Source organism: Dipteris shenzhenensis, chromosome 3 (assembly GCF_047967505.1).
Source record: "Dipteris shenzhenensis isolate YYH24624 ecotype China chromosome 3, Dip_SZ_1.0, whole genome shotgun sequence".
Taxonomy (NCBI): domain Eukaryota; kingdom Viridiplantae; phylum Streptophyta; class Polypodiopsida; order Gleicheniales; family Dipteridaceae; genus Dipteris; species Dipteris shenzhenensis.
Window position 1 is genome coordinate 47,107,075 of NC_141598.1, and position 72,089 is coordinate 47,179,163.

General features: G+C 42.3%; 1 long non-coding RNA gene across 2 annotated transcripts; it reads right to left on the reverse strand.

The window, feature by feature from the left end:
- Positions 1-6,664: 6,664 nt before the first annotated feature.
- On the reverse strand, positions 6,665-53,883 carry LOC147903900 (uncharacterized). 2 transcript variants are annotated; one of them, XR_015540781.1, is made up of 6 exons: positions 53,142-53,883; positions 52,935-53,054; positions 52,567-52,820; positions 52,299-52,470; positions 7,419-8,064; positions 6,665-7,273 (listed from the first exon to the last, which is right to left on the reverse strand). It is a non-coding gene; the product is annotated as an uncharacterized LOC147903900 (long non-coding RNA). The 2 variants fall into 2 exon arrangements; XR_015540782.1 differs by having other exon boundaries at positions 52,567-52,724; positions 52,821-53,054.
- Positions 53,884-72,089: the final 18,206 nt, after the last annotated feature.

A 72,089-nucleotide genomic window follows, 5' to 3' on the forward strand; every position in this document is an offset into this window, starting at 1 on the left:
TTCTCCTTACAACTCGTCTCAGATCTGCAAGTTTCTCACACACACACATTGTGTGCAACTGATGCATGCTGCCTTCACTTTTCAAAGAGAAAATTTACCTCAACAAGAGGTGTCTTGCATTCATAATCTATGCCAGTACTGGGCTGTCAGCTCAAGGCATATACCCACAAAGTTGCCAAGGCATCAACAACTATATTGCCCCTTTTCTAACTGTTACAAAGAAAACATTCAGAATGCATCAGATTCCCTCTTTTCTCTGCTCAAAGGCACGCGTATTCCTTTTCTGCAAATCTCTGATTTTTGCTGTTTCTGACAGTAGATGCTTTCTCAGATAAGTGAAAACTGGTAGCAGAAACAGTCTCTGCAACTCTTTTTTTTTTTTTTTTTGGGAGGTGACAATAACCAGATGGAGTAACTGGCTGGTTGAGTCCTTGAGGTCCTCTCAAAGACACCTCCCTCATGCAAATGATATCAGCTTTGTTCCAAGAACAATTTGAGCAAACATTGCTGTCCTTCACCTTCACAAAGGTTTTTGGTCCCTCTAACTCGTTAGACCATCTCTCAATGTCAGCATATAAACTGGAACACTGATAGAAATTGCAGCATGCAATTAACTTTCCCACCCAGGAGATAGAACTAAAGACGCAATACTGCCTGTCCGAAACACTCACTTCTATTCAACGCACTGAGAAGAAAGGCAGACGAGACAAAAGGCGATGTATTAGCTGCTTAAAGATCAGACCCACTTGCCTCAACCCTATGGGGTTTGTTGGCTACAAAGAACTTGACACAGTGACAACTATGGACCCTATGAACAGCTGCTCTACAAGACTACTGGCAGAAGGAAGACTCCATGAAATTGACTCTCATCATACTGCTTATCTCTAACCAAACTAACTGATTCTGGTTTGGTTAGTCGAAAACTAGACTAACTGGACTGGTCACAGCCTAGTTATACTAACCAGATTAGTCTGATTAGGCTAGATTAACTCGGCCAAGGTTGAACTAACTAGGTACTGGTTCAATTAACCAGAGTTAACTAGCTGTAGTTAACTTAACCAAGGTTTCACTAACCACAGGTCAACCAACCAGGATTAACTGTACCACTGGCTTGCCAGGCTGGCTGCCTTGTGTTTGCTCTCTGCACATGCTTGTGCCATGTTAACATGCCACGTGTCACTGCCATGTCAATTGGACCTGTTGGCTGCCACATCAGCTCGCACGTGTGGTTGCCACGTCACCTGTGTGCCACGTGTAAGCACCATGTCACCTGCCTACTGCTCATCTGCCACGTGTACTAACTGGCACCTGGCCATATCAGCGCCTAAGGTTGAACCTTGGCTGGCTCATTGACATCGCGCGTCGCACCGATGCATTAGTCTCTTCTGGCTTCTGTAACATCTAGTGCCCGCTCATAGAGTCGACGATGGAACATGGAAATCCCGTTAGCGCTCAACGTCATCGGTCCATTTATTCTCCGTCGAACGTTCACGCTAACACATACCCGTTCGAAAATGCTCTTGGAGCCCTTGCGCTGCCTCAAAGCCTGGACTTGCCTTCGCACTTCAAGCAAGCACTAGCGTGAACGCTTCAACGCACAAGAAGGCGCCTGTTAGCAGAGAAATCACCGACTATGTCCTCCGTGAAATTGCTCTTCTACGCAAATATCCCATGAAGCCTTTCATACTTTCAGAAGAACATGACGCCACCTTGCTTTTCAAGTTTACGCCTGCGTCAAAAACATCTTGCCACGTGAAGGAATCACTTTGCGTTGGCCCTTCTCTTCTGTGGTCTCTCTATCAACAGAAACTCTCGTCAGAGGTGTCCTACGCTAGCCACTTGGATTTCTACAGATTTCCCTGCACCTGCTACTTGATCGTCACAGCTTCAAAAAACAGTGAAGCCATGCTCTGATACCAATGTAATCCTCCCTCATAAAAGACAGCAGAGACACTCTCATTTCTTTATGCAATCGCTAGCTCTCTCGTGGAACCTCATGCTCATAATTTATTGCAGAAACACTCATAAGAGCTCTCTCTCTCTCTCTCTACACACAGCTAGGGCCCAGGACAACGTCGGACTGGACCCCCCCGAAGGTATTTTATTTCTTGAAGAGAGAATCTGTTACAAGAGTTCAGTGTGGAAGCTGTACATACATGAAAATCCAAAACGTGAATGAATGAATCATTACATGAGCTCTCAGGCTCCCTTTCTTGGAAACAAGCCACTTGTCAACTCTACATTACTTTCCTAATTACATGCCACTAAGGGCAACTCTGGAGTCTTCGAAGCACTTGGTCACGCGAACCGCCTCCTAGACTTTGATTAGGCTCCCGTAGCGCTTAGGAAAATAACTCTTCCTGGTACGTGCAACAATTAATTAAAGCGCACCACCATGGCACCCATTAATTGTTAGCGCTTTGCATGCAAATAACACACTGTGCACTAATTCTAATCACGGTGGGCATCCCCACTCAATACATGTGCACACATAACAAATATAAAAATATATATTTATTCTCTGGTTGACTGAAGTCAATGCTCTTGATTATAATTAAGAGGCTTTGACCAAGGGTCGAGGCATCTTAATTATAGCCAAGTCTCTCCAACCGAAGTTGACAACTCTCCAACCGAAGTTGACACATCTTGGTTAACCGTGGTTAACCCTCTTAGCACATGCCAAGTCTTGTTGACCGAAGTCAACACTCTCTGACTGTAGTCAGCTCTGTAGTTCTGTGGTTAATCGTAGTTAACCCTCTTGGTAATAAACCAAGTGTCCTCGACCGAAGTCAGGTTTACTTGACCAGAGTCAAGTATCTTTGACCGTAGTCAATTCTTTGATCATTAAAAGAACTCTTTGACCATAATTAACACATATAAAACTATTTAATTATGATCAAATAAATGATCAACTGTACTTTGACTTAGGATATTTACATTGTGGTGATACGCCGCTTGCATGCATGGTTCTTGGAAAAGATGTTGCAACAAAGCATATGTGACAGGTTTGAATTATGAAATTCTTGTTTCTGGAGAGAACATGGAGGTTGAAGAAAACCTTTGTGAGGATCTTACATATGAAGGACATCATGATACACTTTCTGATGCAATCTGTATTGGAGACAATTCTACTGTTCATGTAGAGGTGAACAATGACGAGGGTGTGGACTTCTATATCCTATAGTGCACTACCAAGAAGGAGCTTGTAGATCAAAATTTAGAGGATTGCATGGGAAAACATCATTAAATCTAGTTGTTCTGTGGTGAAGGGTTTGTTTTATGAACAACACGATGATCACACTTATTGCTTTCTTGATACTCAACCTAAGGTTCTTCTGTACTCTCACCTTGTAAAAGCTATACAGTTTCAAATGACTGAAGTTATGGATGGTAACAAGGAGATGTTTTTCTTGTCATATAAAGTACATGAAGCCATATTTTATAGCATACCATTCGATATGTAAACTTGAGAGGTCTATTTGCACTTGGGATATAGTTCTGATTTTTTATTTTTTTGATTTTAGATACAAGAAGGACCGAGCCTACAACCAAGAAGCTCAAATCAAGGAAAGGGAAGCAGCATGAAGGAAAGGACTGGGCCCCTGCAGGAAGGAACCAGCCCCATTCTAGAAAGGAGTAAGGAGGGCCGACCCTGCAATCAGGAAGCTCAACAATAAAGTAGATTGGAATGTTAAATCGTGTGTCCACAGTGGGAGTATGGTAGCATTGTGGAAACAGATGGACTTTTGAATAAGTTATTATTTTTTGCTACTGAAATGGGGGATTTATAAATCTTTTATTTTTTTATTGCTCGATTTTTTTGGCTCGCTCACTTTTTTTCTCTCTTTTTGGTAATCCTCTTGATGTGGATGGACAATTGCAATCCTACTTCCGTCTCTTCCATGTGTACTGAATCGAGGACTAGATTATTATATCTAGACAGATTTGAAATACAGGTTTAAATATAATTTAAATAATTTTGAAATAGTTTTAAACAAACCTGAATAGATTTAAGAAGATCATAGTCAAATTTGAAAAAAACATATGAGCATATCTAAACAGATCTAAACATATTTCAAAATAGAATTAAAACACACTTATATAGATCTAAACAGATTAACATGCTTCCTATCTTTGAAGATAGGCCAAGATACAAGTTTTATATTGAAGTAGTAGATACTCAACAACCACAACAACCAAGCTGCTTGACTGATCTAGGAAAGTTCTATTTTCTTGACTTTTTAGGAGTTTATGGTGAATTTTCTCCATGCCCTATAGATTGAAGTAATCACATCCCTCACGCGCTATTATAATAAGACCATGTATCCAACAAAATGCAAAGTTCACAAGAGACATTCACACACACACACACACACATAAAAAGATACCAAATCATTGAGTCGCCAAATGAGTGAAGATTCAAATTCATCAAAGAGAAGACCACAATACAATAGTTTTAGTGCTGTTGCTACCAGTAGTTAGTGCTACTTGTAGTGGTTGGTGTAGCTGCTATAGTGCTGCTACTAGCTCAATTGCTGGTGGTTCATGCTACTATAGTGTTGCTAGAGCCTAGTAGTTAGTGCAGCTGCCATAGTGCTGCTACTAGAGATTGTGCAGTTGCTAGTGGTTGGTGCTACTTCTAGTGCTATTGTTAGTGTAGTTGCTAGTGGTTGGTACTGCTTCTAGTGCTATTTTTAGTGCTACTACTAGTGGTTGGTGATGCTGCTCAGTGTTGCTACTAGTGGTTAGGGATGCTGCTAATAGTTAGTGTTGTTGCGAGTGGTTGGTGTTGCTAGCGCTATTACATAGCATTAGAAGATGATAGCTTGTCATGCTATGTGCATTCCAAGGACATTGTATTAATTATAATAACATTACACTATAATAGCAACATTGCCTTGCTAAACAACATCATTATATTGAAATAGCTTGAATATCTCAAACTGGTATTCACTTGAAAAGGTCCACAGTACAACAGTTTTAGTAGTCTCTGATCCAGCACAAGAGAGCATGCCCTCGAAGGGATGAGCTGACTACAGCTTTTCACAAGGCCACTACAACTTCTTGCAAGCTTTGGGCTTGAAGTGGGGACTGGGTGGGGGAGTTGATTTGGCTTTTGGACCACTACCTCATGTAGGCATCGATGTGCTCTGCTTTTCTATCGGGATGTCCATATGGTTCACACTAAAGCCTGCAACAACTACATGACTTCTTTCCTTTTGCTCCCTACTTGCACCTCCACTCGTGGTCTTCGGGGTCCTTCTGCCCCCTTCACATGTGAAGTCAGAGAATGTAAAGGTTAGTGCATATGTTCATCTTGTGACTCTAAAATTACTAAAGAACCAAAACTATCATACCTTTTTCAAATACGTCCATCTTTCACTTTTCAACTTTTTTACCAAGGATGTCCAGCAACAATAGGTCATCCTACTCTACAGGTTCATCTTGCATGTAGATTCATCCTCAAGGTATTTCTCTTGCACTTTGGGCTCAGTTGGAGGGGAGATCCCCTTTCCACTACTTTAAATTTCACTTGCATCCTCCTTCCCCATCTCTACTTTGTCATCGAAATTGGAAACAGGAGACAAAGCATCACACTTTGACTACTTTTGTGATGAACTCGCCTAAGACATTTGATACCCTACAAGTAATAATAGACTTAAATCCAAGAAATATGCTACAAGTTAGTGCTACTGATAGTTGTTGATAATGAGAGTTCAAGGTAATGCTATTTGGTTCTAGTGCAAGGTAGTGTGCTCTAGTGCAAGATAGTGCTACTTAGATCTGTACTTATGCTTGTTAGTGTAGCTCTGATAGTGTTAGTTAGAGCTGAGCTAGCACTACTACTTGTTAGTGCTCTAATAGTGCTACTGCTTTATAGTTACTAGTGCTTAATAGTGCTACTGCCTTATTGTTACTAGTGCTTGCTAGTGCTCTAATAGTGCTAAGTGCTTGTTGATGCTCTAGTAGTGATCCAATAGTCCTAGTTAGTGCTGTCTTATTCTTGCTAGTGCTCTAATAGTGTTGGTCAGATATGTGCTAGAACTTGTCTAGTGCTTGTTAGTCCTCTAATAGGGCAAATACTTGTTAGTACTATAATAGGGCCAGTGCTTATTAGCTATGGTAGTGAATGTTGGTGGTCTAATAGTGCCTATTAGTGCACTAATAGTGCTCGTCATAGATGTGCTACTAGAGTAATAAAGCTTGTAAGTTCTATGCTAGTGCTCAAAACAGTGACCCAGTTAGTGTTGGTGAGAACTTACCCTCAAAGGCCAAAACATGTGGTTTAGTTTCTTCATGTGGTACTGTGGTTTAGTTTCTACCACCAATGACCTTGCAGGATCAGTAACTCATTGCCCATCACCATGATGCATGCAGGCTTGCTTGGTGGTGCATAACTGGGCAAAGCAAAAAAGATGGTAAGGGTGTTTCCATGGTAGCATGCAAACACCATGTACCTCATCATCATCGAGGCTAAGGCCGCATCCAATACAATAACCTTCTACCACCAAAAGGATGGATTTCCTATTGCCTAGTAGGCAAGACACATGGGGCAAAAATATTGTTCAGACTCTGCTGCATACATGTTGGAGCATATGCCGACCAAAGTCTATATGCACCTCAGCTTTCCTCAATTCCACATCCCTTTGGTGCAATTCTTCCGACAAACACAATTTTTTGAAAATCATCTCCCATCTATTTATAAAATTCAAAGTCTTGTAAGCACCAAAGTTTGGGCGTATGAGAGAAACATACCTCTGCAACATCCATGACAACCTTAACATTGCTAGTGCTATCATCCTCCATGTAGGAAAATGTGGATCTCAAAGTTTCTATTTTGACTTGCAACTTCTGTTTTTCTGATTTATCAATTGTAGTCTCATATGACTCCATGTCCATCTTCACCTTTTAGGTTGCCGCGCACATGCCTGGAGTTTCATGCAGCTGGCATTTTGTCTTTTCAAGCGACACCGTTGCCTTGTCGTATTTGTCCCTCACCACAGCTAGCTTCTCTTGTCTATCTTGCAATAGTGATTTTGCAGATTTTAAATTCTTGGACCTGTCATCTTCAGTGCTTGGAGTTACAACCTTTGGCTGCTCCCATCGTAACAAACACCTCCTCTAAGAGAATAAGCATTTGATTAGGAAGCTATAGGGTTTGCAAATTTTCTGTTGTTGCTATCTTCCTTCAAATTCCTGCTTACCCACTTTTCCATCTTTTGTTCGAGCTTGTTTTGATGTTGAACCAGGGAAATTACGCTCTCAGCAAATTCTGCCCATGCAATCAAGCCTTGATTTGTACAACCACCCTATCCATACTCAAAAGAAAATCCTCTTGCAAACGAGAAGGACAACTCCATGTTGATAGAAAGTTCTTCATAAACCTTCAAATGGAGTTCTAATAGCTGGGTGTAAACCTGGGGCCTGACATGCCGACACTTTATTTTATCTTTCCCCTACCTGAGTTGGACAAAAACAGTCAACTAATACCTGTATATAACATCAACTTTCGTGAGTTGGCGTGGGTTTAGGTCCACCAAGCCATACTCCAAGTGGAAGTCCTGCTTGGTCTTGCAAAACACCTTCTGGCAAGAAGTCTCAATGTGGGGTGCTTGCCACCTTGATGACATTGCGCAAAAAAAGAAGCGCATCCTCGTATTGGAAAAAAATATAGATACAGTCCAAAAACACACACAATTACAGACACAGTTAGAGAGACATAAAATACAGATAAAGATACTACAAAAATAGACATGATAGAAGGTCTCTCATAGGCTCAAAATTGAAGCCTCTACAATGGCAAGCGTGGTTTTTATAATGCAAAAACTTAGAACGCAACAAAGCGATGCATGATCAAATGAAAGGCGCAGAGTTGTAGTTACAGGCAACCTTTGAGTGGACCCAGACAAAATCCCTGGGCAAAAGCGTGTTACCAGCTCTCACCTGGCACGATTTGTAGGCAACGATGTCTCAAGAAGTTGAAGGCAACTTGCACCAACTCACAATTTGTAGCGACTAAGGAAAGAGTTCACACACAAAGGAAGTTGACGACAGAGGCCTTGCCTGCCATAAAACAAACACTATGGTCGATCGAACAAGAAACGAGGGAATGTCTCTCCGAGGTGAGAGATACAATGTTGTTGTGCGGGTAGCATATTCCCACAACATAGAGTGGAGTGCCAATTTCTTAAATCAAAATTCATCCAGTAGCCAGTCGAAGTTTTGATGCTAAAGCACTGCCAAATTCCAATCAATATTCTCCATCAAATTCATTCAGAGACTTCAGATACACATAAATGCAATATTAATCTATTTGGAAGCTATTGGCAGCTAGTCAATCTATGTTACTGCACAGAATTCCTTTCAAGTTTGGATGGTGAGGGGAAAAAAATAAGTCACTCGTGATGACAGAAAGCATGTGCATACTAAGGTCGTTGCCAAGATTTTTGCAGGTCGCATCAGCTCATGGTTGATAGTAAAAGGTAAGGAAAGAGCTCATGCACAGAGTAGGTCGCACCACCTCATGATGAAAGGAGTCATTGAGTTAGTTGGTACACCAAGTCACTTATCAATGATTTTAGTTGCTAAGGTGGTACTAGTGGGGCACCACTATTTAGCATATGCAAGTGTACCACCTCAACATGCTACACCCTCTTACCAAACGATTGTTTGCATCAAAAATTGGCCACCATGAATCTGCTCCTATGCTCAACCAGTCCTGCAAAAACAATTCTCCCCTAGCAAGGAGCCTCCATCCTAGACTGAACCTCCTCATGGATGCAAATTAATAGATTCTTGACTACACAACCATCTCCGACTAGTTGCCGATCATCAAGCAAATGGGTTGCCCAAAATCAGACCTTCTCCTACCTTTGTATTACTGCCATCTTCTGCTAAGGCATGAACCAAGCTCACCTCTTCCTTCTCATTTTGTGATAGTATCGAACCCCTTCTTGCGGCGGAGTTTCTCGACCTTAATGTCATATGCCACTTTTAGCCTTGTCTCATCATCGAGATTTTCCAACTCTATTAGCCTTTCTAGAATCATATATGCTACTCTTAGCCTTGTCTCATTGAGATTTTCCAGCTCTATTAGACTTTCTATTGGCTCTTAGCCTTGTCTTCTTGAGATTTTCCAGCTCTATTAGCCTTTCTAGAATCGCCTAATCTGATAATATATCTCTAATTGAAACTTTGAGGCTTGGAACTATGAATTCCATTGGAATGATTGCTTTGGCACCAAATGCTAGGCTAAAGGGCATGTAGTTGATAGAGACCTTATATGCCATTCTCAATATGCCCAAAGTGCTGCAGTGAGTTTATGTTCTTGGTCATTACAATTGGCCTCCACCGTGCATGTAATTGTGTTGCACAAGGTCTTATTCGAGCTCTAGGCTTGTCCATTAGCTTGCGGGTAGTAAGGAAGGTATAGATTTCCTGTGGATGATGAGGGACTCGCTTATTAGTATGAAAATTGTATCATTAACAAAGTGTGTCCCTAGATCGTACAAGAACATAGCAATCATTCTCACATCAACTGTCTTGGTGGCCTTGGCTTCAACCCACTTTGTAAAAGAATCTATGGCCACGATAATGTATCGAGCCCGAATTCTTTTAGCTCTGCTGGACTAATTGGTCCCATAAAGTAGATACCCCATTTTTCAAATGGTTGATCTGTTGGGGAGTGGAAGAGAAGATGGACATCATGGAGAAGAGTGTGGAAACCAAATGGCAAAATGTTCCATTGAATTGAGAGGATGTTCTCTCCTTTATAGAATGGGAGAGAGGGTGGCCTAAATCAATGGCACCTCTCCTACATCAAAGGAGGTAGCTCCTAAATCATAGGAACTCCACAATCATAAGTACCACCCCATGTGGGGGGCCTTACATTACATCATCACTTGTGTTATGGCCTATGGCACTAAGTGTGTCTCTTCTACACACACACACACACAACCATGTGACTGCTAGTGGATGCACACATACACCTAGCAAGCCCTTAATCACACATATCCCAATATACCCCCCCTTAAGGGTTTGCCTCTTGCTATGTTAAGGATACATCTAGTCACATAGTTTCACAAGCCATCTCATGGTGGTCAAGGATAAATCTATGGCTACGATTTCATGCTAGCAAGAATGCCCAAGGGTCAAGGTTTACAAAAATGGGATAGACCCCCCCAAATGGTTATCTCCCTTGCATGTATAAGGATTAATCTTAGGCCTTTGTGTAGACCTAGTTTCTCATCTCTGCAAGAGGTACCATGGAGGCAAACACATATCACATGGCCTACATCATATGGTGACCAGAGGTGATTTACAAAAGATAAAACACAAAACACATAACATTCTTTTTGAAGTACTGCTTCAGGCAGAGAATCTCAAAATTGACCAAGTGATGACTAAAGTTCAATATGTTGGACTCTAGAAAGCCCAATCTATCACAAAATTTGATTCTTCATTTGCTGATGGAGTTCTTCCTTCAACAAAATTTGCTTTGTTGTTGATGTAGCTCTTTTTCACAAGATATGCTTCACTTTCCTTGGAGTTGTAGGAGCCATTTCTCTCCTCTTCCAAAAGAGAAGCTTCAATATCCACTAAGTTGGATGTGAAAGTGTTGCTATACTTGATGTTGTTGTTGTAGAAGCTCTTGTTGAAACCTTTGTTGATGTAGCTCTTTTCCTTGTTCTCCTTGATCTTCTTCTTGTCTTCAAGCTCTTCCTCAATGTGGCTGGTCTTTCCACAAAAGCATTCTAATATTTTATGAATAAGTATCTTCATCTTTGAGTGCTTACCTTTGGCACCAAATATCTTGTCGAGTGTCTTCCATGCATCATGTGAAGTGTCCTTTCCATCAATGTGATGAATATATTCATTAATAAGACCAAAAGAAACAATTGCTAGAGCCTTTTCATCTTTTACTGTCCATGCTATTTCACCTTTTCTTATTGAAGGTTTCTTCTTTCCACAAGCAATATTCCATAGACCTTTCTTCATGAGAATGAACTTGACCTTGGTCTGCCAAGTATGGAAAGAATGACCATCTATCTTACTCATGTTAGCCATTAGGAACGTCTTACCTCTTACAAGGCAGTGTCTATTCCTTCACAAAATAGCATTCAAACATATTCAATTCAAAATATATCATAAATGCATCATGAGCATTTACCAAAATTGTCAAACTGCAGGACAGTGCTCCAAAGATAAGACTAAAAAATGCCTCAAATCACTTCCAAAACATCCAAAAGCCCAAAGATAACTGCGATAATAATGAAACTTTCTTGCACTTAACCATATTCAATAGTTCATATTAGAAGCAAATATCACTATTACCCCCAAATTGAACCAGTTTGAAGTTCGAGGGTGCAATTGAAGCTGAAGAGAAAAGCTTTGAGACAGCTTTCAAAGGCAACTGGAACCCTGCATACCAGAGAAGGTCCACTAGCAAGGAATCACACAATGTTGCACCAGATCGTCGGTGAGAAGTGCACCATTTCTGACTGGTCTTTTGCTTATTTCGCCTCGTTGCAGCAACTATTGGGCCTCAAACTTGAACATAAGACATCTTGTAGTCGCCCACCCGTGGCAAGAGGAATAGATGAATGGTCACGGCTATGGGCAGAATTACGTGAAAGGTCACTGAATATAGGAAGTGTTGGCATGAGGAAAGAGACAAGCATTGCTTAATTCCACCAAGTCAGAGATTTTCCCCAAGACGAGGGATCTTTAGCTCAGAGGGCTTGGCAAATGGCACAGCAGAATAGAGAGAACAAAGCTAAGCAAAATCTAATGGAAAAGAGGGTAGAAATGAAGAAGGTGGAGGGTGGAGAAGAAGATGATGAGGTGGCATATTGAAGCTAGAATGGGCTAGGGGCTCAAGGAGGGTAGAAAGGCTCTGATACCACATGTTGGGGAGTGGGAGAGAAGATGGACATCATGGAGAAGAGTGTGGGAACCAAAGGGCAAAATGTTCCATTGAGTTGAGAGGAAGTCCTCTCTTTTATAGAATGGGAGAAAGGGTGGCCTAAATCAGGTATCACCCCATGTGGGGGGCCTTGCATTACATCATCACTTATGTCATGGCCTATGGCACTAAGTGTGCCTCTTCTACACACACACACACACAACCATATGACTGCTAGTGGATGCACACATGCACCTAGCAAGCCCTTGATCACACTTATCCCAACATGATCTGTAAGGACTCCTATCAGGGGTATGTAGTCTTAGTTGTGAGGTATGGAGGCTCATTGGAAAGGATCACTATATTTAACAAACTCAACAACATTTGCAAAGGGCTTGGATTTCCATAATCCTGCTTGCAACACCTTGCGGGCCACTTGCGATGCTTGAATAGGCTCCTTCTAAGACCTCCACAAATTCATCTTCACAGATGCAGTGATGAATTATGCCATCCTTACACATTTGGTGGAGTTGGCCGGCTATCAATTGATATGGAGACGCATCGTTAATGAGTTCTCTAGCCCTATCCTTATTTAGGGCTTGTCTTGAGAAAATCCATTGGCTAAAAAGTGTCTAATTTCTTGAGCCCATTCTAGAAATAGATACACAAGGAATAGTGGGGCATCCAAAAGATCATTTTCCACTCCTATTTCCGGCTCACCGTTTGGGAATATGGGACATGTGGTCGGCCATAAAGTGTGTGCATTCCTTCCGTATAGCAATGGTGAAATCAAACTCTAGAAACATAAGCTATAAGCCTCCTTTCCAGCAACTCTAGAATCCATCTAGGAAGCTATAAGCCTCCTTTCCAACAACTCTACGTAGAAAATGCTTCGTAAAGCGTAGTGGGTAGTGGTCCTTTTAAGTCACGACATTGACCTTTTTTAGATCTACACATACTTGGATCTTGCCATTATTTTTTAGCACTATGATGATGAGGTATACCCCATCCATATGCTCAATCTTGTAGATGAATCCTATGTCGATTAACTTCTGTATCTCTCCTCTTACAATCTTCACATACTTTGGACTCATAGGATAGGGTCCCTGTTACGCTCTAGCCGAGGTAGCATGACCTCGGAAGAATCAGTCGACATTTCCCTTATAGGATCTATCTCTGTAAAATATATGTTTGCGCTTCATGTAAATGATCGGGAGGGATTTAATGTCAAGGTCCTAGGTGAGGGCTGATAGCACCAGACTAGATAGATCTGAGACCAAGGGCCTAGTGCAAAGATTGTGCCTAGGGGCAAGGAATTAAATGCATCCCAAGAGAGGGGTGAAATGTTGCATTAGGAAGGCCCTATATGGATGACATGTGGCATCTAGATCTATCTAGGGATTTGGGGTTTGCTAAGGCTAGTGAGAGAAGAAAAGGAATTGATTTACGTGATTTCGAATGCAGATCTCTGTCTCTCGCTTGGAAGTCTTGGCAGAATAGGCTGGGAGGAGAATCAGGGTGCTACTCCCGTGATCTGTCAGAACAGCTTAGTATTAGAGACAAGGAGGTTGACAGTTGGTATCAGAGCGCAGGCTTGGAATTAGAGAAGGGACGAACGCTGGTTTACGTAGCTGTCGCAGAGCGTGAGAAAGAAAAGAATCGACGTTAGTCAGCGGAAAGTCCGAGGGGAGACACCGATTGGATGCAGTGGCCCGTGAGCGGCGAAATTGAAGGCTGGCTGGTCGACGAGCAGTAACGGGCTAACGGCGCATGCAAGAGCTCACAAGCTGGATGTTTGACAATTGCCCAAGGATCAGCCTTGGCCCGTCGCGTGGGCAGGGATCCATCTGAAGATCGCGTGAGCTGTGGAGGACCTGGTATGCACGTCGTCCGGGGGCTTGGCCAGAACTGTCGATGCACAGGTTGGTGGCTTGGAGGCGTATTTCATCGCGGACCTTGCCGCTCGTCAATTGACGCTCGGTTGGAGAGGGCAGAGAGTTCCAAGTGACCCTTCCTACTGGTTGGTCACAAGGCCCTTGCTGGGCCACGTGTGGTGTTTCGGGAGTGCCATACATGAATGTTGGGCTCCACCCGTTGGTGGAGGACTGACTGATAGAGCTGGCGTGAGGCAAACAGTGTTCAGTGTTGCAAGTGATTCGATTGCTGGTTGTGTTCGGTGATCGTTGGTAGAAGTCAGTGTACGGATGACTGGTGAGAGCTGAGAGCAGGCCGTACGTGCAAGCTGTGGGATTCGAATTCCAGGGAGCACTTTATCTATTTTCCCTTCTGGTTTTCGTTATTCCTGTTTTGTCGGAAGCAGTTAGACTTTTGTGGTTGTAGCAGAGGTCGCAGTTTATGATGCTATAGCAAGAACAAATTATGCTTGAGCAGCTGCCTGTGTGCTTCAGTTGAATTAGACTGCAGGAATTTCCCTAGTATAGGGAAAAGCGCCATCTGTGATATATGCCTGTATTAAATGCTTGATCAGTGTGAATGTGGGATTGCAGGAATTTCCTAGTATAGGGAATTGTGTTCAGAGTGTCAGTACCCTGAATTGTGTCAGCTTGTGATTACAGTGTTCTAGGGGTGTTTAAAAAAAAAAAAAGAGGCCCCAAAACAAAACACCTACTGAACTAAATGGAAGCAGAAGAAGGGGCTTCCAGGAGGGACCCTGGTGAATCAGGAGTCCGGCCGACCCAGCAGGGATCGCGCCATGTAGCTCACACTTTATCTGGCAGGATTGCATTGCTGGAGGATGCCTTGCAACAGTTGTTAGCGCAGCAGTTACAAGCTAACGCAGGGCAATCTGAACTTAGGAGAGCGTTACAGAGTATGTCTGCCAGACCTTCTCGAGAAGAGAAGGGAAAGGCTCCAATGGAACTGGAGTCTAGTGTCCATACGGTCGAGCCTAGGAAGGCTAAAGTGCCAAATATTGCCAATTACAGACCGGAAAAGTATTATGGTCGGATGAACGACCGTAGCTCCGATGTCATTGAGACCTGATTACACAAATGGGACGAGGCGTTCGCCATTTGTGAGATCAGAAATGACATCAAAAAGATCCGCGAGGCCACCCATATGTTTAGTGAGGCTGCGGATCGGTGGTGGATTAAACAACAAAAAGATGGCATAGGATCCACTACCTGGGAGGGGTTTAAAAGAGAGTTCAGGAAACACTTCTTACCTCCTGACGAGGCATCCCGAGCTTGGGATCAATATAGGAACCTTCGTCAGAGAAATTTATCAGTGGCAGAATACACTGATAAGTTTCGAGAGAGTGTAATGAAGGTTGACGAACCCCTGCCTCAATCAATCCAAGTGAAAGATTTCATATTTGGATTGAATGATCGAATAAAAATGGAAGTTCGGGCTAAGTACGCGAACACGCTAGATGATGCAATAGCTATAGCCCTGAACTATGAGGATGCCAAAGGCAGCAAGCCAAGTGGGTTTGCACAGGTCGGAACCCAGTATGGGTATCCGAAGAAATCTGGGTTTAAGAAGAAGTGGGCTAGTAGAGGGAGTGGTTCGCAGCCGAGTGGTCAAGCCAAGCAGGCGAGACCGGCTGAAACTCCTAAGCCAAGTACCACCATTGGAGTGAAAAGGAAAGTAACTCCAATGGCAGCCCGGGCTTGGTCTAAGTCTCCCTTGAACCCAGAACAAAGGGAAAAAGCGAGGAGAGAAGGCTTATGCTTTGGTTGCCTTCAACCTCATCAGTGGAAAGATTGTCCACGTAATAAAGATCGTCGGATGGCTGAGATGGTGATCTCAGAGTGCGACGTGGAGATGCAGGGAAGTCCCAGAGCGGAAGAGATGCAGATTCAGCTAGCGGGATCTTCTCAGAGGTTAGTACCTTGTTTGTTCTGTGTGTCTGTTACTAAGTTAGTGACGAGTGCACCTGATAACATCCTATCTAAGCCCGCAGCAACGGGGTATACAGCCTTCAATGATACGGAGTTAATCAAAATGAAAGGGCAAGTGGCCAGTCATGATGTCATTGTGTTGTTTGACTCGGCGTCAACTCACAATGTGATTAACTCCAAGCTCGCGAAGAGGCTGAAATTAAAGACAAGTCCATCTGACTATGCGTATACAGTCAGGATGGCCGATGGAAGTTCAACTGAAGTATGGGACCAAAGGGTTACCCAGTTAGAGCTTCGGATTCAGGACTATGCTGAGAAGCTTGATTTTGAAATAATCAAGCTTGCTCATGCGGATATAGCCCTGGGAATGGCGTGGCATTCTAGGAAGAATCCAGCCATTGATTGGAAAAAGCACGTATATCAATTCAAGATGAATGATGTGCTTTATGTTTTGCGAGGTGAAAGAGATATACCTCAGGGACCGTTGGTTTCCGTGATGGAAATCAGAGAGGCTCAAGTAGAGTTTTTGTACCTTTGCACAGCATCGGTAGAGTCGGTGAATGATTCTTCGACTAGCACTGATGTTACGCAAAGTGGTGAGATGGCCAAGCTGGCTAATCTTATAACAGAGGAGTTCTCTGAATGTTTTAGGGATGAACTACCTTATGGGTTACCTCTAGAGCGGAAAGTTCAGCATTAAGATTGAACTGATCCCGGGGGCAGAACCTGTAAATAGACCTCCCTATAGAATGAGTTTTACTGAAGAAGCGGAGGTGCGTAGGCAACTGGAAGAATACCTCAAGTTGGGGCAGATTCAACCAAGTTTCTCACCTTTTGCTTCACCAGTGATATTAAAGAGGAAAAAGGATGATACGTTTCGCCTCTGTATAGATTACAGAGCATTAAATAATATCACTGTTAAGCACAGGTATCCGATGGCTCGGATTGATGATTTGCTAGATGCATTACATGGAGCCGTGATTTTCAGCAAGATAGATCTTAAGTGCGGCTATCATCAGATCCGGATTAGAGCCGAGGATGTGCATAAAACCGCTTTTAGAAGCAGGTTTGGTCATTATGAGTTTTTGGTAATGCCCTTCGGACTTACCAATGCTCCAGCGACCTTCGTCATGCTTATGAACGATTTACTACGTCCGTATATCGGAAAGTTCGTAGTACATTTTATTGACGATATCTTGATATTCAGTAAAAGTGTTACTGAGCATTGTGAGCACTTAAGGATAGTGTTCAGTACTTTGAGGAAAGCCAGTCTTTACGTGAATAAAAAGAAAACTATACTGTGTATGGTTAGGCTTGAGTACTTAGGGTTCATAATTACTCCACAGGGGGTAGAAATGGATCCGAAGAAAGTGGCTGCGATACTAACTTGGCCAATCCCTCAGAGTCTGACCGCGCTGCGATCATTCTTGGGATTTGTCCAGTTTTATAGAAGGCATATCAAAGGATATTCCGGAATAGTATCGCCATTGACTGATCTGACCTCAGATACAGAATCAACAAGAAAGTTTTAACACCATAAAACAAGCTGTGGTCTCAGGACCGGTGTTAAAAATAGTTGATCCCCAGAAACCGTTGTTCCTAGAAACCGATGCAAGTGGCATTGCGGTAGGAGCAGTCCTCCTTCAAGAGGGAAGGCCAGTAGCCTTTGAAAGCAAGAAGCTTTCTCCCTCTCAAAGGAATTGGCCAACTCATGAATTGGAGTTGTATGCTGTTATCCATGCTTTGAAAACATGGAGGCATTATCTGTATGGTTCAGAGTTTTATGTGGATGTGGATCATGATACTCTGAAACATTTCTGTAAACAGCCTGACTTGAGGGGCCGCCAAGCTAGGTGGGCAGAGCTCATGCAGGAATTTAATCTAACGATTCGGTACCGAAGAGGAAAAGACAATAAGGTAGCTGATGCGTTGTCTCGCATTATGCACAATCTGAGTTTCACGGTATTAGAGAGTGCTCTAATGACCGAGATCAGAGAAACTCAGAAGGTGGACGAGTTTGTCCAGAGCTTATGGCCTAAGGCTCATGTGTTAAAACCCGGGGAAAATGAAAAGGATGACCTGGCATCCAGAAAAGGCCAAACTTATGCAAGATATACCATAAGGGATGGTATGCTAGTTAGAAATGGCAAGGTTGTAGTACCTGGTCAGAATGATCTCAAGCAGAGAGTCATTCGACAATGCCATGATAGCCCGTGTGCGGGACATCCAGGAGTCGAGAAGACATATGATCTCGTGAAGCGAGATTTCTTTTGGCCAAAGATGAAAAAGCATATTCATGAATATGTGACACGGTGTTTCTCGTGTCAGGTAAGTAAGGCCGAGCGGGTGAAGCCACCCGGACTTTTACAGCCCTTGGAAATACCACTAAGTAAGTGGGAGAGCATTTCCATGGACTTTATTGTAGGGTTACCTGCAACACAAGGAGGCTATAATTCTATCCTTGTGGTGGTTGATCGTCTAACCAAGATGGCTCACTTCATTCCGACTAGAGAGTCCATTAGTGCCCCGCAAGTAGCGGATTTGTTTATTAGACATATATTTCGTCTGCATGGATTGCCTAGATCCATAGTGTCAGACAGAGATGTCAGGTTTACCGGTCATTTTTGGACAGCGGTATTTGAGACACTAAGGACTGAGTTGGGAATGAGCAGTGGGGATCATTCTGAGACGGATGGTCAGACGGAGAGAGTCAACCAGACTTTAGAGGATATGCTGAGAGCATATGTGTCATTGAGGCAACATACATGGGACAAGTGGTTGCCATTGTTGGAGTTTGCCTACAATGATAGGAAACATTCCTCTACCGGGTTTAGTCCGTTTGAGCTGAACTATGGTTATAGGCCAGCCAATCCAACTATAGTTGGAGTACCTCAGAAAGTGCCTAGTGCCGCGAACTTTGTAGTTCAGATACGGGAGATGCTAGCACTTGCGAGAGCTAATATCCGCCAGGCTATGGATAGAGCCAAGGTGTATGTGGATGAAAATCGGTCTATAAGAGTATTTGAAGAAGGAGAAAAAGTTTTTCTCAGAATTCCTTCGCACTCGAAGTCGTTGACTTCAGGAGAGTGTGCTAAGTTATCACCTCGATACTGTGGGCCGTGGTTAATTCTAAAGAGAATAGGCAGTGTAGCCTATAAATTAGAATTGCCACAGGGGTGTAAGGTGCACCCGGTTTTTCATGTTTCACGTTTAAAGAAACTTTTACATACTGGTGACTCACTAATCGAAGGTGTGGTTTTGTTTCAGGAGATAGAGGATATTGCAAGGCGCAAACCAACAAGAATCCTGGACCGAGGAACAATGCAAATACGAAATCGGAAGATACCCACGGTGTTGGTTGCATGGCATGGTCAGCCTCTATCCGAAGCTACCTGGGAATCCGTATATCAGTTGCGGAGAGTGTTCCCAGACTTTATCATCGAGGACGCTGATGTCTGAAGAGGGAAGGAATGTTACGCTCTAGCCGAGGTAGCATGACCTCGGAAGAATCAGTCGACATTTCCCTTATAGGATCTATCTCTGTAAAATATATGTTTGCGCTTCATGTAAATGATCGGGAGGGATTTAATGTCAAGGTCCTAGGTGAGGGCTGATAGCACCAGACTAGATAGATCTGAGACCAAGGGCCTAGTGCAAAGATTGTGCCTAGGGGCAAGGAATTAAATGCATCCCAAGAGAGGGGTGAAATGTTGCATTAGGAAGGCCCTATATGGATGACATGTGGCATCTAGATCTATCTAGGGATTTGGGGTTTGCTAAGGCTAGTGAGAGAAGAAAAGGAATTGATTTACGTGATTTCGAATGCAGATCTCTGTCTCTCGCTTGGAAGTCTTGGCAGAATAGGTTGGGAGGAGAATCAGGGTGCTACTCCCGTGATCTGTCAGAACAGCTTAGTATTAGAGACAAGGAGGTTGACAGTCCCTACCTTACCGGTCTAATATTATGCATCCATCATCACGTAAGGTCTTTGCCTTACCGGTCTAATATTATCCATCCATCATAGGGATGGTGTGTTGTACAACCTCGAGTGGCACACCCTTCATATTGGTGTAATTACAAGTTAAGTAATCTTGGTACCCATGCAAGAGGGAAAGTAAGGCCCGTTCTTGCTCAAGAGTGAGGTCATCGACTATGTAGACCACTGTTGGGTCTTCTTCTTCTATGGAAAGGTCCACTTCCTTGACCTTAGATGGACCATCATAACCATGCTGATTTCCTTGCTCTACCATCTATTTACCTTGCTCAAGAAGTATTTTGTGGTCTTGGACTGTATAGGCTTTAAGTGCTTGGGGACCTAGTGTAAATCAACCTCCTCTTCTTTGTCACCCTCCAAATCTTTTGAGGTAGTTTGCCTCTCTCTTGGAGAAGTCTTCGTGTCCTTGGATTTTGAGGCCTTTATTTTTGTGGTCGTTTAGCCAAAGAGGCCTTAGCCATCACTAGAGGGGTTTTCTATGCTAGCTGAGCTCAGGAGAGTGAGGATAGAGAAATATTAAGTAGCTATTGAGAGAGGGTGCTTTGAGATTTTGATCTTACAAAGCTTCGGTTTTGTTGGGGGACGAGGATTCAGCATCAACTTCTTTAATTGCTGGCAACTGACAAAGAGCTTTTGGGTAGCTAGCCGGATTGTTGAGAAAGAGCTCACAAAAGAGCTCCGCTCTTCCATGCATATCACCGTTGTCCTCACAATCATCACACTCTTGCTGCTTTCCATATTGCATCTCTTCGTTTTGTGGAGTCCTTGATATCCCATCCCTTTTCCCCAAATCCCGAAAGCCTTCTCCAAGTCATACTGCACACCACCTTTGCATGATCGTGCTCAGTTTCACATACCTATCTTGGCAGTGCAGTCCGCGTAGTGCTATTGGTAATCTTTCCATGTCATCCCTCCCCAAAATCACTCGCAAAAAACCTTTTGGAGCAATATGTCCTGTATCTTGTTGGTCTAATTCCTCTTATTTCAAAGGCTAATGGCTATTGGAGAGACATCATATATTCATCTTGATTCCTCTCCACAACAGTATTGTCCTTCAGCAATCTATGTCATCAGAAGTTCTTTTGAATGAGTGATAGGTGTTACTCGGAGTGCATTTTTCCCATATCATATGATTGCAGCAGCAGGTTGTGTGTTCAAAGCAGTCTCAATCAAGCTACAAAGCTCACATGTCCACCACCAGCTTGTAAGGATGTCAAATAAGGTTGTCCCAAATGTATGGTTTATAGATATAATTTTAAAGTCAAAATAATTTGTGAAGCATACTATAAGAAGGCAATAGAAAATGTAGTGAAAGCTAAGGAAGATAAGGGAGCAGAATCAAATGTCGACAATTGGGTTATGTTGGCAAAATGATTGCAGCAGCAGGTTGTGTGTCCAAAGCAGTCTCAATCAAGCTACAAAGCTCACATGTGCACCACCAGCTTGTAAGGATGTCAAATAAGGTTGTCCCAAATGTATGGTTTATAGATATAATTTTAAAGTCAAAATAATTTGTGAAGCATACTATGAGAAGACAATAGAAAATGTAGTGAAAGCTAACAAGGAAGATAAGGGAGCAGAATCAAATGTCGACAATTGAGTAAGTTGGCAAGAGATTATGCAGCTTTATGGCAATGGAAGGGCATATTGCAGTCTTGTTTCAAAGCAAAGCTATACTTAATTTTGGTGCAGCAAGAAGACATTGGAGAGAAGAGGCATATCATATTATTGTATGCCAGGGCGCTAGATCGGATTGTGAAGCAATCCGGTGAATCCAAATGTTGCAAGAAGTAGTTGAGTATTTGGTTGAGAAGTATGAAGATGAATTCAACTCCAATGCCAGTGATGAAGATGAATAATGACTGCCATTAACAGCCAAGGAAGCATGAAGATGGACTCTATCGACTATTATTGCAATGGAATCAACTCAAATGGAGAAAATCAATCTATGATTTGTTTGAAGGAAGCCAAGACTTGATGAAAATGGACATTGCATGGAGAATATAGTCATGGAAGAAACCTGTGTGAAAGAGGAGGCAGCCACTAACACAATTCAGTCCATGAATGAGTGGTTTATGAAGAAAAGCAGACCACAACATGAAGGGCAGCCTACCTTAGAATGATTTCTGGCCCAAGATTCAAGTTCATTCAACATCTATGAAGGGAGCAGCCCATATGAAAGATCAAACATGGCCTATGAAGCCAACATATCAATGCTCACAACCTGAGTACAACAAGCATAGTTTGAGTTTTTCCTAGCCTGTGGAGCAATGCTTACCATGAGCAAATTCAGCCTGTGAGAAGAGAATGACACACATTATATGCATCATTTGAAGCAGTCCTGGCCTGCAACATAAAAACTTGATGTGCTTGTGTGTTTAAGTCAGTCATTGCTTTTGAGTTCCAACCTTGTATGAGGGCAATCAACTAACTAAAGACTGCAACATTAAAGGATTGAAGAAGCAACAGGTCCCAGAGAAGCTAGTTCTGCAGCAAATGAAAGCAAACTTTCTGAAGCAATATCAAAGTTGTTACAAGGCTCATTAAAGTCTGAAAAGGAGGCAATCATAGATTTGATGCTAGGATGGGATCTGCAGTTGCCCAAAGGTTTAGTATCTCGGTGATCTTTGGGCTATCAAGAGGCAGTTTGCAGTCTGACCTGCTGCATTCTGACAGAAGTCTAACCATTGTTCTCTTTATTCAGATCGGTTTCTTTGAAATCCGACTCAACAATATGATTCTAAATTGTATCAGATTTTTTAGCATGTTTTCGGATTCTAAAATAGAGAAGATTTACTTCTCGGATTGAGGTCCAACTTATGCAGTCATCGGAAGACAGTCCAACATATTTTTAAATATCAAATTTCAAAGTCTGACCAGTTTGAACAAACTGAAGCATTTCCTTGAGGTACATTTATCTCAATATTTTTTCATTTACATCAACAACAAGTTTCTCATTTTCATCATCATGGCAAAATTAAAGCAAAAGAAGTGTCAAAGGATGCATTGTGTGATGTCTGCAAAATCTGATCACATGGAAAAGGATTGTTATCTCAATTTTTGCAAGCATTGCCAACAACCCGGTCATCGGAAGAAATATCGTCCTTTGCTTTTGGATGACAAATTCTATGAGATCTTTCCAGTAATTTGTGAGACAAAGTTTGATTGGAACGTAAAGAAGTTATTGGATAAGCTCATGGAGTGTTCAGTTTTGCTTGAGAAGGCAAAATCTTGGCACACCGAATTCCATAGAGGAGATTAGAAATCTCATCAGTATGTGGCTGATATCTTAGAACTTCAACAAACAGTTCAGATGTTGTAGTCCAAATACATGCATGAAGAGGATGATGATTTTGATTTCGACTCCAATTCCGACTATGATTTTGAAAATGGTGTCCTAACAACAACATGAAACAATCAGACATCAATTCTAATCAGTCCAAAAGCAAGGAAGGTGTATATGAAGACTATACAATGCCTGTAAGTTCTGGTTTTCTTCATCAACAAATGGAGCAACAAGAGAATGATTTATCAAATGATGATAAAGAACTGAAAGATGATTACTTTCCAATAGAAGATGATGAAGAGTCATTTGATAACTATGCATACTATGCATTTGCACCATCATTTGCAATTGATGTCAAGTGGAAGCAAGAGAAGGTTAATCCAAATGCATTCTTGGAAGAGCCTAATTATAGAAGCCCTTACGACAAGGAAGGTTTGGGGTACATTCCTAATCCGATTAAGTCAATGATTCTGAACTATGTCAAAGCAATGAAGTCAAAGTTTTTTCTTATCTTTATTTCAAGACTACAACTTTTGATGAGGATGATGAAGATCTTGAGGACTATGCTAAAAGCTCAAGTCCAAATGTTTTTTCTCTTTGGTTTGGACTAATGGACCCAATACAACTGGAGACAACAATGAATCAAAATATTGATACCAATGATGAAAATGCTATTTCAGCTCACAATGTTTTTGATATGGAAATTGAAGTTGACAAATATATATGTGAAGAAGATGCTATCATTGAGCAGTTCCTGGAAGAGAATGCTATATTGGACAACCAATTTGTTCACATGATTAATGAAAATGGTTTGACATCAGTTCTATACAATCAAGAAGTTATTCTAGATGATCAAGCATCTATTTCCAATGTTCCAAAATGCATGAAGGCTAAAAGTGGTGATGAAGATACATGCAGTGATGAAAGGGTTACAGAGATGGTTCAAATTCAAAATAATGAAGAAAATGACAAAAAAGAAAAGAAGTCAGATCCAATTTCCAAATAAGGATGAAGAACAATTGTTTGATAGTGAAGATAATGAGATATTGAAGTTTCTTCTTTCTTTTGAGCATAATCAGATTACTGATCAGTTTCTAGAAAATATTGAGGACTTTAAGGGTCCAATTGTCTCACGAAAATCAAATGAAATGCAATTAATAGTATTGATAAAAATTCATATTTCAAATTGCAAGATGCAATTGAATTCGACTTAATCATTGGGTGAAGAAAAGAAGGAGGACAATGTTCCGGAAGAATCACTCATTGAGGTGGTTTCACAAACAGAAATTGAAGGATAATCAATCAGAAATATTTATGATGCTTTGACTGAGTTTGAGGATGAGCTCTTTGATGCAAATGATGACAATATGCAATTAGATTTTGGTTTATAGTCAGATTCCAGTGTTGGCAAACTTCCAATTGTTTGGAAGGATTTGAGTGCAAAAGCACAAACTGAAAATTCAGAAACAAATACAAACAAGGATGATGATGATGTTTATGTTGATGGTTATGCAATGCAAAGGATGAAAGATGAGGGTAAACAGAGAAGCTTAACCAAGAGCCAGAAGAGCCCAAAAAAGCTCAAAGGAGTTCTCTAATCACTTCTACTTCATACCAAAAAGATTTCGACACTTGGTAAGTGTTCAAGGTCAAAGTACTCAGCAAATGAAAGCTTGGGAGAATGAAAAATAGAAATAAAAAACTCAGCAAGTAATGCGAAAGTAGTCCTACAATTCTGGGCAGTCTCGGATGCATTCTGAAGGTTGGAAACAGTCCAAAAGATGGATTTTCAATCTAATTTTAGTGTTGAAAGTACTAAGGTATTTGTTGTGATATTTAATTCAGCATGTAGTGATTAGACAATTGGCATAATGTAGACAAATAGTCCAATGGTCCAGTTGCAGTCTGAAGACAATCCGACTATCTAATGTCCTATTTCTGCTTTATTTTTCAAAATCCAACTTGATAGCAAGTTTCTAATATGTATGAGATTTATGGATATGTTTTCATTTTTCTGTTATTGGAAAGATTTTTACAGTCATATTGAGTCCGACAATAGTGTGATCTCAGTTAGACTGTGGCAAATTCTAGACAGAAAGCAGAATTCAATCAAGGGACTTAAGCTAATTCAAAATTCCGTATTCGAATGGTTTAATCAAAGTCAAATACAGATGGTTCAAAGACAAACAAATAATTTCTTTCAGGACTCTACACCGACATATGTTGCAGATGTTGAAGCTTCATTGACATGTTCCTATCGGAGCAATATATCCATTCTGTGCTAGTGGAATGTGAATATGCTGATTCATGCGTGGTTCTATTTGTTTATTTTGTATAAAATAGCATGGATGACATTATATTTTATGGATTCCCAGCCTTGGCATGTTGCCATAAAATGGTGGCACTGTAATCACGGATGCTCTTACATTGTATTTGTGCATAATGGCACATTAGGCACTATGTCTTAGTTTTTCTTTATTGCACAATAATTTCTATCTTTTGTAATTTAGATGACAACTGTGTTTGGAGGTAGTTAGAACCTTGGTACTGCACCAAGCTCTTCTCTCTATTTTCTAGCATAGTCTTGGATTGATGAGATGTTGCATCATGAAGAGAGTCTACTGATTTCCATTAGAATGGAGCATAAAAATAATACGGTGGGTTCTAGTCTTAAACATTTTGAGAAAATGTCAACCACCAGGTGTGCCAGGTGTTGAGGGTCAACTAGGCACCTAGGCTAAGTCTTAAGCTAAGTATGGTTATAAGTAGTATTTGGTGAGTCATAGGTCATGTGGGAGTTAGTAACTACTCCAACATGTTCATTCTTGATGTATTGATTCATGCATTCCACGTATGTTTCATGGAAGATGATTATTTCGGATGTAGTTCTATTCCAACAGTAGTCTGACTTTGTTCCAACAGTAATTTGCCTTGAGTCCAGGACTGTAGTCAGATGATCTATTTACATATCTATAATTATGAATTCCTATTGTTGCAGGTCTAATTTCGCCTGTAACAGCATCCCTTAACCCAAAGAGGAAGCATGGCAATAGTTTCTCATTGCTCATCTTTCATGAGTCTCACAATGAGAGTTCAAGTGTTTAATCATTAAAATGTATTCCCATAATGTCTCATGTTCCTTCTGCTGAACCTCATACAACTGGCTGATAGGACTTTACTGGAGGTAGCAAACCCCACTATGAATGCCTTTTTAAGCATCTCCTAGTTGATTTTCTTCTTGGGAGGTTCACCTCACAAAATTTTAGTATACCACGTGCATTCAAAAAGAGGGGTATTTTAATATCAAATTTTGAAAAAATTTAATAGAATTACAATAACAGGAGGGGTTTTTTACACTTAGTTCATAAGTAAAGGGGGGTTTTTGTAGTTGAGGGATTTTTAAAATACCCCTTGAATGCACGTAATACATACGGTTTCTCTTAGTAGTGCACCCCCCAATATTTTCTCTTCTACCCCTAGGGCCCTATACCATTGGATTGCCTTACCATCTAGGCTCAGCCCAAGTGCATTAAATTTGTCTAATTCATTGATATCCTTGAAGGTCTCTTAAATCTGCTCGAACCTTTCAACATGGGATACTAGGTCTCCCTCTCCTAAGAACTTGGTTATGAGCTTGAGATGGTGACTAGACGGCTCCTCAATGCACTAGCATCTCTCCCCACAAAACCCAGCGGCATGTACCCCCCTCCTAGTGCTTGCATTAGGATCCTCATAGCCTCACTTGTCAATATAGTTTGTGGTGCAATACTTGAGAGGCTGGCCTGGTGCCATAATTGGATGGTCTTTGGGGTGGATTATAAAGAGTTTTAGGCCATGTAGGTATTGTGTTACCTAGCCGTGTCCTAATAGGATTTGGAGCTGGCATTCATGGTGGCTTGGCCATACTAGCTACATTGGGGTGGGCCTTGGCATAGGTGTATTTGTATTAGGCACCCGCCTATAGGGTGCAGCCATAGGGAAAGGAATGCCCTGCCCTTCAAGACTTGGTGGCTGAAAATCGAGTACCCAGGGCTTAGAGGTTCTGGTCAAGAATGGCTCACCTTCGTAAGAATTGAACATGAGGCCTGTAGGATCTTTGGCCGAGATAGGCATTGGGTTACTCGGAGCACTATCTCTTGGAGATGTTGGTGAAAGGTTCTGCTGCTCCTTAGGTACTTTGGTTTTCTTGGCAAAAAGGTTGACTAATCTAGGTCAAACAGGATGAACTATCCCATAAAATTAGAGAATGATTCACTCAATCATGAGGCTATGGTTGAAGGTGTGGCGGATTGGGGCCTGATCAAGTTAGAGTTTGGTGGCCCTAGGATTCAAGTTTTCCCCATTTTGGCATTGAAGCTCACTGAGTCCTCCAAACTCAAGGAGTCCATGTGTATGAGACCGTGCACTAAATAAGAGCTTGAGGTCAAGGTCCTAGATGGAACTAACAATGCGATGTGTGATAGGCCAATTAGAACACTCATAGATTTCAAAACACCCACAGTATCTGGTGATCTCTATATTTTCATAGATACATGTGCATAATCAAACCGCTCTACCCTAGCTACCACCATCACCTCTACCAGCAGCATCAAGTCTGCCTGCCATTGTGCCTCGCTAGCAGCTACCTCCACCACCTGGTTAGCAACCCACTGCATTGGTGGCCAATCTAGGCAATAGTGAGGACTTGAAAATGGCTAGAGGACACCCCATATTTTATACAATGGTGGGCGTAGTAGTTTCTCCAGTAGCTGAAGGTATTTGCCTTCCGAATATCTAGCCAGCTCTCCTTCAAACAACTGAAGAGGATGTAGATGAACTGCCACGAGATCTCCTGGTGCCTAAAGACCTTGGGGATCATGTAGCAGTAGATTTCAAACAAGTAGGAGAAGACATAGTTGCAAACAGCAACAACGATAGAGAAGAATAGCTAGATGAAGATTTTGAAGAAAAAGAAAAATACTCGGGCGAAGAATCTGAAGGAAGAGAACAAGACTCAGACAAAAGATCCAAAGAAAAAGAAAGAGTTTTGGACAAAAGATCTGAAGAAAAAGAAACAGCTTCGAGCAAAAGATCCAAAGAAAAAGACACAAATTTGGACAAAAGATCCAAGGAAGAGAACACATTAAATTTGGATGTAGAATATGACCAAGGTGAAGAGAATCAAGCTTTTCACACCTTACCAAAAAGTCCAAGGAGCATGAATACACAATTCGCCACTAGCATCACTTGTAAGTCCATTGGTAAACATGCCAATTCTACCAGCTCTGCAAATAGAAATTCTGAAATGCAAAATTTTTAAGTTTCATGGTACGGACAAAGAAGATCCAGACAACCATGTTGCACAATTTGAAACCTGGTAGGAAGGCAGTAGTTTCAACACCTTGTTTGGGGACCCAAAAAAATTACAACAATTCACCTGTACACTTGTGGGAAAGACAATGAGGTGGTTTAGCCCATATGGAGTGGGAAATTTTGCCACCTATAATGACTTAAAAGCACAGTTTTTGGAGAGGTTTTCAAAAGAAAAAACTCCCCAGTGATGTCAAGAGAAAGCTAAGGAAATTGAAGAAAAAGAAATTGTCCGTAGAAGACTATGCACGACTAGATGCAGCAAAAAGATTAATCATTGAAACAATGGTCGAATACTTTTGCAAGGGACTAAAACCATGAAATTCAAAGTTTGGTTGGTAGCCTAACACTATACAATAGGTGAAAATGGGCTCCAAACCATGAAATTCAAAGTTTGGTTGGTAGCCTAACACTATACAATAGGTGAAAATGGGCTCAATACCCTAGTTTATGCAACCAAAAGAGCTAAAAGATGCATAGGAACAATCAAGAAGAAAAAAGGAAAAATCCAAGGCAGAATATGAAGAAGATTCTGAAGAAGTTTTGATATTTTGGACATTGAAGTTGAATCCAAATTTGACTCAAGTAGTAATGAGTCTGACAATGACCAGATACTGATTCAAAGAGAAAAAGAAAGAAGAAGAAAAAGAATGCCGCAAAGAAAAGCAAAAAGGAAGAAAGGAAGGTGGAGTAAAAAATGACTTGTACAACCTCCGTTTTTGAGAAACTTGTGGATCAAAAGTTGCAGACTTTGGGGTGAATCGGAACTGGCCACAATTGCAGTGCAAAATTTGAAGCAAAAGTCACCCAACCATAGCATGCTGGTATAACCCTAATGCCCACAACAATCCACATCAAGAGTCACAAAGGACTCTAGCAATGGGTAGCCACATTGGAGCAAATGCAGTGATAGCTGCACAGTAGTAACAACAACAACAACAACAACAGCAACAACAAAGAAATTGGGGGCAGCAAAGGAAACAAACTAACCGGAATCGACAACAATTGGGAAAATGTGGATATTGCTTGGGTATGGATGGCACTATGCCTTGTGGATCGGGTTGAAAGAGGAATTTAAATTTTTTGAGATGGCAATCAAGGTCCACCACCACCTCAAGCAACACAACAACCCCTGTAGGCCAACATAGTGTTGATACAAGAATTACAAAATACTTTGAGGCACGCAGCAATAGCATGCCAAAGGGCCTGCAACACCACCACCCGCATGAGTTGTGTGATTGCTCGGGTGTATCTTTTAAGAATTCATCAAGAAAATGATCGAGCATGGAAGTTTTGGATCAAAAGGACCAGTGCAGGAAAAACCATGGGCAAAGAAAGAAGTAAAAGAGAAAGCACTAAGATGGAAGAACCAAGAAGAGGTACGGACAATAGCATTAAAAGAAATTCAAAAGGCACAAGCCAAAGAGAAAACAACAAGAGTTTGACAATCAGTGTATCTGTAGGAACGGATCCAACAAATCCAAAACATAGTCCAACAACAAGTCCGATAACATCTCCGAGAGATATCAATCAAGCGCGAGAAAAGTTCCAACTAATAATCTGATAATGAATCCAACCGACAAGTAGCCCGAATTTGGGGAATTAGTCATCTTTAGTTCAAGAGTAGGGGGCAACTAGCCACAAGCCGGATGAAGAGAACCTCTCGGCCAATTGTTTCAAGCCTTGAGGCAAGTGTCTATCAAGATTACATTGGATCAATTGTTGAGTTTGGGTCCCGTGTTTCATGAGAACTTCATCAAGCAATTGCAAGAGGAAAATAAGGAGCAAAAGAAATGAGAATTTCCATGTGAAGCACACTACCAGCCATGTGGTTGAATGACTATATTTGGACATTGGATGTGAAAGTTATGCCACTTTTAAAAGTGTTGTCCGTGGTAGTTTCGCCAGCGAAACTACCTTGGAAGACCTACTTCAAAGGGGTTTCACTGGCGAAACTACTTTGATAGCTTGCTTCAATGAGGTCTCTTTGGAGAAACCCTTTCATGAGGCTAGGTTGAGAGAGGGTTTTCAATGTCACCCCCTATTAAGTAAAACTTGTAAGAAGGATCATAATGAAATTTTCATAGAGAATATACCTAGATGAATCCAGGAACATTCCCAAACTCATCCTCTAAAAACACAACATAGTGCAGTTTCAATCTCATGAGAGTCACTCATAAGATTAAAAACCATAAACTCCATCACACATAGCAGGGACTAGCTACTATGACATCCCCACTGACGTCATCAGCGTCCAACAGTGGGTGTAGACCATAGTATAAAAGTATGCTCTCACACATACAAATTCACACACCCACACATACTTGAGCATCCATTTATACAAAGTCTTCGTATTGAGTTTCTGTCGGCACTCCGGAGGTGAAGGGCAAACTCAGCCATGACGAAGGCTAGCACTAAAGGAGAAGGCTAATCAAAGAGTAGTCCAAATCTCTTCATTCAAGCTACAATTGCTTGTGAAGTCTAAACGATTTCATTTTAGTCTCTCCCAAATGAGCATCTAAATATAAATCTAGCTGATAGGGCAACACACCATTTAAGATAGAAAGAATTATCGCAATACCAGCAAGCCGCAACTTGGACGAAAACTTCACAAGGTGAAATTTGCATGTCCGCTAATACGGCAGAAGCATATACCTAGATGAATCCAGGAACATTCCCAAACTCATCCTCTAAAAACACAACATAGTGCAGTTTCAATCTCACGAGAGTCACTCATAAGATTGAAAACCATAAACTCCATCACACATAGCAAGGACTAGCTATTATGACATCCCCACTCTACATGAGAAGTCTACTCTACATGTGGGTTTCTTCAAAAGCCATCCCCTTATGTTACTCATCATTCCCAAAGATTCATGTAAAGATTTGTATATAAAATAGGCATTACAATAATACTTTGCATAATTCTAAGTGAAACTATGCTTTGTTCCGATCTATTTTTGCCATATTTTTACATAGTTGGAAGCTTTTTTTTTTCCTTCGCTTGGACGCTTAAAAGATTTCGCTCGAAAAATGCTCATCCCCTGTGTGTAGGAACCACTAGTGCTGCAAGTCAAACCCGTGATGTAGACAACAAGGTGCCGACAATTAAAGTAAATTATAATGGACAAGAAATACCAAGAACATTGCTAGATGGGTGCTTAGGTGTGAATATGCTCTCACAGAGTATGTATGAGAAGATGGGATGACGGAGTTGTATGAAGCACCTTTTTAGGTCAAAATGGCTTATCAAAGATGAGTTTAACCACTAGGTATTGTTCAAAACCAACAAGTTATCATTCAAGACAGGTCATTTAAAGTAAATTTTGTGGTCGTTAAGATAGAAAAGGGAGGATTTTCATACCCAATGCTATTGGGAAGGCCATGGTTTAAAATAGCCAAGGTAAAAGATTAGAGTCCGAAGTGGGAAAAAGAAACTCCGCCTAGACATGGTCTCAAAGGTGGTACTGGAAAAAGAAGATAGACCATTGATTGCGCAATGTGTCAATATGCTGTCAAAAATGGATGAGGAGGAGGAGCAAGAATTTTTGGATGTGAATCTATCCATTGTGCCACTGTTTGAAGTCAATGCAGGTCATATTGCACAACGACATGCAACTAAAGTAGTGACAGCCTATCAAGTCATGTTGGTAGAACTAGATGAAGTCCAAAAAAGAGCATATCACTCCGGAACCTGAAGAAGATTTGGATGAAGACTCCACCCAATAAGAAGATTTGGATGAAGACTCCACCCAATACAAATGGGGCAAGGATGTCATTTGTAAAGCACAAGAAGCCTATGAGGAGTAGATGGAGAAAACAACAAGGGTAAAAGTAGACGAGTTGGAAGAATTGAATTTGGGCACGTCAGAAAATTCACAAACAGTAAAAACTCAGTATACATATGGAAGGAAATTTCAAAATAGAATTGATGCAATTATTAATGGAATTTAAAGAAATTTTTGCCTGGGAATACACTGACATGAAGGGCATAGATTCGAGCTTGTGTATTCACCGCATAAATATAAATAAGGATGAAATTCCAAGTGTGCATTAGAGGTATTGAATGAATTCTAACTGTGCTAAGTTGGTCAAATAAGAAATTGATAAATTGATAAAAGTAGGTTTCATATACCCTGTGGAGAAAGTGACATGGCTTTCCCCAATAGTCATAGTCCCTAAGATAAATGGCAAATTGCAGGTTTGTGTGGACTATAGAAAATTGAATGCCCATTGAATACAACCACTATTACCAACCTATTTCCTCTACCTTTTTGTGACATTATGCTGGAAGCAGGAGCACGCCATAAAGTGTATAGATTTTTAGATGGAACCAGTGGGTATCATCATATCTATATGGTGGAGAAAGATGAATATTGTGTTTGCAAGTAATATAATAAATTCTGGATTGAAAAATGTGCCACCCACATTCCAGGGATGGATGTAGAAGATTTTCGCACCATACCTCACCACTTTCACGAGAGTGTTTTTAGATGACTTCGGTGTGTTTGGCAGAAAACGTGAACACATTGAACAACTTTGGCTCTATTTTTGAAAATGTGAGGAGTCTCGCTTGAGTTGGAATCTATGAAGTGTGCATGCACAGTCCGCTAGGGTGTCTTACTTGGACACATCATTTCAGCCACCAAAGGGATGGCTATTGATCCAAGGAAGGTTGCTACAATACAAAAAATGCCAAAGAAATTATGCAATTCATTAGGCAAGTAAAATGGCACAACAAATTTCTCAGATATCTTTCCTATGTTTGTCGACCACTAACAAGATTGGTTAAGAAAAATTAACATTTTGTTTGGAGAGCGAAGTAGCAAAAAAGCATTTGGTCTATTTAAGAAAATGCTGGTAGTAGCACCTATCCTCATCCCACCAGAGTGGACCCAAGATTTTCATGTTTTTTTAGATGCATCCGACATTGCCATAGGGGTAGTCTTAATGAAAACCTTGAAAAAGGTTTTGTTTCAGCCAATCTACTATGCCAGCCATACCTTATCACCAGCCAAACGGAATTATTCAGTCACTAAAAGGAATCAGTCACTAAAAGGAATGCTTGGGTATGGTATATGCGTTGCAAAAAACCCGGCATTATATTTTGGGCAATGTAGTGGTCTTTCATGTTGACAACCAAGCATTACTATATTTGGTCAATAAGCCACAACCATCCAAAAGAATAGCAAGATGGATCCTCCTTTACAAAAATTCAACTACAAAATAGTGCACACACCAGGAAGACAACATCTGATCGCAGAACCACATTGGAGTCTTAGGAACACCCAAGACAAGGAATTCTGGATGACCTACCAGATGCATTTTTGTTCCAAGTGGAAGCTATTCATGGAATAGATTGGTATGACAGAATGCTATGGTTCCTAACAGATGGAGTGTTTCCTGAAAGTTTCACAAGGAGGCATAAACTGGCTCTCAAAAGCATACCATTCATGATCACCACAGGAGCTTTGTATAAAAGGGAAATAGATCAAATACTCCCATGATGCGTCTCGGACCATGAGTAGCATGTTGTTTTATAGAAAGCCCTTCAAGGGGCATCGAGTGGCCATTCTGTTGGTGATGCGATATTAACAAAAAATATTTTTCAAGACAAATTGTGGTGACCAAAAGTAATCAAAGACTCTAGAAAAGAAATGCTTGTACTACTAAAGAGATGGACTACCATTGGATGCCGATAGATTGCCACTCAACCCAATCTTTCCGCCTGAGCCATTCCAAAAAAGATGTTTAGGTTTTGTGGGGCCATTCAAACCAGCTGCAAAACAAATTGGGAACAAATACATTTTGGTAGCCATGGATTATTTTACTAAGTGGGTAGAGGCACAAGCTCTGCATGACATTTTCATCTACAACATCATTATGCGGTTTGGATGTCCAATAGAGTTAGTATTAGATTAAGGAGAAGTCTTTCTAAATAGAATCATTAAAACACCTGACAAAAGTTCACATGATTGTTTAAAAATTTGTATTAAAATACCACCTGCAAGAAGCCGGACAGGTAGAAAGTTCTAACAAAATCATGAAGTAGATTTTGAAATTGATAGTTTCAAAAAATGAAACGGACTAAGTTGGATTCAGCGTTGTGGGCATTCCAAACAGCATTCAAGGTAAGCATGGGAATGACACCCTTCAAGTTAGTTTATGGAGTTGAGGAGGTAGTGCCCATGGAATTTGTGACCGCCAACGCAAAGGGAGTCCAACGATTCACTGGCCACATGGGCTACTACAGAAGGTTCGTCTTGTTCTATGCGAACATAGCCCGCCAATTATACAATCTGCTAGTATCCTTGGAGTGGACCGAGCAATGCAAAAAATCCTTCGAAACCCTCAAACTAGCCCTAGCCACCACATCGGTGTTGAGAGCACCTGACTGGGATCTAATATTCCACGTCGATGCTTCCAACTTTGCTATCGGGTGTGCTAGCGCAACCAAGGGAGCATAATCTGGACTACCGGGTGTACTTTGCGAGTCATCAATTGAATGAGGCCGAGGTCAACTACACAACAACCAAGAGGGAAGGTCCGGCCATGGTCTTTTTAGTCAAGAAGTTCAGGCATTACTTGTGGGCCAACAAGCTCGTCTTCTTCATGGTGGACCACTAAGCATTGTTATACTTGGTCAACAAGCCATGCATGATGGGACGCATCACCAGGTGGATGCTAATCCTCTTGGAGTTCGACTTCACAGTCGATGTACGTAAGGGGAAGGACCATGTCCTAGCCGACCACGTATCAAGAATCCCAAACGACGAAGCCCTGATGGGAGTCGAAGATGACCTCCTTGACGCTTCCCTCTTCCTCATCGACATCATACCTGAATGGGCCACCGAGGTCGGTCACTACTTGGCCAACGGCCTACCCTTGGACCAAGCTCTTAGGAAAGATAGATCCCGCAAACTCATTAAGGATGCAGCATTGTATCAGCTAATTGCAGGCCAACTATACCGCATGGGCAAGGATGGCATCATGCAAAGATGTATGTGCGAGCATGAATACATCAAGGTGCTCGAGGAAGCCCACTCTGGAATTGTAGGAGGGCATTTTGCCGCTGATGTTATAGCACACAAGGTGCTCCAAGCTGGCCTTTAGTGGCCGACTCTCTTCAAAGACAGCCAAATTCACCAAGCGGTGCGACCCCTGCCAACGTGTGCAAATCCCACATAAGGTGGACATGATGCCCTTTATTCGGAATCTTAACCGATCAACCCTTTGAGAAATGGGGCATCGATTTTATTGGACCCATAAGTCCAGCAGCTAAATGAACCGGAGCCAGATACATCATCTTGGCCACAGATTACTTCACCAAGTGGGTAGAAGGGAGAGCCACCGTGAAGGCAGATGCGAGATCCACCGCCAAATTCTTACATGAACAAGTTATCACGTGGTTCGGATGTCCCTTAGAGCTAGTCAGCGACCAAGGAAGTCATTTTCTCAACGGAATAGTGAATTCATGATCATACATAGGAAGTCAACGCCATACTATCCTAGGGCGAATGGCTTGGTTGAGAGCTCCAATAAAACTTGTTGTAAGATCATAACTTACATAGTAGAGGCCAGTCACACCAATTTGGAGCATAAGCTCATTGCAGCCTTATGGGCCTATAGAACATCCTATAAGGTGGCCACGCACTGCACCCCCTTCAGCCTAGCCTTTGGGGTGGAGGCGGTGATGCCGATGGAGGATGTAGTGCCTAGCCTCCGCCTTACTGTCAAAGAAAGGCTCATGGAGAATGCTTTGGTAGAATGGTTAATTGACCTTGAAAAGCTAGAAGAAATAAGGTTGTGCAGCCTACTGCCTCTGGGTGGAGAAGGCCCGAAGCAAAAAGTGGTTCGACCACAACCTCAAGAACAAAGACGTTGTAGAGGGTGATTTGGCACTCCTCTACAGCATCCGCAATATGAAGTGCAAGCTCAAGTACCGAGTTATGGGTCCCTATCACGTGGTTGAGATCACTCCACAAGGGGCGTGCCGAATAGCTACCCTTGATGAAATAGAAATGGATGACTACCTTAACGAGAGCAAATTAAGGAGATACTACAGACCACTCACACGTCCTACCCTTCAAGGCATCCATAGAGAAAAAGAACTCAAGGCCGAGGTAGCCAGGATGAAACGCCAGGCCATCAAAGAAGCCATAGCACATAACACTAAGCTCAGATAGCACAAGCAAATGGCAGTACTTAAAGCAACGCTTGAACAGCGAGGACTAGCAGATGAACTAACGATAGAACCAGCTAGGTTACATGTTCAACTGCAAGGATCGATCATGCGTATCAGAGCACTTGTGGATCTGAGAGCGAGCCACAACTTCATCTCTCGCGAGGTATGGGAAAAGCTATAGGTGCCCCTAAACCTCACTGTCGCTTCAGTAAGGGCTATCAATGGCCAACTCATAAGCACCTTGGGTTTTGTGAACTTAAGTCTAACGGTTCTCCCCCAAGCAGTAGAAATACGCTTTTATGTTCTCTGCACATAAGCAACTGACGAACAGATCATATTGGGAAGCACCTGGTGTTACGCCGTGAACTGTCGAATCGGTTGGCAAGCCCGGACAGCTTCTCTCACGAATGGTGATAGAACTGTGGTAAATCCCGCTGTGTGAACCAAGCCCTGCTCCTTCAGTTGCACCCTCGCCGGCCTAAGACAAAGAAGTTCTATGGGAGGGCGGACCTCAAGCTCTATCCACCTCCAACCCTCCAAACAGCAACCCCTCGAAAAGAGTCTGACCCCGAAAGGAGCAGAGGGTCAACTGCGGTGGCAACCCGCTACAATTGCCCATTACGCCACCATTGCCATCACCCACTCAATAAAGCCATGAACAGCAAATACAAGAGGCTATTCTCTGTGCTAAATGCTACTTCAATCGGAACCAATGACCAGAAGGAATCCAGGCAACACAGGAGTCCCTAATTGCTTCAGAGATGTCTCTGTTAAAGGCGTATGTGCCAAGAAGAAGGACACGATGCGATCCTGCACTTTGGAGTCCAGGCTCCAATCCACCTCCTCAACCCTAACATCCCCCCAACCTCTGTCGTCGTCCACAGATCACACTGATCGCTGCCATAGCCGTATTCTGTCGATCGTCGTTATCCACAAATCCCGCCGATCGTCGCCTTATGCCATCCTGCCGACCATGGGGATAGCAAAACTTATATAAAGGAGCCCTATCCCATCGGGTCGTCGCCATAGCAATTTTTCCCAAACTCTGCTAAAATTCTATCAGAATTCTCACAACCCCCTACCCTCTTTCACACAGCCATCCAACAATGAGTTTATGTCCTCAAACTCTTCCTCTTCCACCTCTTCCACCGATTCCCTCATCACTCACTTGCCCTCATTCTTCCCCATGGATCCGGGAAATGAATTCTTTGAGTTTGAGACGAAGCTTGGACTCCACCCTCGACCTCCTATTCCACAGGCCACCGGTCCCTCTGACTCACGAAGTACGCCCTCGGCCACATTTGCATGCCCTCCGAATTTCCAATCAAGGATTTACAAGCGGAGGAGGAAGTGTCTATGCGACATACCACCCAGGAGGGTCCGACAACAGTAGGCACCTTCCTGTGAAGGATGTCTAGAGAGCGCACCCTGACTCCCACCCAAGGAGAGTACAAAGTCGTGCGCTCATAAACGCACTCGTCGCTCAGGGAGACCCGACTCCAAGAACTAGATGCATGTTCCATCCACTCTCACAACGCCTATGAGGGGCATGATTATACCCTTCATTACGACACAACAGCAACTTATGCAGCACTAAAGGAGCAAGCAGTGCAAGATGCACTATGGGCGCAGTGGCAAATCGCCTTCCGTGCCATTTGGATATGAGGCTCTTGCGAGAGTTCCTCTAGGCTTACAGCTCCAATACAAATATGGGCATCCTTCGAGATGCAACGGGCACTCCCCACTTCTACCACCTCAATCAGGACATGGTACGAGCCACCCTAGGCATGTCGATCGTCAGCAACAAGTATGCAACAAAGAAGAAGATGCCCAAGGTCCTCAGTAAAATTTGCCACTACAACCGCAAGAAAAGAAAATGGCACATCCACTTCACATAAACTATCAAGCTGGAGGTGGAAATACTAGCAAGGGCCCTGCAGTGGTTGATGCAAGTAAGGCACACCGACCACCACCAGTCAATTGGCCGAATATTTTGTTGCCAGCTGGTAGACCCTAGGTCACAAATTGGACAGAAACACATGGAGAGGTCATCGGCAACCCGATGCTCTACATGCCAATTCTCTACCACATGCTGCAGCAACATCCATCTATCGGCCACAGGTTGGCCGAAAAGTCCACCACGGGACAGGCACAAACAAAGCAAGAAGAAGCAGAGGTCAATCCAAAGCAAGCGAGAACAGAGCCCAGTGCCACTCCGACAAGCCGTCTTGTGCTCGTCTTGTGCAACCAAACCACAATCAGTTACTCGTACAATACGAGGATCGACAAATGCAGGAATTCCTAAACCATCAACTACGACTCTAGCAAGCGAACCCTCAAGACAAGGGCAAAAGGATACAACAAGATCCCATATTGGTCGATGACCTCCCAGGTGATGAAACGGTCACGATTGGCCTCCACCCAGGAAGGAGCCCAAGCTATTCCGGAAACCCCTGTTGTGCCCCAGGTCTCGGCCTCAACAATGCCCCGTTCTCAAGGGACTCTATAATTTTGCAACGTGCCTCACTATCGGCCAACAAGTGGCTACAGCCACATGACAGCCAAACAGCTCTCTCGTGCCGATCAAATGGAGCAAAATTTATTCGAAGCAATAGCATAGCTCCCACAGGTGGCACAGATAATTCTTTAGAGGAGGAAAGAACAGGCCTCTCAGCAACCCTCCTCTAGGCACAGCTCTCTGCACGCGACAGCCACACCATGATGGTCGTTGCCTAAGCCACATGGCAACAGCCCTAGACAAAGCAAATGAGTACTGAGAACAAAGGTTGAAGAGCTAGAGCTGGCAGTCTCAAAGCTCAAGGATGAGCTCTCCTTCAACGAATACCTGATCCAAACGCTCATGGACTAGGCCGACAAAGTAGAGTCCGGCCTCATAATAGCATTAGAGCAAAAGGCTTAGGCAGAAGCACAGCACGTCAGGACTCAGGAGATCTACGCATGCCAGATCCAAACATTACAGGATCTCTTGGTGCAGGAATGGGCACTGACGGTGTCCCTTCAAGAGCAGAATGAGCAGCAACATACCCCGGGTCACCCAGAAGACTCAGGGTTGGAAGACCATGAGCAACAAGAATTCCGGATGTACAGGGAGGTCTCCGCACAATTAGCCACATACACACTCGCACCACGCACTATCCCCCAAACACTCCAAATGCACTTCGATGCACTCCGTGATTTTGAAAATCTTATATTCCACCTAGATCTCATAGCCCCACTCTTAACGCCCTCCAAACAATCCTCCACCGCAATCCCGATCAGCCGTCCCATTCTCGCTATGTCCTATTTTTCATTAGATCTTCAGCCATCTAGTCTCTCTCTTCTCCGCCCCTCTGACCTTCAAACTCTCGCTGCCCATCCCATTTTGCTCAATTTCCAAGCCTGGGTGCCGGATCATCACGGAGTCGACTAGTTATCTAGTAGACAATGATGTGATGTACTTAGGAAAGCCCCAGAAACTCAGCCTATGGGTCTGCACCCCCGAAAGTATGCAAGCCGACATTAATTGTATGCAGACCTACGGCTAAGTCTCCGCAACAATACAATCTCAAGGGCATCTTGCGGCTTACTAGTCTACCACCTACAATCCCGTCGGCATTATAATCCTCTTTAACCGGGTGCTACAAGCTCTCCAAGACTCACTTGAGTCCTTAGTGAGCAATTTTGAAACAATACATGTAGCATATCCTGAGGAAGTAGCCGAGGAGGAAGGGCAAGAAGCCATCTTAATATTTAATTCTACCGCCCCCCCTGTCGAAATCCCACAACCACCTCCTCTGCATCCCACCCAACAAGCCACCCAACCTCTCCCGCCTCCCCTTCCTCGCACCAATGTGTCTGAATATTCTTTCAATGTCTCTAACACCACCACCACATAGCACGAGACCTCCCCGTCCATCTCATCTATGGCTCCAATTGACCTCCGTGAAGAGGCTCTCAACACGTTGCTCAAGGCAGCCAATTTTGTCTAGACGGCCGACAATATAACGCCAATAGACACAGCACAAGAGGAACCCATGCCTATTGAAGATGATGAGGCTCCGCAAGCTCCTCCCTTCTCTCCGCTTGAACATGTACAGTGGCCCCTCGACTTGCATTCATTTCAAGAACTGCCAGATAGTGCACTTATGCACCATTGGAAGCGCCAACTCGAGAGCTCTCACCTCCACCTCTACGAAATCTTAGACGTGCGTCCCCTCACACAATTCATCACCCAATCTTTTGATGATGACTGGCAATGCGCACATCCAAAGCGCATAAGAGAAGGATACCACCTCATCCCCGATGCTCCAGTCACACAAACCGATGCCGACGCTGGTCTACAATCTCGCTCGCACATTCCCTTCCTCAAAATGGAGCAGTTTTGGCAGTACTACTGCAGTGCCCACGTCGATCGCCAGATCCACCCACTGTACATGCCAATGGAACGACGATGGACTTGGGCAAAATTTCAAAAGCTCGGGGACGACCATTTTTCGAGCAAATCTTTTGAGCGTCCGATAGAAGGAAAAAAAAATAATTCCAACTATGTAAAAATATGGCAAAAATGGATCGGAAGAAAACATAGTTTCACTTAGAAATATGCAAAGTATTATAGCAGTGCCTATTTTATACAAAAATATTTACATGAATCTTTGGGAATGGTGAGTAACATAATGGGATGGCTTTTGAAGAAATCCACATGTAGAGTAGACATCTCTATGAAAATTCCCTTATGATCCTTCTTATAACTTTTACTTAATAGGGGGTGACATTGAAAATGTTCTCTCAACCTATCTTCATCAAAGGGTTTCTCCAAAGAAACCTCATTGAAGTAAGCCATCAAGGTAGCTTCGCTACCTTGGACAACACTTTTAAAAGTGATATAACTTTCACATCCAATGTCCAAATATAGTCATTCAACCACTGAAATTGATTGGAAAATCCCATTTGAGCACATCTATGCCATTATATTTTATAAAATCTTATTACATGTATTTTATGAGAGTGATATATAAGCACAAGTTATAGAAACATATCCATAAATATCTTGTTATTTATGCTATAGAAACACTAGAAAGTTTTTGTCATATTGATATATGTGTTTAATAAGTAATTATATATGTATTATATTATTACATTGAGAGTGATTATGAGGGATGTTTCTTAAAGGAATTATTTTTCAACACTTTTTAAAGGTAATAACAGGGGTACAAAGGGATGTCTATGGATAACAAAATTTATGTTATGTAAAAATGAATGAGTGATTAGTTCGTCTATTTTTATGATAAAGGGATCTAGCTCTAGTGAAAATAAAATTGTAAAAACCATGTTTCCTAAAGAAATACAACTTTTAATTGGTCTGAAAAAGTAGTCTCTTGAACATCATCAGACAGCCCCTCAAGGTCATAAAAACAATGTTGCATCACATTGGATGAGGATGCTTCTGGTATAGAGAAACATTTTAAACCCAAATTATCAGGGGGGAAAGGCCCAACTAGAAGTGGGGGATTGGAATACACACACAAATTTCTCATTGTATTGGGTGATTTTTTTGCAAAGTCCATTGTCTTCCTCCATTAACTAATCAAGAGAGAGCTGATTGAAAACCTCCCCAAAAATTCCACATTTTCCTTCCCAATCACTATTATTTACACCAGTCATTTATGGAAAGTTGCATCACCACCAACTTATTTCAATCAAGATGTTCCTTTATCTCTTGCATATCTAGGGCTAAGATTTCTCATGGACTATCTTATTCCAAATTTTCATGTTGGCCTATAAACCAAGAGAAGGTGCTGGCAACGGATCAATATATCCAAAATCTTTCAAGTCTTGGTGCCATATGGAGGCATATGGAGGCTTGGTGCCATATGGAGGCATGATAATCATTGGTAAGTGTTGTTATTTTCTGAACTAAAATGTCCGAAGATTTGTCCATATGAGTAATGTTAAGATATGTGTCCACATTCTCAATATCATATATTTATGTAGCAGTATCTTTCATTTACTCTATTTTTTCCATGATTCAAGTGTGGGTTGCTTCATTGTCTATCAAGCACTCTACTGCTGAAATCTATTTTGTCAGGGGTATTGGGTCTATAAGATCTACTATTGCAAATGCAAGAAAAGATTTAATAGGTGATAGAAATTTTGTTGAGGAGGTCTAAGTCCCCTCTCTAATTGGGTGTTCTGATCTTCATGGACTAGGAAACCCGTTGGCTCTGACTCTTTTGTCGTGGTCAACCTGGTCTTTAATGTGTATATCTCCTTCTTCAATTCTTACACTTCCTTATTCAATAAAAATCTAGATAAATTTTGCTTTATGAGTTTATCATGCATCTTAGATACTACCACTGGAGGCATAAAAGTTCCCAGAATTTCTAGTTCCTCCTCCTCCTGCATGGTCTTAAGGTAGTCCTCAATTGGGGCAACTGCTGTTAGTTTCTCTTTCAATAGTAAATTTTCAAATAAGAACTTACTATGCTCTTTTGTTAGATTTCCCATTACTATTAATAGCCCTTGCTAAATTTGTACTAACCACTTTTTGAGTGCCACATCTGTCTGTTGATTCTCCACTAGTTTAATTTTTAGTTGTTCCACATCCTGATGTAGCTCAACTCTTTCTTTCTCATGTTGTTGTGTTAGCAATTTTTGTTCATCCACTTTGTATTGTAATCTTGCTTTAAACATTGATTTTATTCAATCAAAACATCATTTTCTTCTTATAGTTGTTGCCATTCTAAGTATACCTTCTCCATCCTACTATACTGCTATCTATGTTGCATTTGAAACCTTTGTAGAAGGGTAATTATCTCATTTGCATCTATGAATATGATTGGATCCTCTTCAACTTCCTCGAGGCTCTTTTCCCTGTGATTTGGCTTTTCTTGTACAGGTGGTGACTACTATCGTGAGTTTTGTTGTTATGGTGAGTCCATGGGATTTTCTCCCATTAGAGGTGTTCTCTCTTGAATTTTTGGCATCTGTTCTTTTGGGTTGTCTTGTACTTCCTGTTCTGGCATCATGGTCTCTTTGACTTCCTGTTCTTCCTGTCGTCTTGGCATCTTGTTCATCCCTATTGCATGGTCTGCAATTTGTGGTTATTTTGAGTTCGGGCTTCTTTAAAAATCCCTCAGCTAAAATTTTCTTCTCAATAAAAACAACTAAGTGATTTTTTTCTAAAGTTGATTAAAAAACCCCTCTTGTTATTGTAATTCTCTCGGGAACTTTCCCAATTTTGTAATAAACATAAATACCCAATCTCCTTCCTTGAACAATTTGAATTTGATGTTTCTGTCAAACCATGCTTTTCTTATCTCTTGGATGACTTGTGTAGTGTGTCAACTTTCAAGGCAATCTTCTGCCAATTGATTCAATTGATGTCCTCAAAATTCCACCAACTCCTCTAGATTGAGTTTGCCAACTGAAATCCCAAGATGAGTTTGACTTTGTTGTGGTCCATGGAGATTCCATTTTGGGACATTATGTGGCCAAGAATTACACCATGTTTGACCCAAAATTGGCACTTAAGAGGATTCAGGGATATGCGGTATAATCAACACTTTTCTAGGACGAGTCTTAGATATTTCACGTGATCATCCCACGTCAAGCTCATGCATATGTCATCCAAGAAGACTTTCACAAAGTCTCTTAGGTACTCCTTGAAGACCATGATCATCATCCATTGGAAGGTGGCAGGCACATTGGTCAACCCGAATATCATTACTCTAGCCACATACACACCCCACTCGATTGTGAAGGTTGTTTTATGTTGATCCTGCGACGCGATGGACACTTGGTTGTATCCAGAGAATGTGTCTAGGAAGCTATAGGCTTCCTTTCTGGCTACCCTTTCCAAGGCATGTTCCGTGAATGGCAAGGGGTAGTGGTCACGCCTGGTGGCAACGTTCATTTTTTTCAAGTTCACGCATACTCTAATTTTTCCATTCTTCTTCAAGACTATCACGATAGGTGACACCCAATCCGTATGCTTGATCTCATAGATGAATCTCGCGTCTATAAGTTTCTAGATTTCCTCCCTCACTATGAGCGCGTACTTGGGATTAATAGGGTAGGGGTGTTAACGTACCGGCCTGGCATCGTCCAACATGGGAATCGTGTGCTGCACTCAGTGGGCACCCCTTTCATATCGGTGTATTTCCAGGCCATGCAATTTGTGTATTCTCATAGGAGAGCTATCACAGCGTTCTCCTCGTTAGGGGTGAGATTGTCAATGACGATGAATACACGTTGGGAGTCCTGCCCATCCGGAGCCAGGTTTACCACCTTGACCAAGGCTGGACTGTCATATCCTTGGGAGCACCCATCTTCCCGAGATCTCTTGGCCTATTGGTATAAGATCTTGCGATCCTCAATCATGTAGGCCTTGTAGTGGGCTAGTACCTGTCGTAGGTCTTCCTTCTCTTCAACCTCCTCCTCTATTTCTGTAGGAGAAGTGGTCCTTTTTGCCTTTGTCGAGCTTTTGGATAAAGGGAGTTTTGGACCTAAAGGGGGCTCTTTCATTGCACTTATAGAGCCAACTGGGGAGGTTATCTTACTCACCCTAGCTCCCCAATCGCAAGAGAACTCATGGTGAGTGGTTGTGGCACCTATGTATGCTAGCCAGTGGAAGTCTGATTTGACCCTTACTATCTCTTTGCCCACCTCACGGGGTTTGAGCATATTAAACATTCTAAGGGGAACCACCAGGGTCATTCCCTCGAGCTCGGGGGTTGTGATCTGGAACCCTATTCTCTCTGGAACATCAATGTTGGCTAAGATGTGCATCCAGTTCTAAGAAAATTCTGGCCTGGGAAGAGGTGCATACTAGAATTCATTGGACTCTTTTTCATCCTCTTCCCTCTCACAGTGTTGGAATAGCTTCAAGGATGTGGTCCGGATGGTTGTGTCAGATTCTGCCGCGGCAAAAAGGTGTCCTAACAATGGGTGGGCCTTGTAGGTGTGCAAGTCCACTCGCATGATTTGTTCCTTGTGCTGTAAATAGAGATGCTATCGGTATGCGAGTCATGTACGAGCCTGGACATTCATAAGAAGGATCTGCCTCATATCTCGGCTGCTTGGTGAAAGTCCATGACTACGACCTTGATGGGGTTCATGAATCCATATACTTTAATGATAATGCCAGTGAGGACTCCCAAGGACTCTGGAGTTTCACCATCGGCCAACTTCACTACCAGATGCGTTTGTTCGAGTGTAGGTTTTCCCCACTTTACCCAGCATTCCTTGGTAGATACTCACTCCCGCTCCCCCATACAATATTGCATCAACCTTTTGGTGTTGATAGGTTATGGGGATAGCAGCGTTCATGTCATCACCCTTGAAGTATTGTCCTAGCTTATTAATGGGAACCTTGGGTAAGTTTTGCCCCTCCTCTAGCGACGATTGGTTGGCCTTAGGGATGGCAAGGCTTGAGGACATGAATTGTCTGTTCATCCAATTGGATAGGTCCCACCAAAGGATGGGATTCCCTCTCAACAGGGAGAAAATGGGCATTTTTACCTCGGTCGATAGGAAGGAAGCCAACCCGGCACTATCACAAGGTTCCTGTGAAGACTCTTTCCCCACTAATAGGAGTTCCTCAAAACCATAAAGGTCTCCTTCTTCCTGTAGGTTTTGCAATACTCGGTCCTTCTAGAACATTTTTTGCATCATATCTAGAGCCTCTTACTTATCAAAGGTGAAACATTCCTCTTCTTCCACCTTTTCCGACACTTTGAGCGCCTTTTCTCCTCGGTGTCCAATCAGGTGGGCTAGATGGATGGTATCCGACCCTCTGCTCGCCTTGAGTCTATGCTCGAACTTTTCCTCGCAGTCCCGTACCAAGTTTAATTAGCACTGTTTTTTCGGCAAAATAAAAAATAAAAAAATTGTGGTTTCCCCATCTATGACAGTGTGCGCATTAGAGCACTGGCCTTGCCCTCAGGCAAGGACACTCATTGGAGGGATGGTTGCCATTGCATACCCCACACCAGACGTCGTCTCTCCATGGAAACAAGTGGGGGTTGCTTGGCGCCTCCTTGGAGATTCTTGACCTCCACTGTTGGCCTACTGAGTCATCAAATTTGAGGCCAGCTCACTCATATCCAAGCCCTTGGGCTCGTTGGTCTCCTTCTTGATCGTCTCCACAATGGCAGACCTGACTGATGGTGCTATCTCATGGAATCACGGTTTTATCCGAATTAGCCTTGTCCATCATATTGTCACTTATACGGATAGCCACCTTGCTGTATAGATCAAAGGAGGTAGGGTTCATAACCATCAGGTGGTCGTGCAGCTTCGGGTCTGCCAATCCAATGAGAAACCGAGGCAACAATTGTTTGTCTCATCCGCTCGTATGGTTCGCAACGGGAATCGAGGTGCTTGATTCTAGCTATATAATCCCGAAGGGATTCCTTATCGTTTTGCTTTACCTTATATAATTGGTTAATTGGATTCCATTTACATCCACTCAGGGAGAACCCCACAATGAAGGCTTTTCTCAGCGTCTCCCAGTTGACTTTTTCTTCCGAGGTGAGAGCCCTATACCATTGGCTTGCTTTGCCATCCAAGCCTGCGACCAAACGCATTAGCCATTTCTAGATCTCCGAGAGCCCCAAAGGCTTCACATATCTGCTCAAATCGCTCCATGTGGGAGATCAGGTCTCCTTCCCCAAGGAATTTGGTCATTAACTTGGATGGGTCGGCTCCTTGAGGGATTCGTGATCCCTGCGGGAAACACTAGGGCGGGTGGAGGTGGTGTGGCCCCCCTTCCTAGGGCATTCACCAGGATGCACATTGCCTCATCAGTTAGCACTCTTTGGGTAGTTGGTGAAGGCAATGCCATTGTGGGCCTAGTAGGATGTAGGGGTGGCCTTAAGCCTAGCCTTGGTGGTGGAATCCATTGAGTTGCTGGTACCGGCATTGGAACGGATGCGTCAAGGCCTACATTCATTGGAGCAATAGGTACGGATGAAAATAGTCGGACTCCTGGAGGGGGTGGGTCATGGGGCATGGGCACAGTGGTTCCCTGCAATGGGCAATAGGGTGAAACTTGTGGGGCCACATAGTTGATAAACGTCAGTGGCACATGGACGGTTGGGGGTTCATAAGACGCCCCTCCTTGAGAGCCTCTCCTCAACTGGATTTTGTCCTCGGAAGTCCCTCATCCATGGATCTTCATCATCCATGCGTTCCCATTGAGGGTGACTTGCAAAGGAGGAAGGTCTTGGGGTCCACAAAGGTGGTTTCAGTCCCTATCTGTGTTTCAAGAGCTGGTTGTTGCTGACGTTTCCTTCCCACTGACATAACGACGAAGGGGTTCTCTATGTTTGCCGATTCTGTATGACCTAAACGTCCGAACATGTTGGAGAATGTGCCTCTTAACCTGGATGCTACAAAAGTAGCGGGAGAGTTGGGAGAGGCCACACTAGTGAAGGGAGCTTTCGAAGCCCTTGGACCTGAGGAGTCTTGCATTACCTCGTCTAAGCTCTCTGTCTCGTCGGAGCTGGATGGATCCTCCTGTCGGGGTCCTATTACGGAGTGGGAGCTTGGAATCGAGCTTCCAAATCGAACTGATCCCCAGCTAGGACGAAAGGTGGGTTGAGCGTAGCTCGAAGCACTGTCTTCCAGCACGGGATCCTTGGACAAAATTCTTCCGGACCACAAGTGCATGTATGAGACCTCTAACAAGGCACACTTAGGTCGAACTGTAGTTATGTAATTTTTATTCTAGACTACCCTATAGGTATCCCCACGGTCATATGGATAGCTCTATAGCGACGGTCGTAGGGATAAGTTCACGTGCTGATCGACGGGATACCAATATAGCAACGTGTGATGGGATAGTGCCTAACGCGCCGATCAACGGGATAGGTAGTGACACATGTTTGACAGGACAGGACACAGGTGGTATATCCACGGACGTAGGGATGAGCTTTTAAGACAACGGTTAGAGGGATAATGGGGTCGGTGGTATAATGCCTAACGCACCGGTCGACGGAATAATTATAGTGACGGGCGTGGGGATAGCAAAATGGGAACGGTTGCGGGGATGAGCTTACCGTGCCGGTCGACGGAATATATGGATTGGTGGGATATGAAAATAACAACGTACGTGGGGATAACTTAAGGCATCGATCGACGGGATAATGTTATAGCGATGGTCATGGGAATAGGCGCTATGGCACGAGTCAACGAGTGTCAGACCGGCGAGATAAGTAACTCTAACATGCATTTAATTAGGGAGGTGGATTAGATCGTGGTCAAAAGTTAGGTCGTTGGGTTAGCGCTATGGTGACGGGTCAACAAAGTTTGACTGACGGGATACGGCTATCGCGACGGTTGGCGGGATAACTCTAAGCCGCCGACCCGTGGGGATAGAAAAGCGCTATGTTGCCGACTGGTTTTTGATGATTTTTGTAGGATTTGGAGTTTTTGCTCAAGTTTTTTTGTGCTAGGGGGATGCTATACTACCTAGTCTACCTACTCAATGAAAAAAACTTGAAAGAAAAACAACATTTGAGTGTCAAACGGGATAATGTTATAGCGATGGTCATGGGAATAGGCGCTATGGCACGAGTCAACGAGTGTCAGACCGGCGGGATAAGTAACTCTAACATGCATTTAATTAGGGAGGTGGATTAGATCGTGGTCAAAAGTTAGGTCGTGGGGTTAGCGCTATGGTGACGGGTCAACAAAGTTTGACTGACGGGATACGGCTATCGTGACGGTTGGCGGGATAACTCTAAGCCGCCGACCCGTGGGGATAGAAAAGCGCTATGTTGCCAACTGGTTTTTGATGATTTTTGTTAGGATTTGGAGTTTTTGCTCAAGTTTTTTTGTGCTAGGGGGATGCTATACTACCTAGTCTACCTACTCAATGAAAAAAACTTGAAAGAAAAACAACATTTGAGTGTCAAAATGCAATATTTCTTGAGGGGTGAGTGTTAACACACAAAACAACTTCAAACTTCAGCATGATTCATCATTCTTGGTTAATTTTTGTGAGTTTTGACATCATGCACTCCTTAGCAATCTTTCAAACTATCTTCCTACCAACTCAAAACAAAAAAAAAAACATAAAAAACAAGCTTCAAATGACTTTCCAATAAAAAATGACAGTATTACTCATTTTTCCGTCCAAACTCACACTTTCTCACTCTTTTCTCTCCTACAACTCCACTATCAAAGCTCCAAGTTAAGCTTGAAGCCTTGTGCAATGGGTTAATTACGAAAGAAAGTAAGTGCAATGCAAAAGCATACCTCCATTCCCCGGCAACGGTGCAAAAAATGTGTAGTCTCGGTGGTGACTCATGTGTCGTGAGGATGTTGAAGGGATGCCGTTGGAGCCTCCACTCCAAGGTACTTCCTTGTGAGAGCAATGCAAGCACGAGCCATCCACTTGTGTCATGCAAGAGGCTTCCAGATTGTCGCTGTGTGTTTCCACGAGAGAAGAAGGGAAAGGGGAGAGGGAAGAAGAGAGGGGAGAAGGGAGGGAGAAGGAGAAGGGGAAGAGGGAGTGAAGGGGGATGGAGTGGCAAACACAAAGACACTACAAAGGAGACAAGATAACACCCAAAGACACTCTTGGAAGAGAATAGGAAGCTTGTATTCCAACGCATACAACAATGAAGACCGCCTTTTATACAAGTCACCTTTTGAAGGGAGGGCCAACCCTTTTCCTTTTAGCACTCTCCTTTTCTTTATATTAAAAGGCTATTGGGCCTCTAGGGTGCCAAGGCATATTGCTATCCTTTCCATCTCTCCCTACTGTCGGAAATAGCACTTGTCTTAACCATATAAGAGCGCTTGGGACAAGCCTGGCATTAGGAGGTGCTCCTAATCAGCTCCCAAATAGCGCTTGTGTTAGCCTCGCACCTCCAAGCCCTAAGCTATTTGGGGCTCAAACCCCCTGTACAAGGCTTAAAACCTGGAGTGGCAAGGCCGATCTTGGGCTACTTGCGGCTTGACTCCCGCGAGGCACTTAACCACAATTTGCAGCTGGAGCCTGCAACTTGTGCCCGTTGCCTACAATCTTTGGCCGCCGTTGAGGTATTTGGAACTCAAACTCCCTGAGCTTGTACTATACTCCTTCCCTAGCTTCAACTATTGAAGTAACTCATGAATCCTAGTCACCTCTAATCACTGATTACCTTGCATTTGGCAACTGTACTCCGTGGATGTTAACACACTAGTAATTTGATTGAATGGAAGCCATCCTATGAGAGCTTAGTTCATTTGGATAGTCCAAAATCATAGGCATGACCTTCAAGTATTTTAATAGGTGGAAAACTATGTCATTCACAAACACAAAGAGTAAGAACCTCCTGGTATGACATCTACTTTGTGGTGACAGAGATTGACTTGTTAGTGTTATGTGAAGCCAACCAAAGGACAATATTTGTTTTGCCTCATGGTAGAAAAACTTTGATAAGAAAAACGAATAGTTCTAAATACTTTATCCATGTTCTATTTGATAATGCACTCTTGGAATTATTTTTAGTCAAGAAGCTATTTATTAATTTCTTATACCGATATGGATTACATGAGATAATTAAGTTATGGAAGACCTAAACTTTGCTTGGTGCGAAGACTATCACCATTTGCTTCAAAATGAAAAATGCAATCAAATTATTTGTTGTATGGATGAATTAAACACTAGGCGTACCCATCGTCTCTCATGGTCACTCTCTACTTGTCTGGCATTGCATATCCTTGGTCCTTCTACTCGGCTAGCACCAAGCTCTAACACATCATTTCAACTACAAGCATGCCCTCTCTAAGCCTTTGCTCTAATTTATGTGTCAATGTACAAGAACATGGGTGATTTACCTTAGCATAGACTATTCATGTTAACTAACCACCCTACCTTACTGAGGGAGATATCCTTTCAAAACACAATTTTCCCTTGATCTTGTAGGAGTCAGCTTACAGTTACTCTGCCTACATAATAAAAGAGTGAACCTCCTTATATGAGATCGTTCCCCTCACTCCATACTTTACTATAATTTGAGAATTTTAAATTAGGAGCAATAGTCTCTAAGGTTCTTTAGAGAGTTGGTTGGTTGTGCGAGCAACGACGGTGCTTAAATGTTTGTAAGCATCCAGCATGCCATTGCAAATGAAGTCGAGTAGTTAACTCTTGGAATGGCATACTTGTCAGCCACATCTTAGGTCCAAGAAACGAATGTATTCGAGACGAGGCTTCTCATTCACTGTCTCAATGCTCTGACTAAGGCCCTCACACACAGAGGGGTAAACTGACAATGAAAGTGCAGCTAGCAGGGCTGGTTTGAATAGAGGACTGATCCCGAGGAGACGATTATTCTCTGGAACTGTGCGAAAGTAGAAGAGAATTACATGAGGGAGACGTAGAGGGAATGAGCAAGCAGAATGCAGCCATTGATGCAGTGGCCATGGCTCAATAAGAAACGGAGTAGTGCTTGTCCTATACGTTCAGGCTCAAACATGACACCGATGATGGAGTTCTTCCTATATGAACAGTCTCGGTTTGCGTACAAGCTTCATAGATTCTGTTCAAGGAGCTTAGCGTTGCAACTAATTAAAAGCGCATTCTCTTCTAATCACGAGACAAAATCAAGCATACACAAAACCAATACTGACCGTAGACACACAATATAGACAGATCACCCACAGATGCACATAAAGACATGGCAACACATTCTCACAAGAGATCATAAGGACACGTTTAGGCATACCTGGAGGTTGACACGAGGCTCTTGAGGAAAAGGTTGACGGAGTCTGTAGAGATGAAGGTTGATGGACGTCTAACGTTGCAGGAGCATGGCTGGGTGATGCGAAATGACTCTTGCGAATCGGTTGGATCCTTGGGACCCCCTATCATTGCGCTCGCGCGGTGATAATGGAACTCTGTGTGCCCAAATTTAGTGCTAAGTTCTAACTCAGCGACCAGGGACCAGGACTCTAGTAGGAGCGCGTATTTCGGGATAAGGGGGAATCTCTCACCTTGGCTCCTCAGTCGGCAAAGTTAAGCTGGATTGATTTCCGTGCAGGGTGGTCGGGACTCGGGAGAACCTGGCAATCTCAAATCGTAGTCTTGTGTGCACCATGCTTAAGCCAAGTGCATAAGCAGGGCAACTCCTTGAGGATCCGAATGGAATTACCTGAAAACAAAGGCCAGCCGCTCATGCATCTTCTTCCCACAGATTGGGATCCCCTGGTATCGCCCACGCATCCACTAGCAAAGGCGAGATGCTAACCTGCAACACATCAAAGTTCTGTGGATTCGTGGTATGACTGTGTGCAACCGGAGCGTTTCTTTAAGAATAGCTTGACGAAACTTGAGGTGTGAGATATCCGATTCATCCACGCACCCTGCACGCATCGACCTTGACCGAGCTCTGCCTGCGCTTTCTCCAAAAGAGATGGATTTCGCAGAGCTCAGCCATTGCCCAGGCCGCGGCGATGGAGTCAGTTCCAGCTGCGATCATGACCTGCACAATTTCCCAAGGTGTTGGAGCTTCCTTATCATTATGCTAGCTAGTAGCCGTAGATCTGTATGGAAGATTTCGCGCACTTACCAACATTAATGCCTTGATTGTATCGTCATCGATTTCTTCAAAGTTATTCCTTTGTTTCTGCAATGACACGTCCAAAATGTCCACTCATTTGTAGGGTTTTCGTCTCGTTTTTATGTGCTTTTGAAGAATCTTGAGAAAAAACATCTAGTCTCCTGGAAAGAGATATCATCCTTCGTTCATATTAACCTTGTAAATCCAGCAACTGAGGTATGCCCACTTTCTTGAAGTAAAAACGTAATCTCTTTACTTCCCTGAACGACATCTGAGTCATGGGTTATGTTTACATCTTTACATGTCCACCAGCTTTCGCTCTTCACAATGTTTTAAGATGGAAGAGAGCACTAATGCCGTACCGTCTCATCCTCTCGGAAGGGAGAGATTTGATCCGGTTGGGACTAAACAGTTGAAGAATACAGAGCTTACGTAAGCAGGTTTCGCCATTTAGGGCCATAGGGAGCAAACGAAATGTCCGGACCTTCGTACAGATGCAACGCAGTTAAAGCCTGCTAGGGCCGAGAAGCAAACACATGGTCGTGGGTCTGAAGGAACTCCCTAGCCAAACAAGCGCAGGGTTAAGCAACGACGGTAACGACGCAACCCAAGCGGAGATGCATAATCGGGCCATAGAGCTTGGGGAGCTAGGTGCATCAAATCACGGTGGGGGAGCTTGGGAAGCGGATGCAGATTCAATACAAATGACTATGAGGAAGGAGGGAGGCAAGCGGAGGCGATGCGATGTGTGGGAAAGGGAAGCCAGGAAGGCAAGAGCGAGGAGAAGAATTGCGAAGGCGAGAGCAAAATGAGGATGAAGGGCAACGTGGAAGGAGGAGGATCAGCATGGGAGGAGGATCAGCATGAGATTAAAGCGAGCACGTGTAGTATGTACGAGGTCGATCCTTGGAAAGTCCCGTCCAATTTGTCCACAAATGTCCTCCTCGTAGCCCCCAACCGAGGTTTCCATTTTGTCCTTCTAGACCCTTTTCACAAACGGGCCTAGTCCGTTGTTTAACTCATCATTGGTTGCACCCAGAAACGGCTTGGCCGCTTTGGTAAAGTTATCACCTCTACTCCCAAGTTCAATCACCGCACTCCCCGAGTCACACCGCCGCTTTGCAAGCAGACTGATGTGAAACGCCCCCTAGTAAAGAGATCTAAATGCTCACTCTTCTTTCTGAACACATTAAAGTCATCCAAGAACGCCTGCACGAAACTAGTGAGGTAGGACACAAATACCTTTTGAATCCATGACTAAAAAGTTGGTGGTGCGTTCTTCAGTCCACATTACTGGCAGAAACACCCCACTCCGTAATGAATGTGGTCTTATCACTGTCTTCTTCTACCATCGGTATCTAGTTGTAGCTCGGGGGGTGTACTCCTTAGAAACCCTAGGTATCACGTGCGTTCAAAGGGTATTTACAAAACCCCTCAACTAAAATTTCCCCCCAATAAAGATACGCCTCTTTACTTATGAGCTAATGGATTTTTTTTTAAATTTGAATTAAAAAACCCCTCCTATTATTGTAAATCTGTTAAATTTTTTCCAAAAGTTCCATTAAAATACCCATCTTTTTGAATGCATGTGGTATTCTAAAATTTTGTGAGGTGACCCCTCGAGAGTTGTAGCCACTAAATCCATCCAAAAAACTATACATCTCATGTCGTGCCCTAGCCTATAGAAAGGTATCCCAGAATGGGAGAGGAAATGGGTCTATAATTGTTGTGGCATTAAGGTTACAGTAGTCCACATAGATCCGAATCTTACCATTCTTTTAGGAGCAATAACAATAGGGACACCTAGGTTATCTTATCTGTTGGATAAATGAATCCCAGCTTGTTGATCTCATTTTTAACTCGCTTGTTGTAATTAGGATTCATCTGGTAACACATTGTATTATCAGGTTGGCGTCCTTCAAATTGATCCAGTGCACATAAAGGTTTGGGTCGATTCCTATTGTTAACCGCCTAGGTTAACATTGTCACATTTTGTGCCTTCCCGCAAACTCTTGTACATATGCACAATGCAGTCATAAGTTTATTAGAAGATGCCTTGGAGTCATAGTGGCCCAAGAGGAACATAATAGTAGAAATACAATAGTGGAATGGTAGGAAGAGGAGTGAGAATATCGGGTTAGGCCCTCCCTTCAGAAGGTGTTGTATATAAAAGGCCAAAAGTCAAACTTTGGCCTTCAGTTGTTCATGCAAGTTCAATAATATAGGCTCCCTCTTCCTTCAAGAGTGTTTTTTATGTTCCACTTGCCCTTGTCTTTGTGAATACTTCGCATTCTGCTTCCCCTCTCTTGCTTCTTGCTCCCCACTCCCTACCCCTCTTTTTCTCCCCTCTTCCCTCCCCCTTCTTCTCATGAGGATTTCACATTGCAACAACTCTGGGAGCCCTTTGTGTGACACTCATGGACTGTATGTGCTTTCATAGCTTCTTAAAATGTAAAGAGTTAATGGGGCAGAGAGGTAATTCTTTAAGAAGTTCACAATGATGTGATGGGGGACTTCCAAAGCTATGGACATGCCAAAGTCTATGGGAAGAATTACCGTGATCTAATGGACTCCGAAAGTTTTTGACACATCATGTTAAACCACCCACCATTTTCTTTGGATGTAAAGGAGGTTGATCTGATGGTCAAGAATCCTTCGAGCCTTGGTATATTTGAGGGAAGATCCACAATGTGGATTCATGCAAAGGCATGTACAATTTGTCCACCAAAGTCCCCCCAAAGAGTGTTGAGAGTTGTGGTGCACATGTAGAGCAAAGGTATGAGCACATGTAGAGCAAAGGTATGAGCAAAGGGTAAGCTGCCACATGGCATGGAGGAGATATCCCACATGTTGAGAGTTGAGCACATGTAGAGCAAAGGTATGAGCAAAGGGTAAGCTGCCACATGGCATGGAGGAGATATCCCACATGTGAGCAAGCAAATGGATGTAAGTACCCTCACCTATAAAAGGGAGGTTCATTTGAAGTAATATAAATCAAGCACTTTGCACTATCTCAAGATTCTTTTTATGAGTCCAAGCTAATCTATCTTGGAACCTAATTGACTTGAGATACATGTCATGAGCACTCTCTTCATCATGTTTCCACACAGGTTTCATCCACCTTAGAGCGCTCCATAGATCCTGAGGCACACATGTTTTGTCATGGTATCAGAGCATAGGTTTAGCTCTCCTAGTTTAGCTCATTAGTAGTTCACTAGGATTGCTCCCATTCCTAGATTAGTTTCAGAATGTTAGATTAGTTTTAGATCTAGAGAGTTCTTGAGTGTTTCTTGAGTTGTAAGAGAGATCCAGATTCATTCTTCTTGTGAAATTTTCCGTCCATCCAATCCATGAGAGTTCTCATCATTCCGTTCTTGTGAGAAAGAGATGTTAGAGTCCATTTTATCCTTAAGGGGAGAGAGAAAGAGAGACAAGTCTATCCTATCCTAGCAGCAACAAGCTATTGACCATCTCAAGCAAGGCGGATTCAGCCTCTTGCCATACGAGACTGCAGCTAAGCACAAGGAGCTCACGGCTCCCTTTATCAACCGACATAACTAGCAGTGCATAAGCTAAGCGAGGACCAGCAACATAGGCAAAGAGATAGGCCGAAACGGTGAGACCAAATCATAGCAAGTAGAAGCAGCTCCATAGCAAGCTTCAAAAGTGGCGACCAGCAACCTCTACAGCATGGCTCCAGTGACGAATGACTTCAGAAATTCGATGGCGGCTCACTCAATAGACTCTCCAAGCCGTCCACTAGCGACGCATAGCCAGCTCCTACGCCACAAGTAGCTACCAGCGGCGACTGCTCTAGCCCAAACGACCGCTTCTACAACGATAGCCTCAATGGCATCTGTGATCACCGACTCGAAGGCAGCCTCCAAGTCCTTAAGCTCTAGCTCATCGTCAATGCTCAGCTCCTCCTAACGACAAAGAAACGGGACTTCAGTGACTCAACAGCCGTCTTCCAAAGCTTCTACACAGCCACTGCGACCACCTCTGTCTGCAACACTACTTGCTACATCGAATTGCAGGAGAGACTCTGATGCTCGGCTCCTACGACTCCGCTCCTTCTAACTAACCCGCCGCATCTCCTCGACGCATTGACAGAATAGATTGCATAGTTTTCTACAAAGTCTCCTAAGGTTCCCCAAAAATTGACATGTGGCAAAGATAAAACTTAACCACAGCCAGGAGTAGTTTAGTTAGTAGGGTGAAGTTCAGTTACTTGGACCATAGTTAGGTTTGTTTAAACTCTGGGTTAATTCAGTTTGGTTTAAAGTGTGCCACGTGGCATCAGGCTACCTCAGCATAGTAAACCCTTGCCAAGCACAATTTGTAAGCTGCATGTGAACAGCCTCTGCCACATCATCAAAAGCTCTCTTCTTCACAGAATCTTCGACAAGCCATAACTTGCAATCCAAGAAGAATTTGGACACGCTCCAAAAAGAAAAAGTGATCGTCTTTTCGAGCTCTACGCGCTTGTCAGATCAGAATCATTGTATGCAATTAGACACTGCCAACATTGAAAGAAATCAATTGGTAAGACCTTTGCAACAAATGATAAAGCAAAGCATGAATGCACACATCATTGTCATAAGCATGCCAAAAGCACAAGTGCATGAGATGACCATAGCACGAAGCATGGCATCCACACATAAAGCATCAAGGCACATGGAAGAACAAAGCATCATGCATCCAGCTACGTCAAGCGAAGAAGCAAATGCCATCGACATGAAGCATTGAAAAGCAAAAACCTTGCCAACCTTGCCTATGTTTTGTAAATCAAGCCTGACCACCTGAGAGTAGCTATGAAAGCACCCAGGGGAGGTATTGACATGTAAACCACACTTTACCACCTTAAGTAGCAATGCAAGCACTAAGGGGAGGTGATGGATTTGTAACTCACATCTGACCACCTTGCAGCAGCCAAAGGGTTATGGCACCAAGGGGAGGTGTTGAGAGTTGTGGTGCCATGAGCACATGTAGAGCAAAGGTATGAGCAAAGGGTAAGCTGCCACATGGCATGGAGGAGATATCCCACATGTGAGCAAGCAAATGGATGTAAGTACCCTCACCTATAAAAGGGAGGTTCATTTGAAGTAATATAAATCAAGCACTTTGCACTATCTCAAGATTCTTTTTATGAGTCCAAGCTAATCTATCTTGGAACCTAATTGACTTGAGATACATGTCATGAGCACTCTCTTCATCATGTTTCCACACAGGTTTCATCCACCTTAGAGCGCTCCATAGATCCTGAGGCACACATGTTTTGTCAAAGAGTCCTGCCTTTACAAACAATTAGTAAAGAGGTTCCCAAAGATTGAAATGATCCTTTGAATGCAACTCCAGTTAAGGGTGTCCTAAATATAACCCTCAAGCATTGGTGAGATAAGAAGAATCAACTCAACATAAATAACTTTTTGAAATGTGGGTTGAGTGCTTTTACAACCTCTAATCTTTCGAATGCTCTTTGAATGCTAACTTTTCATGTGTACATGTTAGATCACTCTTTTATAAATAGGCAAAATTCTCAAAATTTCAAGTTCTATGCAATGACACGCATATCATGACCTAATTTGTTCTTTAATTGGTAGTTTGATCATAAAACATAAAACCCTAAGCTGGTAGTTGAAGGTTTCAACTAGGGATTATTGTTATTTTGGCTATTGTTGGAAATATTAATTTAGCTCTCCTAACCCTTGAGTGGTATGACAGTAATATGTGTTCGAGGTTTGTTCTTCACACATGCATGCACATGTGTATTTTTTCTTAAGACGAGTAGCATGACTCGTCTACGACGGGTTATAGACCTACTCTGCTCAGTCTCAAGGTGGTATCTTATTATGTCTTTAATTTCAAGAAATAAAATTTCAAGTTCCTAGCCCCACTCCAGCTTCTCTTGCCTAGTGGAAAAAATCCTTCTTAAGAAATGAATAAAAGTAACAGTACAGCTGGTTTGATTTGCCATTGCTTGAACTCATGAATTATTTCGTGGGAGAATTTGGGGATATGGTGATATCACACTAAAATCAAATTGGGGCGACCTTATCACTATTCTTATCATTTTGGTAGCTTGCTTTTTATTCCTAAGGAGGTCAACAAATCAGTGGACCTCGCATCTCGCTCACAGGTTTGCTAGTCAAAATAGATTGTTGCAACCCTTTTAAAAATTTGGTCCCGATCTCTTTTTGAAAAATTAATCACTATGCAAAAGTTGTGGGCTCGTGATTTTTCATCATGAATGGCAACTTATCCTACAGAGATGTGGATGAGAATTTAATCATTTATCGTACATGCCCATCCATTTCGATTAAGCAACTAGACTCTAGAGGCATGTTCCTCTGTGCTCCATCCTTAAATTTTCATCTTCAACTATTACAACATGCAATCTCTAAAGGATATGAGAGCTTTCCCATGGTCATCATGGCTCCCTTCAAGCCATCGTATGTTTAGTCTATCTAGCCATGGTTGTCTAGTCATCATAGAGTCATCATAGCAGATTTCCTCTAACATCACATGATATTGATAGATGCGAATGTAAACTCGGCTATGGATGCATGTAGTAGGTTTGAGATGAAAATGTTTTTGACTGAATACAAAAGTCGTGTTGATTTTATAGAAAGCACACCCCCTAAAAGACTGTGATCTTGAGCGTGTAAGTGCAAAGGTTGCATTAGCCAGATTCAGAGAAGCAAAAATGTAACACACGTATGAGGATTGGAAGAGCAGCGCCCGAGACTCTTATCATCTGCTTAGTGTTTGTAGGCTGCCTCAAAGCATTTGAGGTGATGCTGGTGCAGCATCTCAAGGTCATACAACCACTTTCCATGCATCTGCAATTGCGCTACAACCAGTGGCTCCTCGTAGAAGCTTATTGCCTGCTGCGATTGAGTGGTAATAGGTTGCAGGGCCAGATTTTCCCCTCATGAAAAAGCTCCTCTGCAGAAGACATCCGATTATGGACGTTGCTCAGCTTTATGATGATTAGAATTGAAATTGAATTCATAATCCACACTTCAAAATCCGTTCCCGTGTCTTTGATCTTCATCGTTTCTGATCCATCGTTCCAAGAGGAGGCACAATTCCATCTCCATCTTCATGAGTTGTGATGTAGCAGCAACCGGAGGCTGCACCAGACAGTTGCAAGGAGTTCTTTGTCGTGAAGAAATGCGATTGCACAATCACAGCAGCAACCTACACAAATCTCCCAGATGGTAGTTTGACGTGAACCTGCATCGGCATGCATGAAAACATAATCTCCCAGATGGTAGTTTGACCATCTACATTTGCATTCATGCAGTCGAATTTCTGCCACCAAGTTTGCAATGGCTCAGCAGGCTCTCCTAATGAGCAGCAATAACACACCCAGACTACGAGCACAATTGGTGCCAAACTTCAAGCTAAAGGTGAAGAGACATGGACGGGCAAGAGAAGATTGACAGCGAGCAAAAGCTTGCTTTCATTCTCTCGCTGTTGAATTCTGCGTAATAACAATGGGATTAGAATGGGTGGTTGAGTAATGAGTTACAGTTCAGGTGTTAAATGTCTTCGACGTTTGGCTATGCATTCTACTCATCCGAAGAAGATATGTGCAATCAAGGTTCACGTGTTAATGTCTTTGAACTTTGGCTGTGCATTCTTCTCAACCAAAGAAGCATGCGTGCCTCCACATAGCATTTCGCACATTGCTTAGATCTCTGCCTTTCAATGTCCTTCCTGTGCCTTCAGTCCATCAAGAAAGTTGTTGTTCCCTTCTTGGCTGCATGCTCGCGGGCTACCATCATGTGAGGCGGGAGCCTTGCCTTATCATCATCAAGAAACAATTCCTACCTATAGCTAGTTGAGGCCAACCACCCTGGCAAGTCCTTGAAGGTTTGCTCCGAAGATGAGCCAGCTTCACCATCCCAAGGTATCCAGCTGCCTGTATCCACTACTGGCAAGGCTTAGTTTATCTGAAGTAAGTGTCGATGATTTCATTCTCCTATGCTGTTCTTACAAGGAAAAACAGTCTTCGATCAAACACTACTGGGGAATCATTAGTCCTAGACAGAAAGCTTTATATAGTAGAGAGAACGTTATTGTGGGTTGTATTGCATACATCTTCACGAGGGAAATGTGCAGAGACTAGATGGAGACCTTCGAAGATCACCTTGCACACAAGTCACAACGTCAAGAAATGCCCATTAAGATCGCAGCATTGCAAGAATCACTGTGTGCATGATCCACTTTGTCATGCAAATCCATTGAGCCAACACTTTCGGAGAGCTTTAAAATGATTTACAACTACAGGGAGCTAGCTCGAGGTGGTCTACAAGGGTATGCTACTGGATGGGAGAGAGGTGGCTACTGGATGGGAGATAGGTGGCTATCAAGAGAGGCAACAAGGAGGCTGTGGCAAACGATCAAATAATGGAGACGGTTGGAATGATCGACCAGAAACCACGAAGATGGAAGAATGAGCTGGAATGGGTTATTTGGTTTCATATGGGTAGATGCGCAATGTGAGGAAAATACATGCATAGATCAAGTGTAGGAAGCACATCAAGCCTGCACCTAAGTAAATGCCATAAGAGTGGCTTGCGAGAAAGTGGGAAGGCGGAGGAGTGCAGGAATTAACAAGCCGGGAGGGGAAGGTGCAAAGAACCAGTGGGAGATAAGAGCATGGAAGGAGGTACATGGCGACGAAGCAGCAGAAAGCTCTGATCGTGCAAGTTTGCCCCACATTCAATTTGCACCTGGGTGTGTGATGTGTCTACATCTTTTGTTTAAATTGGGTAATCCAACGACAATGCAGATTCCGTTTGCATCTTGCTTTCGTGTGCTTCCAATCAACACTCAAATCAAGGCGGTTATTTGAACGAATCAAACTCATGGAAAGGAGAAGAGAGGAGCCCCTTCATGGACACGTGGCAGAGCCTTTGATCGCCACCTCAAACTCTAAAATAAGGAAGATAAGATAAGATGCTACTCTCCCTAGCGATGGCACCAAAGTGTTGCCAGTTCTCTATGCCATAAAGTTCTAAGGCTTTTTGTCACCCATTTATATAACAAGTGTCATCATTGTAGTATATTTGTAGCTTATTAATGACTTGGGTCCTGGTTTGGTAAAAGATGTAGGTTCAAGTGTAAAAAGTAAAGTTTGTGCATGCTTGTATGAAAGATCATTCATTAACATCTTTAGGGTAATGAAGGCTTTCACCTCCATTGGAAGAGTATAGGGTAAGAAGGAATTCAAGGTTTAGAAAGAGATTCGAGGGTTAGAAGGAAGTTCTAAGGTTTACAAGTTGGAGAAGTCGTCTCTCTCATAGATGTTGGAGAATAAGCATTAAGAAACTAATCCAGAAGCATAAGGGTTCACTGGAAGTGTAGGGGTGGGAGAGAAGGAATGTGTAAGAGCAAAGGGTTGGGGGAAAGAAAGAAGACAAAGGGGGGAGAAGAGGGGAGAGGAGGACTTGCAAGTGTGGAGAAGGTGAGAGTGGGAGACTTGAGGGCAGATATGCTATTGGACATTGATAGTGTAAGGGCACATGAACATTTAGAGACAATTGCACAAGAACACCAAAGTTAGGTTGTACACAATGCCCAAAGAGTGTGGGATTTAGTTCATTATGAGATATTATACAAGTTTAGAGATGATCTTTCTCTGCATGTATGAATTATAGGACTGTCCACTTGCACACGTAGGGTGCTTTTATAGGAATTGCATATAGGAATCACACGTAGGATTTTCAAGTAGGCCCTTGCACATAGGAATCACATATAGTAATTGCATGTAGGATGCACATATAGGAATTGCAAGTAGGATGTGCATGTAGGAATCGTATATAGGATGTGCATATATGAATCACATGTAAAGATATAGATGTATAAGGAATCACATATAGAATGTGCACATAGCAATTTCATGTAGAATTCGTAAGAGAGATTCCTCAAAGATTATTCCTAGGAAAATAAGTACAAGTAAAGCTACATATGCATTTTGTGCTACAAAAGTCTTTATTAACACATGGTTAACAATTTTGATCATGGCTCTACATGTCTAGATCATTAAGCCTAATGGGACATGCAACGGCTCTCTTGGTAGTCAGGATCTGTTTGGTCCTATGCAAAGTTACAAATCCAGATTATTATCATCAAGCTTGATATGACCACTTAGAAATCAAGATTCGTTCTTTGGTTTTGTCTTGTGTGAAGTAGACCTAGGGCTCATGATCTTGCAATTTCCTCTCTTGGTCGTGCTTCGATGATTTGTGTATTGGTCAATTCTTCATGGGGACCATATTCCTCCCATCTTCTTTATAGATACCACTTTGTGTGCAATCGGATTTGTCATTGGGCACATTTGGATGGGCCCTTTGGAGTCCATGGTCAATGTGTAGCCATTTTTGGTGAGGTCCAGGGAAATTTTTGTATATAGGTATCTTGCCTGACCCATAACTTATGTATTGCTCAACGAAATTTGACAAGATTGCTAGAATTATGCACAACCATTCGAGGGAACGCTCCATAACTAGGAGAGATTCCTCAAAGATTATTCCTAGGAAAATAAGTATAAGTAAAGCTACATATGCATTTTGTGCTACAAAAGTCTTTATTAACACAGGGTTAACAATTTTGATCATGGCTCTACATGTCTAGATCATTAAGCCTAATGGGACATGCAACGGCTCTCTTGGTAGTCAAGATTTGTTTGGTCCTATGCAAAGTTACAAATCCAGATTATTATCATTAAGCTTGATATGACCATTTAGAAATCCAGATTCGTTCTTTGGTTTTGTCTTGTGTGAAGTAGACCTAGGGCTCATGATCTTGCAATTTCCTCTCTTGGTCGTGCTTCGATGATTTGCGTATTGGTCAATTCTTCATGGGGACCATATTCCTCCCATCTTCTTTATAGATACCACTTTATGTGCAATCGGATTTGTCATTGGGCACCTTTGGAGTCCAGGGTCAATGTGTAGCCATTTTTGGTGAGGTCCAGGGAAATTTTTGTATATAGGTATCTTGCATGACCCATAACTTATGCATTGCTCAACGAAATTTGACAAGATTGCTAGAATTATGGACAACCATTCGAGGGAATGCTCCATAACTAGGAGAGATTCCTCAAAGATCATTCCTAGGAAAATAAGTACAAGTAAAGCTACATATGCATTTTGTGCTACAAAAGTCTTTATTAACACAGGGTTAACAATTTTAATCATGGCTCTACATGTCTAGATCATTAAGCCTAATGGGACATGCAACGGCTCTCTTGGTAGTCAGGATCTGTTTGGTCCTATGCAAAGTTACAAATCCATATTATTGTCATTAAGCTTGATATGACCACTTAGAAATCAAGATTTGTTCTTTGGTTTTGTCTTGTGTGAAGTAGACCTAGGGCTCATGATCTTGCAATTTCCTCTCTTGGTCGTGCTTCGATGATTTGCGTATTGGTCAATTCTTCATGGGGACCATATTCCTCCCATCTTCTTTATAGATACCACTTTGTGTGCAATCGGATTTGTCATTGGGCACCTTTGGAGTCCAAGGTCAATGTGTAGCCATTTTTGGTGAGGTCCAGGGAAATTTTTGTATATAGGTATCTTGCCTGACCCATAACTTATGCATTGCTCAACGAAATTTGACAAGATTTGTCTTCAAGTTAAAGTACATTTCAATCTTGAACATGAGACAAAAAACATATGGAATAAATATTTTGAACGAGACCATTAAAGAATTAGCATGTGAAGCATGCATCATTTAAATGTGTTTAAGGGGCCTCCAATGTTATGCTAGAATTATGCACAACCATTCGAGGGAACGCTCCATAACTAATTCAAGAAATGAGCTAAAACTAGTGGGACTACTACATGGTGGTCTTAAAACAATGATAGAACTTTGGTGATTTTGGTATCTAGATTCACCCTTGAATGGAAGAAATTGAAAATGTGCAATTTGTGCATGTGCAAAGATCTTTTAATAAATCCAACACTATTTTGTATTGGTTCTTTTTCCATGCAATCTTTGCTATATGGCTCATATGCATATCAAAGGTCATTACATTTCATTAAGCTTGATGTGACTACTTGGTAATGAAGATCCATTCTTTGGTTTTGTCTTACATGAAGTGGACTTAGGGCTCATGATCTTGGGATTGCGTCTCTTGGTTGTGCTTCAATGATTTGCATATTGGTCAATTCTTCACAGGGACCATATTCTTTATGGAAACTATATTCTTTTGCATATTGGTCAATTCTTCACAAGAACCATATTCTTTACGGAGGCTACTTTGTGTGAAATAGGATTTGTCATTGGGCACCTTTGGATGGGCCCTTTGGAGTCCTGAGTCAGTGTTTGCTTGGGTATAGCCATTTTGGGTGAGGTTTAGGGCATGTTTTGTGTATAGGTATCTTGCTTAACCCATAACTTATCCATTGCTCAACATAATTTGACAAAATTTGTCTTCAAGTCGTAGTACACATTTCAATGTTGAACATGAGACTAAGAACATATGGAATAAAGATTTGGAACAATATTATTAATGCATTACAAGTGCTATGTTACATGTGAAGCATGCATCATCAAGAGCATATGATATTACAATTTAGATAGTCCTTCAACGAGCTTCTCCTCAACCAAAGGACACAACTAATTGGGAAACTTAGATGTGGTTCAAGGGGCCTCGAATATTGTGCTAAATTATGTGCACCCATTCGAGGGCACACTCCATAACTTTTTTTGGTTTTGTTGAAAACCAATTAAAAAAAAGGAAGCCAAACTAATGGGACTACTACATGATTGATGGTCTTAAAACATTGATAGTTGGTGATATTGGTATTTAGATTCACCCTAGAATGGAAGAATTTGAAAATGTGCAATTTGTGCATGTGCAAAGGCCTTTTAATAAATCCAACACTATTTACAATTTCGCATTGGTTATTTTTCCATGCAACTCCTTACTATATGGCTCATAAGTAGATCAAAGGTCATTGCATTTCATAATATACATCATCAAACCCGATAGCATGCTTTTGGTCTATTTGTATTTTTAAGCAATTTGGGCCACATTGCACTTGCTTGGTATATCCAAATTTTTCTGACATGTATAACCATAGGGGAGAAATCATGGCAGATGAAAGTTTTGCCATCCCTGTGCGAAGAAATAGCTTGGGCGCACAATGTCAAAGATGTTAATCAAAAGGACCAACATGGCTTGAATGGGTGGATGAAGAGTGAAAGCAGTGCAGGATCATCCCGATCCCACATCCTGATCCTAGAAGTCCTTTTGCTTCAACAAAACGCAAGAAAAGGAGAGATTGCCTACGTGCAAAAGTTAGTGATCGAATGAGAATGTTTTGGGATAGAAATACAAAAGTTTCTCCAAAGAAAGACATTTGCAAAAAGAAAATGGGATGCAAGCAATGGGACAAGCACATCATACACATGCTTGATACAATATAGGTTAGTGGTTGCCTAAACCAGCCTAGTGGTTGTCTGTGAATGAGTTTTGGAATATTTTAATTTTTTAATTTGTAGACTTGATATGATTGTCCTAAACTATATAACCATTCTAGTTTAGGTCAAACACAAGTTATGTGATTGTCCTAATACAGTGTGGTTGAACAACAATATATTTCACAAGCTAGTGGATGCTTGTGAATGCATTTTGGAATAGTCTAATTGTTAAATTTCTAAAGTGGGCTAGCTTGGACTTAATGTGATTGTCCTAAACTGCCCGATGGTTAGAACATAATGCAATATGTCATTGTGATGGTTTAGTTCAAACACAAGTCATTTGATTGTCCTAAACCAACATGGTTGAATAGCAATATATTTCACCAAGCGGGTAATTATTGGTGATTAAGTTTTGGAATATTTTAATTAATTTAATTTCTAATACTTGTCTAGCTTGGACTTAATGTGATTGTCCTAAACCAGCCTGGTGGTTGGAACATCATGGGTAGATGGATAGGAGGATAGAGGAATTTAAAAGGGATCCTGAGTCCCTATGTGAATAGTCCTAATGGACTTAGGAAAACCCACTTCGGGTTCAGTATATATTGTATCATGTTCATCTATTTGGTTATGTGAGAGTGTACATATTGTATATAGCCAAAGTATGTGCGTGTATTCTCTCTCATCCTCTCTTTGCTGTGTGCATTGAGTGTTGGACTATTTGTCCTCATTTAGATCTATGTTCTCTTTCACATGGCATCAGGGCTATGTGCTCATTTTATCTATGGCTAACTGTGTGTGTGTACTCTCTCATCCTCTCTTTGTTGTGTACCTCTTGTATGCATTGAGTGTTGGACTGTGTGTCCTCATTTAGACCTATGTGCTCATTTAGGGTTGTGTGCTCTTTGACATGGTATCAAAGTAGTTAAGTTCCTATCTAGTTTTTAACTGTGTGCATTAGGGGAATTTTGGACTAAAAAAGGGCTCTTGGATTAGTCCCTTAAGATTTTTGATTAGCAAACCATCCAATGGGAAGGCTTGGGCATTAAAAGAATGGAGGATTCCATATTGGCCTCTCATTGGTGGAGAGTCCTCCTTGAGGTCCTCCCTTGGTCCCCACTAGGTTCCCCCTTGCCTCCCTCTTGCCCCCACTACCTCCTAGGGAATTTACTCCCCCCCTTGACTTGGCTCGTCCCCATACCCTCCTCCCTCTCTTGGTAGGCCCCAAAATTCACGAGTTTTTTTTTCCTCCAAAAAATGTGAAAATTTCCAAGTGTCCCTACCACCCCAAACACCTCCCAAGAGTCTCCCCAAACTATCCCCATTAACTCCCCACCTTCCTCTTAGCCTCTTCGTCCTCTCAACCTCCTCTCAGTCTCCTCCCAACCTCTTCCTCCTCTCAGCCTCTTCCTCTCAACCTCTTCCTCCTATAAACCTCTTTCTCTTTGCTTGCTACCATTCTTTCTATAACTGTGAAGCACTCCCATTCCCTTGGGCCAAAGCTATCAATTCAATCTTGTGTGGGTCACATTTTGAAGGATGACAGTGATGTTTGGCTCCCTCAAGAGTTTAGGCTAATGTCTTGGTTCACAATGCAACCATTTGCAATAGGTCCATTCAAGGTTTCTAGAAAGGATAGAGCAAAGAAAGAGAAGCATTGGAAGGGTCCCATTTTTGGGTTTTGTAATACAACCATTTTACATTGCTCTTTTTCTCATTATGTCACTTAATTTGTGCATTCTAATGATTGTATATGTTTTGAGAGAGGGTGTGTTGTGGTGAGAGTAGAGGGGGAGCTCGGGGGTGCACTACTAAGAAACCTTAGGTATCACGTGCGTTCAAGGGTATTTAAAAAACCACTCAACTAAAAAAATTCCCCCAATAAAACTACCCCTCTTTACTTATAAACTAACGGATTTAAAAAAAAATTGAATTAAAAAACCCCTCCTGTTATTGTAATCCTATTAAATTTTTTCCAACAGTAGGATTAAAATATCTCTCCATTTGAATCCACGTGGTACTTAAAATTTTTTGGAGGTGAACCCCTTGAGAGGGGAAGGGAGTGAGGGAATGAGAGAGGGAGAGAGGGGGGGATGGGGGGTAGCAGGGTGTTAGGGGAGAGAGAGAGAGAGAGAGAGAGAGAGAGAGAGAGAGAGAGAGAGAGAGAGAGAGAGAGAGAGAGAGAGAGAGGAGTGTGTGTGTGTGTGTGTGAGGTAGGTAGAGAGTGAGAGAGACAGATTGATTTGCCCATTAATATATTTCTTTGCTTCCTATGTAGATTTCCTTCTACCAAAAATCAAACCTAGCCTCTGGATAGTCTCAGGCGAACATCTCAAGAGTTAATGTTCTCAGGATGGAGTTCTGCCTCCTTGACAAAGTCTAGTATTTTTTTCTATAATTCATGTTGCCAAGTACCTCGAAGAGAAGGTGCATATGGAACCCTCCGTCCTATTCCTCTCCCTAACTTTGATAGTCCAAAATTTCGTCTTCTTGATCCATTCTCTATAGATGCATTTAGAATGAAGATGAAATCATATATTCAATCATTAATGAAGTTTAATTTTGGTTTAAAATATGTGGCTCTTAGTTAGTGCATGCCATCCATTATATTTATTCATTTTTTCAAATCAATAGGTTCATCCATAGAACAAAGGCCATAGGGGTATGCAAAGACCTAGAAAAGGAATTTCTTGATAATCTTCTATACCCAATGTGGGATGTTAGGGAGGGCTTGCAGAAGGGAGACCATTTTTGATGTATGCTTACCAAAGAAAGTATAGTAATAAGATATCAAGTAGTGTGGAGTATATGCTACATGAGATATGCTTGCAGACATTGGAAAAATAATCATGGCACATGGATACCTCATAGAGGTAGAGATACATATGACTAATGGGGAAATCCAATATCTTGAGGTCACAGATAGTTGGAGCTTGAAGCACATTCGCGAATACATCACTATCACCTTTGATGATAGTGATTTTTTATTTACACTAAATGGGAAGATAGTGAGAAGGCGACTCGAAGGAACATCAATGCAGGATCAATGCTCAACAAATGGAATCCTCCTTGTAACTTGGCCATTCATACTGGTATTGAATAAGTGTAATAATTTTTAAAGTGTGATGTAATTTGTGCTGGCAATGAGTCTACACTTGATAAAATTAGTAGTTTTTGAAGTGTGCTTTAATAGTTTTGAAAATATGATATAGTTTTTGAATTGTTTTGTAATAGATTTTGGACAAATGTAATAGTTTTGGAAGTGTATTGTAATAGTTTTTGTTAAGTGTGACATCATTTGTACTAACGCAATAAAATTAGTGGTTTTTTAGTTCACAATTATTGGATTCTGTGCAATGAGGCCACATTATCTTTATGAATATTCTTAAACATTGATTGCTTTTGGCAACAGTGTTGTGCTAGATTATCCTCATGATCTATAGTATCTAATCACAGTGATGGATTTGAACTAGATCTATTTAAAAGTAAGCCAATATATTACAACGTGTCCAATATTTTATTACCTAAATTGTAGTAGACTTTTAAGGGTCTTTAAAGAGTTTGAAGTCAACTATATAAAGGGTCATAGGTATGAACATAGCCTTTATTATTCTCACCTCCTCCTAGACACAACCTCTCCTTGCTCTTGTCATCTTCCACAAACCTCCAATGGCCACACCCTGCCATGCACACCATGATTTCGTCTCTTTTACTCATTATTCGAGTAGAGAGGCAAAGTTGTATGAGATTTTTGATTGCAAGATATATGTCATTGGCACAATCCACAAGCACTTGGATCTTCTTAGAGATTTGGTAGATTACATCATTAAGTCTTACATGATCTGGCTAGACATAGATAGAGTAGAAAGGGTTCCCATCAATCTCCTCATTGAATGTTGCTAAGATGATTGTGTTTTTAGGCATAGGTTGCAGAGAATTTGTAAATCCCTTAGTCCAAAATTTTTTAGAAGAATTTCAAAGGATGAAGAGTTAGATCTACAAGCGCGTCCTATAGGAAATTGTTTTGTATTTCTAGAAATAGCCTATTGTGTAATTATTCTAGAAATGGAGGACACAGATGCACCTTCATTCATCAAGGTAGAGCCATCTCTTCTTCTAGCAAAAGAGCAAGATGCCGAAGTTGAAGAGAATCTCAATGTTGTTGTGGAAGCCACCCTTGCCTAAGAGTGGTCATTGGACAAAGGAAAGCACATAGTAAAAGTTGAGAGCATGGTAGAGGTTGCAGTGGTGCCCAAAGAGGTAGGTGGAAGATATGCATGGGATAGCCAGAAGAGGAAGAAGAGGAGGAAGGTATGACAGATGAGGTTTTGATGCAAACCCTTCCATATGTTTTGATTGAAAATAGAGTATATTTGTCTTTGATTGACATCCAATACATAAAAAGTTGAGAGAAGATGAAGTACGAGGGGCACTCTCTGCTTGGGAGAGTAGTGTTGACTTAGGCAAACACTTTGGAGCATCCAATCTTGATTGTGTAGGAGGAAATGCATGACTCTAGTAATGCAATAATTATGGAGATGGAATTTCGTGAGGTCCAAGAAAGATTGGAGGCAAAGAGGGAGAAAAAATGCTAGAGAGTTGAGACCTTTGCAGCGGCCTCATCATCGGCACCACCTCCAATAATTGATGAGATCAAAATATCCAGCAATATTTCTCAACCAAGATATGACAAAAAAGATGCTGCCCACATTGTAAGTTCATGATATTTTGTCAATATGAACAATTTAATGTTCTTAGTTTGAGAATAAAAAAGATTACTGACGTTATCACAACTTTTAGGATGTCATAGAAGAAGATGCTTTTGTGACATGACGAGGGGGTCGTACTTCATTTTTTCCTTACGGGAAGGAGGAGATGATAAAGTGCAGGGAACTTTCAAAGCTAGTCTCTGTTGTGGCTTTACCCCCATCTGCGTGCAAGTGTATTTTGGTGATGTTGGATTTGGCACTTTCCACTTTTGGAGAGAGACTAGTAGGAAGACATGTTGCAGCCGCCACTGCTTGGGTGCTTTGGTAGGTGCTTACGATGCCACACAACTTGTAGAAACATTCATAGAACCCACCGTCTTGTCATCTCAGAGAAGAGCAACAATATTAGCTCAAGCAAAGCACAAAATTCTTTTTGGTGGAAGCTCACTAACCCACTCAAAAACACATGTCCATGGATAATGCTGAGAAGCACACTTGGATAGCACATTTTGGCTTTGTTTGTAAGTGAGCATAATGTTAATTGGCAGTTACACTTAACCCATATGTGGAGTGTCTCTATCTTTTGAATTTGAATTGCAGTATAGTTTCTCTCTCTCTCTCTCTCTCTCTCACTCTTACACACACAGAGGTGCAATCTTCATCCTGCTTGCTCCATCACCAGCTCTCTCTCTAACAGAGGTGCAATCTTCTTCCCTCTTGTTCCATCAAAAGAAATTATTGTCCTCCCTCTCACTCACTCTGCTACTACTACACGTGACATTGCAGTGCCTGGATTGCCTCT